The sequence below is a fragment of the Grampus griseus genome (assembly GCF_964374135.1).
Source record: "Grampus griseus genome assembly, chromosome: 15".
NCBI classification, from domain to species: domain Eukaryota; kingdom Metazoa; phylum Chordata; class Mammalia; order Artiodactyla; family Delphinidae; genus Grampus; species Grampus griseus.
In genome coordinates, this window is record NC_139009.1 from 2140727 (window position 1) to 2212815 (window position 72089).

The 72089-nt window shown below is 47.3% G+C and overlaps 2 protein-coding genes across 2 annotated transcripts; both read left to right on the forward strand.

The window, feature by feature from the left end:
* Positions 1-12572: 12572 nt before the first annotated feature.
* On the forward strand, positions 12573-15618 carry ALLC (allantoicase; the record flags this gene model as incomplete). Its single annotated transcript, XM_082672160.1, is given in 4 exon segments — positions 12573-12675; positions 14024-14059; positions 14062-14151; positions 15482-15618. Coding segments are annotated over 4 exon segments (366 nt in total).
* A 58-nt stretch (positions 15619-15676) lies between these two features.
* On the forward strand, positions 15677-57866 carry DCDC2C (doublecortin domain containing 2C; the record flags this gene model as incomplete). Its single annotated transcript, XM_082672161.1, is given in 8 exon segments — positions 15677-15681; positions 24553-25029; positions 34179-34230; positions 48056-48132; positions 52842-52911; positions 52915-52970; positions 57493-57563; positions 57817-57866. Coding segments are annotated over 8 exon segments (858 nt in total).
* Between the last annotated feature and the right edge of the window lie 14223 nt (positions 57867-72089).

The following is a 72089-nucleotide window of genomic DNA, read 5'->3' on the forward strand; positions in this document are numbered from 1 at the left end:
CTGTCGGTTCCTGCCTCACCCAGACTTGACAAACTGGCTTCCGCGTCTGCCGCCCTGGGGGTCTGGACGGCGCCCACCTGCTTCCTTGGGGGCAGGTGGCAGGCGAGGGCCCAGGAGTGGTCACCAGGGGTAACCCTGTTTAATCTAGCAGATCAGAACCAAGGGCAGGTGGTACTTCTTAGCTGTAAGCAAAAAAATCTGAGTCTGGCTAATTTAAGCAGAAAGGGAATTGTTGAAAGCTTTTTGGCAGTTCAAAGGAATTTTGGAAAGACTGGAGAATGTCTTGGGTGCTACACGGAAGGGAGAAAAGCCCATACACCATGCAGAGCCTGCAGGGTCCCTCTGCCGGTAGCCGGCTGCAGACAGGAGCAACTGCCCTGCACGCCCGCGCCGAGCTCCACATTCAGCATTGGGATCGAGCCTGTCTGGGTACCTAGATCTCCAGGCCAGTTATGTGTGTCTGCCCAGGTTGTGCACTGCACAGATCCAGAGGCACCAGACCGAGAACATTCTGCACACAGTGGCTTTGTATGTTTCTGTGCCCTAGATATGAGGAAGCCTGGGAAAGCTTGCCGTTTGCAGTGTTGATGGCGGGAGGGAAACTCTGCTTCACAAGGATGGGGTATCCCAAGCAGACCATATCAGGTAGCTTAAACCACCGCCAAACTTAGGGACTTTAAACAGTAACGGACGAGTTTCGTTCTTAAGAATTTCATCTGGAAGGGGAGACATGTGCCCCCTGAGACCAGAGGGTGCAGTGGGAGCCGAATGGGGGAGGGCCAGGCAGGTTCTGGAAGGGGATAGGGGCAGCCTCTCCCTCCTCTGCACCGGAGGACTGGAGGTGCAGGGGGGAGCAGGGCAGGCCAAGACCCGGTAAAGAGAACCCAGGAAGGAAAGTGGGAGGGGTTCCCGAGGCAGGAAACCCCTCCAGGCATCAGAGGACCCCTCGCTCCAGCACACCTGCTGCTCTGAATCCCTGCTCGGTTCAGCCGCTTACGACTTAGGCTCCCTGGAATAACCTTGGGCCTCAGTTTCTCCATCTGTGATAACAGCGCTCTGCAGGGTGGTGTGATGATGAGTGTGATCACCTGTGCCCCTCGTGTGTCAGGTGTGGCCATGTGTGTCAGGTGTGATCATGTGTGTCAGGTGTGGCCACGTGTGTCAGGCAGGTGCTCAGCTGTCCCCGTCTCACCGGAAGCCCTTCCCCAGGCCCCAGGCTCCCAGGGCTGGGACATGTGTCTTTCTTGCGCCACGAGGCACAGGTGTGCTTTCTCAAGGTCCGCGAGCCCCTTTAACCCCCATGGAAGCTCTGTGTGCGTCTGCACTTTCCCGGCTGAGGGTCCTTCCCGTTCTCAGCCCCCATGGCTCTCTTCTCTGCCTGGAACCACTGCTAGGTGTGCTGAACACATGCTCTCACGGAGGCCTCCTAGAGACAAAGCCCAGGGGACCCAGGAACCAGGGAGGAGGGGCTTCAGGCCAGGTTGTTAGGGATGGGGGCGGACAGTGGCAGGGTCAGCGACAGCGGGGGGCCCAGGTCTGCCTTGGCCTCACACAGGGGTCTTGCAGGGGCACCCTTGGCTTCTGCAGGGAGGGGCTGCTCAGCTTGGAGCTCTAGCTCCCTGCAGCCCTTGTGACATCACACAGGTGAGGCCCGTTCCCGGGAAACTCTGACTCCCCGGCTCGGGCCCCTACGAATTTTCTCCTGCTGGCACCTGAGTACCATGGGACCTTGGCTGGCTAGTGGGAAGCAAGAAACCCGATTCTGAACACCGAACGTCAGGACTCCTGGTGAGCTTGGAGGGCTGTTTATAAACAACTTGCTATTTTAAAGTTGTTATTGCAGAAAGAACAGGGTGACAGAGAGGAATTTATCAGCACAGCAAGCGTTTGACCCTTTGAGAGGTGAGGGTGGGACGGATCTCTGCAGACGTTTGGTGTTGGGGGTGGCTGAATGCCGGGAATGGTGTTTGCGGAGCTGGGAACAGCCCGAGTGTGCTGAGTGGCTCTGGGCTCTGGTTCTGCTCTGCTGGGGTTTTAGCCACTTTGGTCTGTACAAAAACACTAAAGAACTAAGCCCACAGGTGAAATGAAACTTTGTCCCAAAGAAGAGCCACGCATCCGCGGGAAACTTGAACAAGTCCCCAAGCACGTCCACCAGGGATCTCAGTGCTGACCTCGGGCTCCCCCACATCGCTACCTGTATGCGCTCTAGCTTTGTCCCACACTTGAATAAACTTCTTTTATTTCACTATAAGTCTCAGCCTTTTGCCCAGAGGCTTTTTTATTAGGCCCCATCGGCAGTGATAACAGAAGCCTCTGTTCTTGAATGGGAATTGTTGGGACAGCCTGGCTTGCTCCTCAGAGGGAGACCACCCTCCCACATTTCTTAGACTCACCCCGTCGCACCTTCCTATTTTAAGGCAAATCCCAGAGGAAAACAGCTTTTGACTGTGAAATGTCAAGATTATGCTTTTTTCCACCAAGAGAGACTAACGGCCTCACTGCATTGGAACAACCCATTATAATGTTCCTCATTTCTGATGACGGCCTCACTGCATTGGAATAACCCATTATAATGCTCCTCATTTCTGATGACGGCCTCACTGCATTGGAACAACCCATTATAATGTTCCTCATTTCTGATGACGGCCTCACTGCATTGGAACAACCCATTATAATGCTCCTCATTTCTGATGACGGCCTCACTGCATTGGAACAACCCATTATAATGCTCCTCATTTCTGATGACGGCCTCACTGCATTGGAACAACCCATTATAATGCTCCTCATTTCTGATGACGGCCTCACTGCATTGGAACAACCCATTATAATGCTCCTCATTTCTGATGAGGGCCTCACTGCATTGGAACAACCCATTATAATGTTCCTCCTTTCTGATGACGGCCTCACTGCATTGGAACAACCCACTATAATGCTCCTCATTTCTGATGACGGCCTCACTGCATTGGAACAACCCACTATAATGCTCCTCATTTCTGATGACGGCCTCACTGCATTGGAACAACCCACTATAATGCTCCTCATTTCTGATGACGGCCTCACTGCATTGGAATAACCCACTATAATGTTCCTCATTTCTGATGACGGCCTCACGGCATTGGAACAACCCACTATAATGCTCCTCATTTCTGATGACGGCCTCACTGCATTGGAACAACCCATTATAATGTTCCTCCTTTCTGATGACGGCCTCACTGCATTGGAACAACCCATTATAATGTTCCTCCTTTCTGATGACGGCCTCACTGCATTGGAACAACCCATTATAATGCTCCTCATTTCTGATGACGGCCTCACTGCATTGGAACAACCCACTATAATGCTCCTCATTTCTGATGACGGCCTCATTGCATTGGAATAACCCACTATAATGTTCCTCATTTCTGATGACGGCCTCACTGCATTGGAACAACCCACTATAATGCTCCTCATTTCTGATGACGGCCTCACTGCATTGGAACAACCCACTATAATGCTCCTCATTTCTGATGACGGCCTCACTGCATTGGAACAACCCACTATAATGCTCCTCATTTCTGATGACGGCCTCACTGCACTGGAACAACCCACTATAATGCTCCTCATTTCTGATGACGGCCTCACTGCATTGGAATAACGCACTATAATGCTCCTCATTTCTGATGACGGCCTCACTGCACTGGAATAACCCACTATAATGCTCCTCATTTCTGATGACGGCCTCACTGCACTGGAACAACCCATTATAATGCTCCTCATTTCTGATGATGGCCTCACTGCACTGGAACAACCCACTATAATGCTCCTCATTTCTGATGACGGCCTCACTGCATTGGAACAACCCATTATAATGTTCCTCATTTCTGATGACGGCCTCACTGCATTGGAACAACCCATTATAATGTTCCTCATTTCTGATGACGGCCTCACTGCATTGGAACAACCCATTATAATGTTCCTCATTTCTGATGACGGCCTCACTGCATTGGAACAACCCATTATAATGCTCCTCATTTCTGATGACGGCCTCACTGCATTGGAACAACCCATTATAATGTTCCTCATTTCTGATGACGGCCTCACTGCATTGGAACAACCCATTATAATGTTCCTCATTTCTGATGACGGCCTCACTGCATTGGAACAACCCATTATAATGCTCCTCATTTCTGATGACGGCCTCACTGCTTTGGAACAACCCATTATAATGCTCCTCATTTCTGATGACGGCCTCACGGCATTGGAACAATCCATTATAATGCTCCTCATTTCTGATGACGGCCTCACTGCATTGGAACAACCCATTATAATGCTCCTCATTTCTGATGAGGGCCTCACTGCATTGGAACAACCCATTATAATGTTCCTCCTTTCTGATGACGGCCTCACTGCATTGGAACAACCCACTATAATGCTCCTCATTTCTGATGACGGCCTCACTGCATTGGAACAACCCACTATAATGCTCCTCACTTCTGATGACGGCCTCACTGCATTGGAACAACCCACTATAATGCTCCTCATTTCTGATGACGGCCTCACTGCATTGGAATAACCCACTATAATGTTCCTCATTTCTGATGACGGCCTCACGGCATTGGAACAACCCACTATAATGCTCCTCATTTCTGATGAGGGCCTCACTGCATTGGAACAACCCATTATAATGTTCCTCCTTTCTGATGACGGCCTCACTGCATTGGAACAACCCATTATAATGTTCCTCCTTTCTGATGACGGCCTCACTGCATTGGAACAACCCACTATAATGCTCCTCATTTCTGATGACGGCCTCACTGCATTGGAACAACCCACTATAATGCTCCTCATTTCTGATGACGGCCTCACTGCATTGGAACAACCCACTATAATGTTCCTCATTTCTGATGACGGCCTCACTGCATTGGAACAACCCACTATAATGCTCCTCATTTCTGATGACGGCCTCACTGCATTGGAACAACCCACTATAATGCTCCTCATTTCTGATGACGGCCTCACTGCATTGGAACAACCCACTATAATGCTCCTCATTTCTGATGACGGCCTCACTGCACTGGAACAACCCACTATAATGCTCCTCATTTCTGATGACGGCCTCACTGCATTGGAATAACGCACTATAATGCTCCTCATTTCTGATGACGGCCTCACTGCACTGGAATAACCCACTATAATGCTCCTCATTTCTGATGACGGCCTCACTGCACTGGAACAACCCACTATAATGCTCCTCATTTCTGATGACGGCCTCACTGCACTGGAACAACCCACTATAATGCTCCTCATTTCTGATGACGGCCTCACTGCACTGGAACAACCCACTATAATGCTCCTCATTTCTGATGACGGCCTCACTGCACTGGAACAACCCACTATAATGCTCCTCATTTCTGATGACGGCCTCACTGCACTGGAACAACCCACTATAATGCTCCTCATTTCTGATGACGGCCTCACTGCACTGGAACAACCCACTATAATGCTCCTCATTTCTGATGACGGCCTCACTGCACTGGAACAACCCACTATAATGCTCCTCATTTCTGATGACGGCCTCACTGCACTGGAACAACCCACTATAATGCTCCTCATTTCTGATGACGGCCTCACTGCACTGGAACAACCCACTATAATGCTCCTCACTTCTGATGACGGCCTCACTGCATTGGAACAACCCACTATAATGCTCCTCACTTCTGATGACGGCCTCACTGCATTGGAACAACCCACTATAATGCTCCTCACTTCTGATGACGGCCTCACTGCACTGGAACAACCCACTATAATGCTCCTCACTTCTGATGACGGCCTCACTGCATTGGAACAACCCACTATAATGCTCCTCACTTCTGATGACGGCCTCACTGCATTGGAACAACCCACTATAATGCTCCTCACTTCTGATGACGGCCTCACTGCATTGGAACAACCCACTATAATGCTCCTCATTTCTGATGACGGCCTCACTGCATTGGAACAACCCACTATAATGCTCCTCATTTCTGATGACGGCCTCACTGCACTGGAACAACCCACTATAATGCTCCTCATTTCTGATGACGGCCTCACTGCACTGGAACAACCCACTATAATGCTCCTCATTTCTGATGACGGCCTCACTGCACTGGAACAACCCACTATAATGCTCCTCATTTCTGATGACGGCCTCACTGCACTGGAACAACCCACTATAATGCTCCTCATTTCTGATGACGGCCTCACTGCACTGGAACAACCCACTATAATGCTCCTCACTTCTGATGACGGCCTCACTGCACTGGAACAACCCACTATAATGCTCCTCATTTCTGATGACGGCCTCACTGCATTGGAACAACCCACTATAATGCTCCTCATTTCTGATGACGGCCTCACTGCACTGGAACAACCCACTATAATGCTCCTCACTTCTGATGACGGCCTCACTGCATTGGAACAACCCACTATAATGCTCCTCACTTCTGATGACGGCCTCACTGCATTGGAACAACCCACTATAATGCTCCTCACTTCTGATGACGGCCTCACTGCATTGGAACAACCCACTATAATGCTCCTCATTTCTGATGACGGCCTCACTGCACTGGAACAACCCACTATAATGCTCCTCATTTCTGATGACGGCCTCACTGCATTGGAACAACCCACTATAATGCTCCTCACTTCTGATGACGGCCTCACTGCACTGGAACAACCCACTATAATGCTCCTCACTTCTGATGACTAAGTTGCAGTTTGCATGAAAAGCGTTAGCATATTCATTAAACATCACAGCCTGGCCTCAGCCACAGCCCCTTTTAGAGGTGATCTTGCTCTTTGCCTACAATTATTTAAAAGCTCATTTTATTCTATTTAAAAAAATAAATTTATTTATTTATTATTTTTATTCTTGGCTGCATTGGGTCTTCGTTGCTGCGCGTGGGCTTTCTCTAGTTGCGGCGAGCAGGAGCCACTGTTCGTTGTGGTGCGTGGGCTTCTCATTGTGGTGGCTTCTCTTGTTGCGGAGCACGGGCTCTAGGCGCCTGGGCTTCAGTAGTTGTGGCTTGCGGGCTCTAGAGCGCAGGCTCAGTAGTTGTGGCACACGGGCTTAGTTGCTCCACGGCCTGTGGCATCTTCCCGGACCAGGGCTTGAACCCGTGTCCCCTGCATTGGCAGACGGATTTTTAACCACTACGCCACCAGGGAAGCCCCTAAAAGCTACTTTTTTTTTTTTTTTTTTTTTTTTTTTTTGCGGTACGCGGGCCTCTCACTGTTGTGGCCTCTCCCGCCGCGGAGCACAGGCTCCGGACGTGCAGGCTCAGTGGCCATGGCTCACAGGCCCAGCCGCTACGCGGCATGTGGGATCCTCCCTGACCGGGGCACGAACCCGCGTCCCCGGCATCGGCAGGCGGACTCTCAACCACTGCGCCACCAGGGAAGCCCTAAAAGCTACTTTTAAATGAACTAGTAAGGGATTCCAGATTTAGACGGATTTAGAAGTAGATGCCATAGGTGGTCTGAGCAGGTGGTCGGGTCTGGGGGCTCCTCCCCGTTTCCCTACAGACCTGGCTGCTCCATCAGTAGAGGTGGGGGGGGGGCCGTGAGCAGAGGGTTTGGTGAGCCCGCAGCCCCCGGGTCCCAGAGCTGTGGACCCCCCACTGGCTTCCCTGAGACACCGCAGGTGATTAGACTAAACCCACTGGATCAGCCAGAACTGCCTCCCTCTCACAGGGTCTATAACCTTGGTCACAGCTGCAAACTCTCCTTGCCGTGTGAGGTGATGCAGGCACAGGTTTCCGGGACTGGGGAGCAACATTGCTGGGGGGCCTTCTGCCCACCACAGGGTGGACAGGCGGTGCCGACACCCAGGCCCTCCGTGCATGTCTCTGTTGTTGGGATCAGTGGTGTGCCCTGGCTGCTCTCTCCTCCTGGACTCGTTCCTTGCAGTGAGGAAGTGTGTGTTTATGGGTCGCCTTATTGAACTCAGACCCAATCAACCAAGGGAGTCTGCCTATGGGCAAAGTCTGACTGGACACCAGTACAGAGTCCCCGGGCCCTGTGTTTGCTTCTCCAGAGAAGATGCAGCACACCCGTCTGTTTCTGGGGAACCTCAGCCGGCCTCCCGTTTGTTCCCTCAGCGCCCACACAGCAGCCCCCCTCCAGAGGCCTCTCTGCCCCTCCCACGCTCCAGCTCCGCCCACCCACGCTCCAGCCCCGCCCACCTCATCCTGCCCACTCTTCTCCTTGGATAGCCTTGGATGGGGCCTCTCTGCCCCTCCCACGCTCCAGCTCCGCCCACCTCATCCTGCCCACTCTTCTCCTTGGATAGCCTTGGATGGGGCCTCTCTGCCCCTCCCACGCTCCAGCCCCGCCCACCTCATCCTGCCCACTCTTCTCCTTGGATAGCCTTGGATGGGGCCTCTCTGCCCCTCCCACGCTCCAGCCCCGCCCACCTCACCCTGCCCACTCTTCTCCTTGGATGGCCTCGGATGGGTGCGGCACCTGAGTTCGTAGGAGGAAAGTCAGTGGGTCTCTCAGGGTGAGAAGAAGCACTTAAAGCACCCAGGCCGAGGTTCCAGCTCACTTACCACTGCAGGGACCCCGACTAGAAGATCACGAATCAGACCCAAGGGCGGCCTCCTTGAGAAAGCCCATTATTGCAAGAGGCTTCCGAGAACTTCTCTTCAATTGGCGACAGTTATGAGCAAAGGCAGCATTGCCTGAGGTTTAAACAAAAAGACATTTTGCACCTGTGAAAAGAATTCCCCGGCCCTCTGTGTTTTCTTACAGTAGAGATGAGTGGTCCTCAGACTTTAGTAGGAGAATCACGTGGAGAGCTTAACGCGGTGTGCGAGGCGCCAGGTAAGGCACAGAGGGAAAGACCCAGGCCTGCCCTCCAGAGCCTACACTCTGCCCGGAGACGTCTAGACCAGCGCTGGCAACAAGGCAGGCCAGGGCGCGGCGTGGGGTGGGGAAGCACGGAGGACCACGTAGGTAAGTGATGCTCAAAGGACTCCTCAGGAGGGGAGGGAGCTGGCCAGACAGAGGATGCAGCAAAGGGAGTTGACGGGGGGCCTGAGGGGCAGGACCCTGGAGGGTAGGTGAGGGCCCCTGTGTCCCAGGGTTTAGGCCCTGGGGCAGGGGAGGGACTCCCAGGTCAGGTCCCTGTGCTTCGCTGGCTCTGCTACACTCTCAGGGGCAGGTGTCAACCAAAACAACCCCTGCACAACCTCAAAGTTGAGAGTTATGTTTTATTTGGCGGACAAAACCGAGGACGTAAGCCCAGGACGCAGCCTGTCAGTAGCGCTGAGGGACCGCTGTGCAGAGGTCGGGGAGGAACCAGGATCTACAGGGGTTTTTGCCACAAAGACCAGGCAGTCGCAACATCAAAGATGACTGTTCATTAAAGAAAACCAGACATCTCAGGTTAATGAATTCAGCCCTTTTCTATGCATGGGAAGAGGCAAGAGTCTGGGCTCACCGGAATCGTTCCTTTGATCCGCACCTCAGCTACCTGGGGCCAGGATCCTGTGCTTTTTCATCCTGAGTCCCCGCAGGGGGCCCCCTGTCTTCAGGGGGTGGCTGCAGGGGCTGAGGGCTTGGTGGCGGGCATCCTGTTTCCATCCTGAGCTCCCTCGGGGCTCACCATCTGGGCGGCTGCAATGTGATGGCTCGATGGCCCAACATCCTTTGTTTACTGATACGGCAGCAGCATTTTTTTCATTGATGCAGGTCGCACATAGCAACAGCCCCACAAGCTAGGTCACCCAAACCGCTGGCAGCTCCAGAACAGCCAGGTCCTCCCCTGCCTTTTGGGTTCTGGCTGGCGTCAGAGGCCAGGACACTGCATCCTTTCCAGACCACAGGTGTCCCTGGGCCCCAGGTTCAGTAGGGTGGCCAGCAGCCACTTTACACCTTACTCTCAGAAATGGTCTGCTTTGGGAGTTTCCTGGCGGTCCAGTGTTTAGGACTTGGTGCTTTCACTGCCATGGCCTGGGTTCAATTCCTGGTCCGGGAACTAAGATCCTGCTAGCCTAGCAGCGTGGCCAAAAGAAAAAAGAAGTTCTGCTTTGGTTAACAAATCACCAGGCCAGACTACCTGCAGGGCTAAGACACAGGGGTGACCTTGTGCCCCCCCTTTTTGTTTTGCCCTTGCTCTGTGAAAGATTCACAAAGCCCAATGTCCTTTGTTCTGGAAAATAAGTTGGTTTCTTTTCTTTCCAAGTGTAAGAAGTTAGCACTTTTGCATCCAGATGGTAAAGGGGATTAAGAAAGAAGCGTGGGAAGGAAAGATTAAGGGGGAAGCAGGCAATGAATCGAAACGTGAAAAGCACATTGTGACTTAACTGCACATTGTCTGTCTCCCCCCAGGCAGTTTCACGTTTCCTTTTTACTGCAGCTCCTAATGTTTCACTAGGGAATGAAATAAAATGGTTTGTAATTTATGGTTATTTTATCCTTACTTCTTTCTTTCTTCGGTTAGATTTTATTTGCAACAGATGACTTTTTTGCTCCTGCAGAAAACCTTATAAGGGTACTGTAAATTGGCCTCTGCGGAGTGCTGGGGTGGGGTAATCCACGAAGCCCTGCTAATTAAAATCTCCCCGTGTACTTGGGCTGGGAGTCACATGACGCCAATCAGTGAATTAGCAAATAGAACAGCAGAAAAGTGTAGAAATCAGCCTCCACTCATGCTAAGACACGGCAGAGACAGACGGGGACCTGACACAGGAATTTGGGACCACTTTGCTCTACGGGGGAAATCACTGAGATCCTCCTGTATTTCTCTCTGCCCCACGTGGTGTTCATAATCCGTGATGGGAAGAAAAGTGGGGCAGATCTTGAATTTTTTTGAAAATGTTTTACCTGCCTAATTATAAAAATGTAGGACATGTTTATTAAAAAGAGAAAATACTGATAAATATGGGGAAGAACCGGAACTCTGCTGGAAAACTGCCACCCTGTCCCACCAGTGAGAGCAGCGAGAGTTCTCTCGCGAGGGATGATGGACGCAGAGGCCCGGCAGCGGGTGTGACTGCCGTCGGGTGGGGTGTGGACTCTGGCCTGGTGATGTGATTTCTGGCCATCTGGCCACTCTGGTGGCACAGCTGCTCCTTCTGGGCAGGACCCGGCCAGGTCCAGAGCACGCTGAAGTCTGACCCTCTGAGGACACCTTGCATATGCTAACTTACCCGTCGGAGAAAATGATCGTAAAATGAGGAACAGAGATGTTGATTAGCTTGCTCTGGGTCACACAGCCGTCATTGTCAGAGCTCTTACGATTTACCATATGTCTATCTTTGAAAAAACTGAGATGCATCCACACCTTGACTTTGCTATTCCACAGACTTACCTTAGTTGCACAAGTACACAAAGGTATGTAGAAAATATTCATTCCAGTGTTGCTTGAAGGGGAAAAAGCCAACCTCAATGTCCCCTAGTGGGGAGCTAGTTAAAGAACCCTGGGGTCTTTCAGATATGGAATGATGTGGCCATCAGAACCTGAGCAGGCTGCCCACGCGCTGGGACAGAGGTCCAGGCAGGCCATGTGTGCAGGAGACATGCTGGAAAGGGTTCACGCCAACCGTAAGGCGGGGTGTCTGTGGGGAGCCGGGCTTGGGGAAGTTGGCGAGAGAGAGAATGGGCCTTATTTCCTACACTCCACTCTAGTGTGTGTGTATATATATATATATATATATATATATATATATATTCTCTCTATATATACACACTTACATATGTTCACACAGACCACTTAAGATGTGTATGTATGTATATATATATATATACACACACACACACATTCTCTTATTTGAAAAGAAAAAGGATATTACAGGTAAAGCTAAAGTCCCTTTCACCACCAATTCAATGCCGATTGGCTCCTTCCCTTTGTAGAATTAACACTGTGATAAGACTGGCATATTCTTCTAATATATTATGTACTTTTAAACACACAATATGTGCAAGGGGCTTCCCAAGTGTTACTTCAACTTGGAAACAGTCTTCGGGGAACGTGCTCACCATTGCTGTCCTCCGGTTAAGCGGTGGGATGCAGCCGTTTGTCTAAGGCTCCACGAGGGGCCGAGCTGAGCCTCCCCTGGGCCCGCCGCCGGCTTCCGTGATGTCAGAGTGTTCGCTTTCACACGTGGCCACGGAGCAGCTCAGAGCGCGGGGTGCTGGGTGCTCAGCTGGACCCCAGCATCGAGCCTACTTTTCCTCTGACGTCGGCTGAATTCCTGGTTACGTGGTCTTTTCGGGGTTGCTTTGGGAATCCGACTGCCCTTTCTCGCTTTGCTCGACAGCCTTTTGGGAGGCACCTAGGTTGCAGTCGGGAGTGGCACCAGTGACGGGGCTCGTGGAATGAATCCTATGTGGTCTTACCTTTTGCTGTCAGTGGCTAATTCTGTGAATAAAGGCCCACAGAGAAGTAGGACTTCTTTCTCTGAAGGCAATACAGAGATAAGGAGGCACCCCGTGATTTGGAGCAGGTTCCCTGGGCGTGAAGGTGGGGCAGACACCGCCGTACCTGCTAAGGTCTCGCCTAGAGCCCGTCTGCACTGCCCATCTGCCCCTTTAGCCTGGGCTCTCGCATGGAGGTTAGCGATCCTCTGTCACACGTCTTTGCTTTCCACGAGCACACGGAGTTTAGGAAGTGGATGTCTGGGTGGCAGACCAGAGGGAAAAGGATCCCAGGTAAGACGATGATGACTGTTCATTCACGCTTGCGAGGTTTAAAACCAGGGGCTGTTGGAAAGCAGTGTACGTTTGGGGTCGATTTCAACCTGGGGCCCTTGGAATGCTCTGTCGCCTCTGATGTCCCTTCTGACCATCAGGCTCTAAGAATTCAGGAGAGGTCGTGCGCGCCCTGGTCATCTGTGCAAATAGGAGGGTGTAAACGCTTCGTTAGGAAAAGGAAAGGATGATGAGGGCTGTGATGAAGGATCCGAGCTGCGCAAACATCATTTGGTACATGCGCTGCATTCGGCTTCAGAATCCCTCTCTGAAGCAGGTGTTCTTGTCCCACCTGGTTGCCATGGAAACAGCCTCATTCACTTAGCCCAGGTCACATCACTGGTGACATAAACTGGGAACTGAGCCAAGATCCATCCTGTCTTTTATGTAACCCGAAGATGCTACTGTCGCTCATCGCTGCTCATCAATCAAAATACAGTGAAAGAAATGCCTGTAAGAGGAAACCAATCCAGCATTGGGCTAATGGGGTTCTTTTCGCTATCATCTCAAGCATTACACAGATATTGGATATTTCTAATTTTCTGTATTTCTGTGGTCCTCCAGACCTTATGAGGTTCTAATACGTCTGGACGTTTTAAGGTGGGTCTGTATCTGACGGCCAGAAACCAAGAACAACACAGAGACACACTGATCAAGAGTTCTTAGACTTAGCTGATGCCAAGGAAGGCGCCTGGCTGGGGCTGTAGGAAACCCCTGAAGCTTGAGATGGCAAAGAGCACGATGTTTCTAGGAGACCCAGCTCGATACCGAGCGCCGGCGAGCTGGGCTGCGTGTTCCCTACGCCAGAGTCACAGCTAAACTTTTTGTTAGTTTGTTTTGGCCATGCAGCTTGTGGGATATTAGTTCCCGGAACAGGGACCGCACCCGGGCCCTCAGCAGTGAAAGCGCGGAGTCTTAGCCACTGGACCGCCCGGGAATTCCCACAGCTGAACCTTTTGGAAGCCAATCTCATCCTTGATTCACAGTTGAAGACCTGAGACTCAGAGAGGTCAATTTGCCAAAGACACACACAACTCAGGAAATGATGAGTTTGGAATCAGAATTGCTCTCAGAATCCAAGGCCTGTTCACGTTCTGGTCTGATCAGAGTTGAGGACTCACGCGGGAACGGCGGTCATGTACGGCCACGTCAGGAGAGATCTTGAAGTCACGGTCAAGAAGGAACCCACACACGTTTTTCTGTGATGGGAGGAGTGCGTTTCTGGTGTTTTATTTTCATTGTCGTTTTGTTCACTCATGTGCTTCGCCTGCCGAATTCAGTCTGAGGCGGGTGTTGCTGTTGTCTCCAGGTCACGACTGGTGTATCGTCCAGCTGGGAGTACAGGGGTCATCCGGGGCTTCTATGTGGACACCTCTCACTTCACACGAGGAGATTATGCTCCTCGAGCGTCGATTCAAGTGGCAAACTGTGAAGAAGGTGCCTCGGGAACCAGTGGCCCTACCCCGGGAAGGAGCACTGTGGGGTGGTGAGGCCCGTCTGCCCCCGACCGCACACTTCCCACTCAGACAGGCTCAGCAACTTGTCTAGCGGCCCCTTTGTTGCCACGGGAGCTTTACAGTGAGATTCCCACTCACGTGCTCTGTGAGTTTTGATTTTTAGCTTAACAGTGTTCTTCAACCTGATTTAGATTTCATTATTCCCACGCTCGCAAGCCACCCCTCCCCACCCCACGGTGCCCCTGCACGTCACTGTGAGCTTTGGTGAGCAGGTGCTGGGGCAGGTGGCAGGAGTGGGCTGCCCGGACCACCTGGACGATGTGAAGCCAGGTCTGAGCCACCTGTGGGACCAGCGTACCTGCCCCCTTTTGGCTGCCCTGGTCTGCGTAATGACACGGCAGCCGTGGGCTTTCCAGAAAGGGTTCCTTTCCACACCCTGGAATAATGGGCCATGTGACTCATAAGGCTCTTTAATTGGCATCCTCCAAGGTTGGTCCCAGAGTTAATTTTTTGGCAACATGTACCATTAAGTGCATGTCTATACATGTACTTGGGAAAGAGAAATCATGTCAGTTAGCAAACGTATTTTGGAAGCACTCTGTGCACAGCACTGTATGAGGCTCCTTGGACATGAATGGGCTCACCTCCTGGAATACAGCTGGGGAACCCGAAAAGTCACATGATGATAGGAGGGATGCTCCTTTACAAGCAGGAACGACTAGCAGACAATGACTAAGATGCCTTCAGCAAGCCCTTCAACTGTCCACGAGTGCTTCTATTTCTGAATCGCCCATGTATCAATTCTAAGGATGCCTTTGGGGGAAGTAGTGTCTCTGGAATTGACTTACAATATTCCAAAACTTTACTAATCAAGCTTTCTGAAAACTCTACTCATGTGATAAATTTGTTGAAGTTTGAACTTGGAAATGATATTTATTATTTAATGAACAGACGTACCACCATATGTTCTGCACCTCTTTTTGAAGTTACCATCGGTAATTTAAATACTGAGGAACTTTAACATGTGTGTCTGTTACTTTGATCATCTGATACATTGACTTAAGAAACAATGTCTCTAGTGTTATTTGGCAAAATGAAAATGACCACACAATCTGCTAAGAGGGTATATATATCCTCTGATTTTGAACACAAACCGTAACCCTAACGGTCACTCTAACTTCAGATAAACAACCAGAAATCCCACAACGAGAAGTCAGGACATGAGCCACAGCCAGCCCTGAGGAGTCTGAAGCCATTGCTAAGGTATGTCTCCCCAAGGAACGGGGTCTTGTCACGGGCTGTTACGACAGCAAGGGAGCAGCCCTCCTCGCCCGGCCATGCACTCAACCTGGCACAGCTCGTGCATGTGTACTTGCCCTGTGTGACCCTGAAGATGTATCTGGAGAGGTTTGTGCAACCCCTGTACCACGGCCTATGTGAGGTCTAGGGCTCTGCTTCCCACAGGGCGGTCTGCTCACAGGGACCCCGCTGCAAAATGATGCCCGATGAGGTAAATACAGAAATTGACGCCTTAAATACTTTTGATAGCAATTGGACAAAGTAACGTGATGCCTGATAATTTAATACAATAAACCATTTGGCTTGTGTTTCAGTACATTCTTGTTTTTCCAAGTTTGTCTAGTAATTAATTTATATTGCGTTTTACAAAAGCGTCGATCCAGCGCTGGCTGGGAAATACATAATGGTAACAACAAATGGGCCCTTCCAGTTGAGGAGCACTGATCTAGGGAAACTGTTGAGAGGTTCAGGCTGACCCATTTAAGCCATGGTCCACGGGAAGAGCCCGGGTTTTATGTGAACATTCACAGCACATTCCGGCTGCTCCTTTCTGTGAGCCCTCAAGGTGAAGGCCTTTGGAGGCTCTTTCCCAGACCTCCCTGTCCATCCCCTTTCACCACCACCCAGTGGCTATTTTGACCAGGGTGAAAAAAAAAAGCAGGCCTTTATTCTGTTTATTAAAACTGACACTTGATCCTTATCAGTATTTTTATTAAAGTGTTCCATTAGGCATCCATCATTAATTTTTATTACAAAATGTCCTGCCCTGTAAGCCCCATACGGGCATTAGAATGAGAGAATTTATTGTTGCCTAGAGCCATCACTAACATTTTTATATTTACTGCTAGCTGAAGTCCAATGACTGGAATTGTTTGGTTCCCATGACAGAGCTTAAACCGGGAAATCCTGCTTCCAGCTACAGTTGTTTCCTGTCAACTCGCGGCAGAGGTGAGGTCACATACGACTCAACCTTTCCCTGGTAAATATGATGTGGACCCCTCTCCAGCGCTGTGGCTTCTTTAGTTAATGTTGGCAGGTTTTAAAAATACAAAATGAAGTCACCCTTTCCTTCTTGCTCTAGCATTTCAGGGTTATAATTTGCCCTTTTAGTGCGCTAGGAAATTCTTGTCTTAGCGTCCCCATCCATAGGGAGTTAGGAAAAACTATCAATTAAACTAGGATGTGATGGAACTAAGTTGTGTTGGGCTAGATATCTCCTAACAATGTCTGTTTCACAGGTCCATTAGTTGAAGTGCTATGTACAAACAACCATCAGCTTTATTGTAATTCACATAACATGCGATTCACCCATTTAAGTGTACAATTTAAAGTCTATGTAAATGATATATATGTGCAACCACCACTGCAGTGCACTTTGGAACAGTTTTTATCACCTCAGAAACAAATCTGATACTCTCGGCTATCAACCTTCCTCTCCCCCAGCCCTAAGCAGCCAATAAGCAACTTTCTGTCTCGATACATTTGACTGCTCTGGACGTTTCATATACATGGTCTTTTGTGACTGTCTTCTTTTACTTCGCATAATGTTTCCCAGGCTCATCCATGTTGTAGCACGTGTCAGTACTTTATTCCTTTTTGTGGCCGAATAATGTTCCGTTGTATGGATAGAGTGCTCATTCATTCATCAGCTGATAGACATTTGGGTTGTTTCCACCTGTTGAATACCTATGAATAATGCTGGTAACATTCCTGTACAAGTTTTTGTGTGGACATATGGTTTGCATTTGGGTATACACCTAGGGTTGGAATTGCTGGATCATATAATAACTCTATGTTTTTAATTGTTTGAGGAATTATCAGACTGTTTTCCAAAATGGCCGCACCACTTTACATTCCCACTAGCATCGTGTGAGGGTTCCAACGTCCCCACATCCTCCCAACACTTGTCATTTTCTGAATTTTTGATTACAGCCATCCTAGAGGATGTGAAGTGGTATCTCACTGTGTTTTTGTTTTGTTTTGTTTTTTTTTTGAGGTACGCGGGCCTCTCATTGTTGCGGCCTCTCCCGTCGTGGAGCACAGGCTCCGGACGCGCAGGCTCAGCGGCCATGGCTCACAGGCTCAGCCGCTCCACGGCATGTGGGACCTTCCCGGACTGGGGCACGAACCCGTGTCCCCTGCATCGGCAGGCGGACTCTCAACCACTGCGCCACCAGGGAAGCCCCTCACTGTGGTTTGGATTTGTATTTCCCTCATGACTAATTATGATGAACATCTTTTCAGTTGCTTACCTGGCCATTTGCATATTTCTTTGGAAAAATGCTTCTTCAGATCTTTTGCCCATTCTTAAACTGGGTAAAAATCCAATGTTATTATTTTATTATTAGTCTTTTATTACTGAGTTGAAGAGTTTTTCATATATTCTAGGTACAAACCCTTTATCAGATATATACTTGCAGGTACTTTTTCCCTTTCTGTGGGTGTCTTTTCACTTTCTCTAGAAAGCACAGACAGTTTCACTGTCTCTTGAAGCACAGCAGTCCTCAATTTTGATGAAGTTCCACTATGTGTTTCTGTTGCTCATGCTTTTGGAGTCATACTTAGAAAATCATTGTCAAATCCGAGGTCATGAAGAATTACCCCTAGATTTTTTTCTAAGAGATTTATCATTTTAACTCTTAGATTTAGGTTTTTGATCAATTTTGAATTAATTCTTGTATATGGTGTAAGGTAAGGTTTCAACTTCATTCTTTTGCATGTGGATATCAGTTGTCCAAGAACCATTTTTTTTGGAAAAGACTCTTCTTTCCCAGTTGAATGATTTGGGCACACTTGTGAAAAATTAGTTGACCCATACATACATGGGTTTATTTCTGGTCTCTCAATATTATGTGTTTATCTTTACGCCAGTCCCACACTGTTTCGACTAATGTTGCTTTGTAGTATGTTTGGAAATCAGAAAGTTCGTCTTCCAAATTTGTTCTTTTGGAAGATTGTTTTGGTTATTTGGAATCACGTACAATTCCATACGCAATTCTGTATTTCAGAATCAGCTTGTGAATTTCCAAAGAAGTCAGCTGGGATTCTCATAGAGATTTTTGCATTGGATCTGTAGATCAATTTGGGGAGTATTGCCAGCTTAAAAATACTAACTCTTGGGCTTCCCTGGTGGCGCAGTGGTTGAGAGTCCGCCTGCCGATGCAGGGGACACGGGTTCGTTCCCCATTCTGGGAAGATCCCACATGCCGCGGACCGGCTGGGCCCGTGAGCCACGGCCGCTGAGCCTGCGCATCCGGAGCCTGTGCTCCGCAGTGGGAGAGGCCACAACAGTGAAAGGCCCGCGTACCGCAAAAAAACAAAACAAAACAAAACAAAACGAACTCTTCCAATCCACGAACATGCGATGTTTTCCCATTTGTTTACACTTCCTTAATTACTTTCAACAACATTCTGTAGTTTTCAAAGTATACATTTTGCACTTCTTTGTTAAATTAACTCCTACATCTTTTATTCTTTCTGAATACTATTGTAAATGGAATTGTTTTCTTAATTTCATTTTTGGATTGTTCATCATAAGTGTATAGAAATACAATTGATTTTTGAATATTAATCTTGTGTCCTATGACTCTGCTGAACTTGTTTATTAGTACTAATGGATTTTTAGTGGAATCCTTAGGATTTCTACAGACAAGGTCATATTATCTGTTAATAGAGATCGTTTTACTTCTCCCTTTCCAATATGAATGCCAGCTTCCTTCCTTCTTTCCTTCCTTCCTTTCTTCCCCCTCCTCTCTCTCTCTGTTTCTTAAAATCTCCAGTGCAAAGTTGAAAAGAAGTGGCAAGAGCAGAATCCTTGCCTTTTTCCTGGTCTTGGAGGGAAATCATTCAGTCCTTCACAATTAGATATGTTGTTAGCTGTGGGTTTCACAGATGCCCTTTATTAGATTATGAAAGTTCCCTTCTACTCCTTCTTTGTTGAGTGTGTTTATCATGAAAGGGTGTTGGATTTTGTTAAATACTTTTTCTTTGTCTATGAGATTATCATGTGGCTTAATAAAATGTCTTTTGTTCTGTTAGTACAGTGTATTACATTAATTGATCTTCAGATGTTAAACTTGCGTTCCTGCGGTAAATCCCACTTGGTCATGGTGGCTACTTGTTTGTAATGTGTTGCTGGATTTGGTTTGCTAGTGTTTTGTTGAGGATTTCCATGTCCCTGTTCATAAGAGCTATTTGCCTGTAGTTTTCTTTTCTTGTGATATCTTTGTCTGGTTTCAGTATCAGGGTAATACTGGCCTCATGAAATGAGTTGGGAAGTGTTCCCTCCTGTTTTATATTTTGGGAAGATTTTGTGAAGAATTGATATATATATATTTTTTTACTAATTCAGTCTATTTACTTGACATTGGTCTATTCAGATTGTCTGTTCTTGAGTCATTTTCGGTAGTTTGTGTCTTGTGAGAATTTGTGCATTTCATCTAAGTTATCTGATTTATTGGTATATAATTCCTCTTTTATAATTCTTCTTACTTCTGTAGGTCAGTAGTAATGTCCTCTCTTACATTTCTGATTTTAATAATTTGAGTATTTTCTCTCTTTTTTCTTAGTCAATCTACCTAAACGTTTGTTAATGTTTTCAAAGAACTGGATTTCAGTTTCATTGATACTCTCTATTTCATTAATTTCTACTCTAATCTTTATTATTTCCTTCCTTCCGCTTGCTCTAGGTTTAGTTTGCTTTTTTTCCCAGTGTCCCAAGGTGAAGGTTCTAATTTTTTAATATGGGTGTTTATAGCTACAAATTTCCCTTCAATCACTGCTTATTGGACACCATAAGTTCTGGCATGTTGTATCTTCATTTTCATTCATCTAAAAGTATTTTCTATTTTACTTTTTGATTTCTTCTTTGACCCAATGGTTTAGAGTGTGTTGTTTACTTTTCACATATTTGTGAGTTTTCCAAATTTCATTCTCACTGATTTCTACTTTCATTTCATTGTGATTGGAGAACACACTTTGTATTATTTCAACCCATTTGTTTATAACCACATATAGGGCCTATTTTGGAGGATGTTCCATGTGTACTTGAGAAGAATGTGTATTATGCTGTTGTTGGGTGAAGTGTTTTATAAGTCAATTAGGTATAGTTGGTTTATAGTGTGGTTCTGTTTCCTTGTTGATCTTTTTTCCAGTTTTTCTATCTGTTATTGAAAGTGGAGTACTGAAGTCTCCAACTATTATTGTTGAGTTGTCTATTTCTCCTTTCATTTCTGTCAGTTTGTTTCCTTTATGATTTGGGTATATGTTATTAGGTGCATATATGTTTATAATCATTATAGTTTCCTGAAGGATTGACCCTTTTACCATTATAAAATGTTCCTCTTTATTTCTAGTAACATTTTTTTTTTGTTGTTGTTTTAAAGTCTATTATGTCTGTTATCAGTAAAACCACTCCAGTTTGTTTGTGGTTGCTGTTTGCATGATCTAATTTTTCCATCCTATTACTTTCAGTGTATTTGTATCTTTGAATATATAGTGTGTCTCCTGTAGGCAGTATATAGTTAAGTTTTGTTTTTCCATGCAGTGGGACTATTTTTGCCTTTTGATTGTTTAATACATATTTTGTTATTGTTTGTTATTATATAGTTGGAGTTACAGCTACCATTTAACATTTTGCTTTCTGTGTCTCATGTCTTTTTTTATTCCTCTTTTCCTCCTTTACCACTCTTTTGATTTAATTGAAATTTTATAAACAGCATTTTAATTTATTTAGTAATTTTTCCCACTATTTTATTTTTACTTTCTTTCAGAAACGTTACTCTTATATAGCTCTATTTCCATTCCCCCCTTGGTGGCATTGTTGTTTTACAAAGCACACCTATAAATGTTACAAACCCAACAATACACTATTACAATTATTTACATAATTTTATGTCTTCTGAAGAAGCTGAGAGAAGAAAGGACAGCAAGTTTATTTACATTTACTTAAGGTTTGTTATATTCACCTTCCTATTTATCATTTCTGGTTGTCTTCACTTGTTCCTGTGGATTTAAGTTACCCTATGTAGTCATTTTCTTTAGCCCAATACAGCTGTGCTCCCAACAACCTCCTTTGTGCAGTTGCTGGTAAATATATTACACATAGATCACATTTTTATTTATCAAAAGCCCAACATACAGTATATACATATTATTTTATACTACTGTTTTTTAAATCACTTAACAGAAGAAGGGACAGGAGCTGTGTATTTATACTGTCTCATAATAATTATATAATCACCTTTACAGGTGCTCTTTGCTTTTCCATGTTTAGCTGCTGGCCGTGTTACTTCAGTGAGGTCAATTTCACCCTCACAGTGTGAGCTTCTGGTGCTGCCCCTTGGGGGGCACAACCCTGGGGATGCCCACAGTGGCCCTGAGACGACAGCTTGGGTAGAGCTCTCTTTGACTATCTCTTTCCTTAACCACATGCACAGTTAGCTCCACTAATTGCCGTCCGATTGCTCTATTTTTTCAACAACGCCCTGGGCATAAATTGCTCCACATACCAATCCAATTAAATTTGGGTTTCTTTGAAGTGATAGTTTTTGAGGTCAGAGTTTTTTTTTCTTTTTTTTTTGTTTTGTGGTATGTGGGCCTCTCACTGTTGTGGCCTCTCCCGTTGCGGAGCACAGGCTCCGGACGTGCAGGCTCAGCAGCCGTGGCTCACGGGCCCAGCCGCTCCGCGGCATGTGGGATCCTCCCGGACAGGGGCACGAACCCGCATCCCCTGCAGGCGGACTCTCAACCACTGCGCCACCAGGGAAGCCCTAAGTGGTTGCTTTTTTCCTAATTTTCACAAACTTCCCTGGGGAATGGGTCAGCAGAGGTCCATGTGCCATCATGCTAGAAGTGGATCTCTTGACCCTCACTTTAGATGCAACACGTTTCTGGTTATCATGCTTTAAAGTAAGACACCAACATGTAGAGACTTGAACACGTTTAGTGATATTGATTGCTCATGGAAACCATCTGTTCTAAAATCAATGGAAGCAACTCAAAGAGCAAAGCCAACAGGAGAGATTTAGGACTTTTCATGTTCGCTAATTCAACAAACACTTATGGTATCGCTGTGTTGAGCTAGGGGCTAAGCGTCGGCCGTATAATCACTTCCCAGATGATGAGTAGGGCTGAGGCAACAGAACACAAGCTTCCTGAAGACAGGGGTCATGTGTCTGGGCTGTCCTTTGCTCACGCCCACTTCCTAGCACAGGCTGGGGGGACAGAGTAGATGCTCAGTAGCCATTTGTTGTTAAGACTGAACCGACAGGGTCCTCGCCCTTACAAAGTGAGCCACCCAGGTGGGAGATGCACAAGAAAAATCCTGCAAAAATAGTGATAAGTGTCACAGCAAAAGCACTTAGTAGAGCCCTGAGAAATTTCTATTTGGCAACTTTTGATAACTGAAATAGCAACTTCCTATGTTCAACCCAGTGTGTACAGAGCTTAGGCGTTGAGGGAGCGTCTGAAAAGGTATTGGTGGGAGCCCTGCTTTGTGGTGTTGGTCCTTGGAGTTTCCTGCACACGTTAAGTCTCGTTCTTGACTGGCAGCCTCCACGGATAGAAGGTGAGGGGTGGGCATGTCTGTATGCGGAGTTCTCCTCCCCACCTCCCCCGCTGCACCTTTAACTGCTCCATGAGGATTCCACCCGGATCCAAGTTTAAAAGGGAGCGGAAGCAGTAGGAGAACCCAGTGGGACACCTGGGGTGGGCATGGAGTGGCTTTATTGAGTCTCCCTCAAAGGTACCAAGAGGCATATCTAATATTCCAGGACACTTTTGATAAAAGGGAGGCTGGATATTAATTCTGTAAAGAAGAACCTCATTTTTTTAAAATGTAAAACCAGCTTTATGTTAACAGACATTAACATTCTACACCATTAAAGCAGATCGTAATGTTCAATGAACCAGAAGAGTGTTGTGAATTAGTCCTGCTAGTGTATTTTCCTGGGTTTTACGCCAACACAGTCTGGTTTCATTTACTGTAAATATCAAGGCTCCCACGGTTCCACTGAAAGTTTTTCAGATCACTCAATTTCACCAAATCGTTCATGTACAGATATATAGGGCTGGCTTCAGCAGAATACTCTGATGAATGATTTTGAGCTTCTGTATAAAAAAGCTTGGCTTCCACCTTCTAGGAAATAATCAAACAAATAAAAAGCATTCATTTTATTAGAATCAGATAATGTGAATGGATCTTCGTAGCTATTTTCTGCTCTGCAGACCGAATCTCAGGCTGCTGTGGTTCTCAGCAGCTATTTGATTTTGAGAATATTAGCTTTAGTATTCTCAATTGCATTGCAAAGCAATGTGTTGTAAAGATAAAAATGTGAGGCTCTCGTGTGAGTCGGTGTAGGATGTAGCAATGCTGATTTCTGACACCAAACGTTCATCTGTGGTGAATTTCCCAATTGCTTTTTGGCCTTCCTGGAGTTATTAGTTCAACAACAACAAAACAATGCAAGCACCTACTACGCGCCATACAAAAAGCAAACAAGGGCTTCCCTGGTGGCACAGTGGTTAAGAATCTGCCTGCCAGTGCAGGGGACAAGGGTTCGATCCCTGATCTGGGAAGATCCCACATGCTGTGCAGTAACTAAGCCCGTGCACCACAGCTACCGAGCCTGCGCTCTAGAGCCCACGAGCCACAACCACTGAGCCCACACGCTTAGAGCCCATGCTCCGCAACGAGAGAAGCCACCACAATGACACGACGGCACGCAGCAACGAAGGCCCAATGCAGCCAAAAGAAAAGAATAGGGCACGCCTCTCCCAAGGACATACAGGCCCTTGACTTGTTCTTCCCCCAAATGAAGGTGCGTCCCGAACGCTGCACCTTTGCGATACCACGTGCCAGCTGCGCCTCGTATTCCAGTTTCTCCCACGCTCTGCACGGTTCCTGACAATTCCTCCCTGACGCAGTTTTAATTGTCAAGACGGTGCTGCTACCCGCCATCTCCCCACGTCTTGCGCGTCGGAGGGCGGAGGAGTAGTGGGAGGGGTCGCGGTGGGTGCCCAGTGCCTCGCCCCCTGCCCTCCCGCCGCCTTCGCGGGAGCCGCGCCCCGTCCCTTTCTCCAGCTCTGCCGTCCTCACCTGTCCGGACTCTGATGCCCCGTCACCCGCCCCGGCTCTGCTTCCCCCTCGCGTGTCCTCTCCCGGGCGGCAGCGCGCTGCGGTCGCAATCGCCGGTGGCGTCAGCGCGGGCGGTGGCGGCCGTGGCCCAGGCAGCCCGGCTGTCCGGCGGCGGAGCGCATGGGCGGTGCGGGCCGTGAGCTCGCGCGCGACGCACGTGCTGGCGGAACCCGCGCCCGCCAGAACCATCGTGGTGTACCGCAACGGGGACCGGTTCTACGTGGGCCGCAAGTTCGCGCTGTCGCGGCGCCCCGTGGCCACCTTCGAGGCGCTGCTGGAGCAGCTGACGGAGCAGGTGGAGGTGCCCTGCGGTGCGCGGCGCCTCTTCACGCCGACGCGCGGGCGCCCGGTGAGCGAGCTGGACGCGCTGCAGGCCGGCGGCAAGTACGTGGCGGCCGGGCGCGAGCGCTTCAGGAAGCTGGAGTAAGTGCCGCCGCGCCCCCCGGCCTCTGCGCCCGCCCCCCGGCTCCATCGCCTCGCCCCGCGGGGCTGTGGACCGCGACCGGGTCTGCCGCGGCCTGGTGGCCCGTCCTGTCCCCGCGGGGCCAGGGACCGCGACCCGGGCCTGCCGCGGCCTGGTGGCCCGTCCTGTCCCCGCGGGGCCGGAGACCGCGACCCGGGTCTGCCCCGGCCTGGTGGCCCGTCCTGTCCTCGCGAGGCTGGGGAACGCGTCCCACTTCTGCCCCCGCCCAGCGCCGCCGTCCTGTATGGACTTTGTCTGCGAGGCCTTCTCGGGCCGCAGTGCACCCTGCATGCCCCCGGAAATCGCCCCTGCTCGCCCTGTGGGGAGGGCAGACCAGCTACTATCTCCCGACCCATCAGTATTGGAGAGAATTAGAAAGAGGGTGGGGAGAGGGGGCGGCGGGTGTGGCAGTGAAAATAGGGTGCCCAGGGTCGCCTCTTTGAAAAGGTGACCTCTTCGCGAAGGTCTGCAGGAAGAAAGGGAGTGGCCACCGGAGGGAGCACGCTGGCAGGCAGAACGCCGAGCTGGGTTACAGCTTGTCCAGGCTGGTGTCCCCGGGACCTGGGCACGCCTCCTTCCCTGAGAGCACTTACCGAGCTGTGCTGTCGGCCCAGCTCGCTGCTCTCTATCCTGCTGGTTAAGACCCTACAGAGGACAGGCCCCCGTGATTTCTGAAATCCTGGCACCTGACGCAATGCCGGCCTACAGTACAGCCTCTGAATGCTGGCCTGGGAGCAAGGACACCCGCCCCAGCGTCTGCTGCCATTAAGACAGCAGCCGCGGACAGATGGCGGCTGTCCTGGTGGAACAGGCCTGTGTATCAACGTCAGGGCCACTCAGAAAGCCATAATGGAGACTGGCCACATTCAGGCTGTCCGTTGTACTTGTGGGTACCCACTCAAAGCGTCGATTTAATTCTTTTTTGTTTAGCCTGGGACTGGTATTGCATTCTCTTTGAGATCTTACTGCAAATGGGGTTATAGTACACTCTCTTACTTTTCTTCCCAAGAGTACCTCAGTCTTTTGTGCACTTATAATCCTTGTAACTTCTCTAAGCTTTCTTGGTAACTGTCATTATACAAATGTCATTGCAAACCAAAGGTGTCTTGCAGGTCCTTAACAAAAGCTATTGTGCGCGTCTCCCTGTAGGGCAGCCTCGGGGCTGCTGCAGAGGGCCTTACAGTGTATGTTTTGGGAAGATAAGAGACAAACAGAAGTCACCACAAAAGAGACAGTGGTAACGGCTAGGACAGAAGCACAGGGTTAATTCTGTCTAGGTGAAGGACCTCAGAAGAGGCTTCCTTTGCCAAACGGAAGGGAGAAAATTGTTTTGTTTCTTAATCCTCTGAATTCCTGGGCTGCCCTGGCTTCACTCATTTCTTGTGTCTGCCCCTAAAGATGTTATTACCATTCCTTACATTGTTGTTAACTCTTGTTTCTTTCATTGTGAGATGTATCGTATATACGGAAGAGTGTATACAGTTTTATGTACAGTTTAAAGAATAGTAATAAAGCCAGCCTCTGTGTAAACTACAGCCCAGATTACGCAAAAGAGCGTTACCAGTGTTTTAAAAACCTCCTACCTCCACTCCCATCCTTTGCCCACAGGTAACCACTACTTTGGCTTTTGGAATAATCATCTTTTCATATTAATCTATCCCTGAAGGGTAGATTTTTTTCAATGTTTTATGTACTTTATGTAAATGCAATTATATTGCATATATTTTGTTACTTGCTTTTTCACACAATAATATGCTTTGGAGACTCATCCGTGTTAAAAGCATGTAGCTGTAGTCATTCTTTTTTACTGTTATGTATTATTTCATTGACTGATATACCAGTTTATTTATCCAATCAGTTGATGGATAATTTGGGTCACTTTAAATTTTATGCTAAAGTAAGCAACGTTGCTGTAAACATCCTTTTACTTGTCTCCTGGTGCACACGTGGGTAAGACTTTCTCTGGGAGAGCATGTGAGTTATCAGTTGGTGCATATCCTATCAGTGCAAGCTTATTGGCGTAAAAGAGCATTTATTATCTCATAGTTCCTGTGACCAGGAAGTCCAGAGCGGTTCTGGCTCAGAGACTCTTGTGAGTTTGCAGTCAAGATGCTGGCTGCAGTCATATCTGAAGGCCTGACCCGGGTAGGTGCTTGCAGGCTCACTCACGTGGCCATGGCAGGAAGCTTCATTCCTGCCGTGAGCCTGTGCATGGGAGATCTAGCAGCTGGCTCTCCCTAGCATGAGTGATCCAGGCTGAAGCCACAGTGTCTGTTGTTACAGCTGGTTCTCTGTTGCGCTGTCTTCGCTTCTCCTCTGCCTAGTTACCTCTGTGTGCTGGACATTTTTACTCTTAAAACTTATTTGCAGGGCCTCCCGGGTGGCACAGTGGTTGAGAGTCCGCCTGCCGATGCAGGGGACGCGGGTTCGTGCCCCGGTCCGGGAAGATCCCACATGCCGCGGAGCGGCTGGGCCCGTGAGCCATGGCTGCTGAGCCTGCGCGTCCGGAGCCTGTGCTCTGCAACGGGAGAGGCCGCAACAGTGAGAGGCCCGCGTACCCCCCCACCCCCCCAAAAAAAGTTAAAAACAAAAAACTTATTTGTGGAAATCATTTGAGGCCTGAGGTGATATTAGCTTTTGCCAAAGTGGCAGCTTTGCTTGGCCAGCTGCCTGTTCATCCCAGTTCACGATCACCTGATACAGCTTCGGCGTGTGGGATGGTTCGGACTGACCAGGTGTCTGGAAGCCAGGATGCTGCTCACGCCTCAGGTGCGGCCAGTGAGGTCCCAGTTCACTAGGAGGGTGGTTCACAAGGGCCCCCGTTGGTGGGTCCTGAACCAGTGCTTTTCCTGTGGCCACAAAGGCTGTCGGAACCATGGTTCACCCTCTCAGCTCTCTGTTCCCTGGACCAAAGTGGCCCCGGATGTCGGCCTCATGGCTTCGGACTGCCTTTCTTTCCTGGAGTGTGGGAATTCCTCACCATCTTGATAGGTGTCTTATGTTTCAAAGACATGTTTTTCAGTGTGTCTGGTTTTGTGTTTTAGTGGAAAGGTTGACTGGGGTTACTTCGTCCATGGTTCCCAGAGCAGAGGTCTTTTGCCCTTTTCCTTCACGTATGTTTTTGTTATGACTCTGTGGATGGCAGTGTCCTTTAGACCATGAGGGGTATTTTTCACTGTCTTCTAACTTGGTGGTTGCTGATGAGATATCAGCTATCATCGTTCACTTCTCTGAAAGTAATGTTTTATCTCTTTTAGCTTCTTAAAATGTGTGCTGTTTGATTCTGGGTGCTGTGCTTTAAACGATACGTCTCAGTGCAGATTTATTGAATTATCTTGAGTCTTTGGTGTGGTGACTCAGCCATTGTCTCTTCAGGTGATGCCTCTGTCTTATGTTCTCTCTCTTTGCTTTCTGTGTCTGGGTTGATGTGGGTTAGCATATTTCATTAGCTCTAACCTCCAAGAGTCCCCCTCTTTTTCACATCTCTCTCTCTCTCTCTCTCTTATCTTTGTGCTATAATCTGGGTACTTCTGCCTCATGTATTTCTCTCTCTTATCTTTGTGCTATAATCTGGGTACTTCTGCCGCATGTATTTCTCTCTCTCTCTTATCTTTGTGCTATAATCTGGGTACTTCTGCCGCATGTATTTCTCTCTCTCTCTTATCTTTGTGCTATAATCTGGGTACTTTAGATTTGATTAATTTTTTTCTGCAGTGTATACTAGGCTTCACACCAATTTATTGAATTTTACATTTAAATCATTCAGTTTTTCATTTCCACACATTCTATCTGGTTCTTTTCAAATCCTCCATGTTATTCTCTCGAGTCTCTGTATTGCATGTATTTTCAAGCTTGTCTTCCGTTGAAATATTGTCTTTCTGTGGTCTGTGCCTGTAATCCCAGTATTTGAAACTCATCTCTGTTTTCTCTTATTTCACCTGGTTTTCTCTCATGATCCTTTCTGTCCTTGTTAGTTTACTTGTTTTTTTGACTGCAAATGACTCCCTTTCTATGGGTTTTTTTTTTTTTTTTTTTTTGAGGAAATTCTTTAAGGGCTGAGATAAAGGTGAGATTCTCCAGAGAGGATTTCTGTTTTCTTCTCCCAAATGCCAGGAATGATTCCTCTCAAGATACTCCAAATTAAATCAGTAGCTTGAGTTTTTTTGGACCACCCAGATAGTGTCATTTTGTGAGTTAGCTGGCTTGTGATTCAGATTCTTAATGGCATCTGCAAGGATGCAAACTTGACATCTTATTGTTTTTGAAGAAAAATCATAAGTCACAGACATCACAGTTGCTAAGAGGTAGAGAGTTTGGATTAATGGCATAACATTTTAGATTTACATTTATTACTGTGCTAATCCTGGTATGTATGAGAATTCACTGACAAGAATGTAGTCCTTTGTGGATGTTTGATTTTGTTATTATGTTTTCAGGGTTAGTTGCTGCATGCTACACAGTGACTGTGTCCCCCTGAAATTCGTATGTTGAAACTGAATCCCTCATGTGGTGGTGTCGACTTGAAAAAAATGCACAGTGTAAGAGCTGTGAGTTAAGTTTATTCAGTGTCGCACTGAGGACTGTCGCTGGGAGACAGCCTCTCAGACAGCCCCAGGGAACTGCTCTGGAGAGGGTGAGAGAAGACAGTGTTCCCGTGATTTTGGTGAAGGAGTATGTGCACTCAGGCACCCGTCACAGGAGAAGGTTGCTGCTAGTAGCGAGGAACAGATATCTCAGTTAATGATTTTAGTGCTTTTCTAAGTATGGAAAGTTGCAAGAATCCAGGTTCATAAAAAATTTCTTTTTTTAAAAAAAAATTAATTTAAAATTTATTTTTGGCTGCGTTGGGTCTTCGTTGCTGCGTGTGGGCTCTCTCTAGTTGTGGCGAGCGGGGGCTACTCTTTGTTGTAGTGCGCGGGCTTCTCATTGCAGGGATTTGTCTTGTTGCGGAGCACGGGCTCTAGGCACATGGGCTTCAGTAGTTGTGGTGCCGGGCTCAGTAGGTGTGGCTTACAGGCTCAGTAGGTGTGGCTCACAGGCTTCTCGTTTCGGTGGCTTTTCTTGTTGCGGAGCATGGGCTCTAGAGCGCAGGCTCAGTAGTTGTGGCACTGGGCTCAGTAGTTGTGGCTCGTGGGCTCTAGAGTGCAGCCTCAGTAGTTGTGTTGTGTGGGCTCAGTCGTTGTGGCTTATGGGCTCTAGAGCGCAGGCTCAGTGGCTGTGGCACATGGGCTTACCCCTTCCTCCAGGTGAGGACACAGCGAGAACATACTGTCTATGAACCAGGAAGGGGGTCCTCAGCAGACACTGACTATATCAGTGCCTTGATCTCAGACTTCCAGCCTCCAGAACCGTGAGAAACGAATGTGTGCTGTTTAAGCTCCCCCTACCCCAGTCTGTGGTACTTTTGTTAGGGCAGCCTGAATAGACTCAGACATTGTGTATGCTGGATTCCGATTTCCTACCAGAATCCGGTCTTCACTGTTGTTTTATGACCACAAAAGGTTTCAACAGAAATTGACTTTAAAATTCTTTTCAACTTAAGTGTGATGAAAAGTTTAATTTTACCCCCAAAACGTTTCCTCGTAAAATTGACATGTGTGATGTCTGCGAGCAGGTGAGGAAGGAAGCTTGTGAAGCACCGACTGTCAGGCCTGAACCAAGATCAGGAAATTCTTTCCTCTTTCTGTGGGTTGAGGCACTTTCTAATAGATCCTGTGAGACTTCTAATTTGGTAGGGAGATTTTCAGTGTTTATTTAAAAAGTTTTGGACATGTGGCAGAGATACTGAGAAAGACTTTGAGGTGTTTCTCTTCCCAGATTTCTTAATGTTGATTATTATTTTCTGTAGGGAGAGGAATGTGATCCAGTTCACTGAGCAGGAGGGGAGGTGGGATTCCCACGTGGTCGAGACCCTCTGTTATTTTGCATTTTCCATGTACCCTCATTGCTATCAAACGGATGGGAGAGATTTGCTTATGGAGTTCAACGTGGAGAGGCATTTGGATTTCGTTTTCTCCACTACCTGTTAGATCAATGAAGTATGAAATCGGAACCCAGACGCTGATGAATAAAGCTCTGATTTTAATTTTGGCTTGATTTATACTGGTATCAGTGAGCTAGCACTTGTTGGAATGTATGTTCTGTGCTTACTGAGCCGTTGAACGGTTAAAACTAATTTTCACCAGCAAATAATCTTCTAATTGTGCCACCAGCAGATGAACTTTGAAGTGCAACCTGATGATATATTAACCGTCCTGGAGGGTTTCTCATGGTTGTAAAATGGTACATTGAGAAGACAAACACCATAACATCTTCCCCAATCTAATCATCATTTAAACATTTCCTACATTTTCTGGAATAAATTAATTTGAGAAGAGAAACATCATTTTTTCTCTATAAAACAAAATATTATAGGCTAATAATCACTTTAAAAATGTGTCCCGTAAAGCCTGGAATTAATGATTTCTTTTGTAGAGAAAGTCATATTCACCACAAAATTTATATCAGGGCATTGTGTGTGTGTGTGTGTGTGTGTGTGTGTGTGTGTGTGTGTGTGTGTGTTTGTATGTATGTGTGTGTGTATGTATGTGTGCATGCGTGTGTATGCATGTGTATTTGTATATATTGTGTGTATGTGTGTGTGTGTGTGTGTCTGTGTGTTTCGAGAGACCCCAAGGAATTTGAATTATAGTAGGAATTTTTACTATTTACCTTAGGAGTTTGCTGTTGAGATTCAAAGTGAAAATGCTATTTAAATCAAACTATGGCAGCTCCTTGACACCCCAACCTGTACTTTGACTCTCCTTACCACCCACTTGTACCCGAGGACTAGTGTGTAACCGGGAAAGGGGCAAAGTGTGTGGACAGACAGCCACGCCCGAGGAAGAGGAATGTGGTCTCAGAGCCAGAAGACCTGGGGTGAACAGAATCTTGGCTTTTCCCATCTGGGTAGCACTTAGCAAATCAAATCACCTCGCTGAGACTCAGCTTCCTCATCAATAAACCAGGGCCTGGTTAGTATCTGCTCCAATAGGGTGTTGTCAGAGTGAAATGAGCACAGTGCTTTGAAATGCCTGCCTTGATCTGGTGGTTGGCTTCTTCCTTTCCTTTAATCTTGGGAAGCAGCAGGAGGAACATTGCACATTAACATCTAGTCTCTGCTTCCAGTTCCTGCCCCCCACACCCCCAGGGAGACCCAGGTGCAGCCAGGAACCTCCTGCAGACACCCGGCTTAAAGACTTGGGGCCACTGGCTCTCTGAGGAATTACTCGTTCCCTCTTTCCATTCTATTTCTGTATTTTTTGGAAGGCAACATTGAAACAGCAAATAACATTTTGTGGGTTTTTTGTGATCTTTTTATGCCTTAATTTCTGTATTTATTTATGCCTTTCGTTTCCATTTAATGAGAGTAAGTTGTCTCATTTGGGGGATTAATGTGCGTCATCAAATATGGAATTCGGGAGCTTAAGACTAAAATACCCATTTGAAGATGAGCACAGAGGGGTGGAGGGGAGCTGTAAGCTGAGGGGGTGATTTGGAGATTTGCAGGCGCTTTGGTTCACGTAGTTTTCGAAAGTTTGAATTGGCTGCCACATTTTATAATGGGGGTGTTCATGTAATATGAAATTTTGGTTTCCATTTAAAAAAAATAGAGGATTTTTGGGACTTCCCTGGTTGCACAGTGGTTAAGAATCTGCCTGCCAATGCAGGGCACACGGGTTCGATCCCTGGTCTGGGAAGATCCCACATGCTGCGGAGCAACTAAGCCCGTGCACCACAACTTCTGAAGCCCGTGCGCCTAGAGCCCATGCTCTGCAACAAGAGAAGCCACCGCGATGAGAAGCCTGCCCACTACAACAAAGAGTAGGCCCCACTCGCAGCAACTAAAGAAAGCCTGTGCTTAGCAACAGAGATCCAATGCAGCCAAAAATAAATAAATTAAACAAAACAAAACAAAACCAGTGTAGTTTAAAAAAAATAATGAAAAATAGAGGATTTTTATTGTTTAAAAGGACTTAGTTTTATTTATTTATTTATTATTATTATTTTTTGGCTGTGTCAGGTCTTAGCTGCAGCATGCGGGATCTTCCATTGTGGTGTGCGAGCTCAGTAGTTGTGGTGCGAGAGCTTAGTTGTCCCGCAGCATGTAGGATCTTAGTTCCCTGACCAGGGATCGAACTTACGTGCCCTGCATTGGAAGGCAGATTCTTTACCACTGGACCACCAGGGAAGTCCCAAGGACTTAGTTTTTAGTAGCCTGCATTTCCACAGGAAAACAGTGCTCTGCAATTATGAGCACTCCCACTAGCCACAGTCCCCACCATTCCCTAATACCACCCTTTGCGAGCATCATCATTTACTTGCCCAGCCTCTGTAGGCATCTGAGCTTGTGACTCTTGACTGTATATTAAGTACTTAAAAATGTCTTTTTCCTTTCATCTACCGACTCTTAGTCAATCCTTCTCTGACTGTTGCTAAAACCATTGTCAAGAACAATCTCAAATACATGAAAAAATTGTTTTAAATCAGGAAGAAACCCTAACACATATAAATCTTAGCATACTATTTATTATCATTAGAAATATCTGTTCTGTTTCTGAGGCACATGGAAGGCTCTCCAGAAGTCCCCAGGGGTCACGAGTTCTGCTGGCGGGGCTCATACACATTTATTCCAGTGGCTCTTTCCCAGCATTCAGTGTTGGCAGAATGGGCACAGTGATGGCATTCTGTGAGGCAGGAAGGGACAGCGCAGGTGAGAGGGAGCTGGGCGAGGTGTCTGGGACTCTGCTCCGCCTTTGGCCAGTGGTGGGCCCTGGAGCCGTTAGTGATCCAGTAAAGTTCTCTTTGATTGGTCTCCAAGGTTCCTCTTTGATTAATAGTGTTGTATGAGGAAAAGCAATGCCACTGAAGGACAGTTTTCCTGGGTGATGCCCACGGTAGCCAGTATGAACATTTTCCTGCGATGACATTGCTATTGTATATTGATGTGAGCATTTATGGTGCTCTAGGTTTTAGTTTTAAGTTGCTGTGGAGTGGAGTCATCTCTAAAGAGGCTCAAATTTTCTATCTAAATATTTACCTTCTAGTTAGGTTTTTCTTTCTTTTGCAGTTATTTTAATGTAGTTCCCAGCAGACCTGCAAGGATGAGAAAGTTGAAGAAAGTAAGTGTTCACTACTAACTACTAAAGGTGGGATATATTGGATGATTTGGTAAAAATTAAAATGTCAATATTGAATAACTGAAGTTTGATGAAAGCAGCATTTGGTAGGGAATGCCTGTAAAGGCGTGCTGCTCTTGAAGCCAGAAGTGGCCGTGCAAACTCGTTCTGTTTGTCAGAGCACTTAAGTCACTAAGATGATGGAAGTCGGTAAGAACGTTTGAAGACCACGGTTAGGGAGAGATTCATCTTTGAGGTGCAGAGTGCTAGCATTTATTAAGACTTTTTCCTCCTCTTTTGTTTTGGGGATTTGGAAAGACAGGTGACAAGAAAAGTTATTTTAAGTTACACGATGTTGAAGCTAATTATAATGTTAAATTTAAAGATTTGCTCTGTGTTCTCAACATTTTTGTCCTTGATAGACATTTGAAAGACTACAAGATGGAACCTTACATCACTCTGTTCACATCACTTGAGTCTTAGCAAAACAACAACAACAACAACAAAACAACCCAAATTTCCTATGTAAGTTAAAAGAGAGCCACCTTTTAAATAAGCGACAAAAATCAGGTTTGAGCGAGATAGCCTGATGATGGTATTTAGAATGCAAGATGATTTCTACTTTTTTATTTTGTAAATGGACTTTTTGTGGAGTGCTTCGAAGGTGAGCTGTTTTTAGGGTATCTACATCTCTAAGTGGTAGTTTTGCTATTAAGTTCTCTCCTCTATGGAAAGGAGATGAGAATGTGTCTTAGAGGATGGTTGTGAGGATTACATGATAAACTAGACATAACGTACCAGCACTAGGTAAGTGTCGGTTCTCGTCCCCCATGTCTTAAAGAAGCAGGGCCTCTTTGTGTCCTTGGACTCCCCGGTGCTCCAGTAAAGGGCAGTCTAGCAGCTCTTGCATCGCCCACAGGCACCAGCCTGCAGAAGCATTTAGCTGCTTCCTTGCCTCTGCACTTTAAGGCTGTGTGATGAACCAAATCAAATTTATTACCTACCCACCTTAGACTGTAACTTGCCAGGGGCAGGAGGGCGAGTTTCCAACAAGAAAGCAATTCTGGCAGTCGTTGAATTTCAGGGCTACTACCTTAATAAATAGAGAGGAAATGGTATATGATTATCCTTAACATCTAAGTCCCTGCATCCCCCTGTCCTGGTGGGGCGGGAGTGGGATTGAACAACAATTCTGAAGCGTACCCCTCGAGAGACTCTGTTCAAGTTTGAGTCTATGTTTATCCTTTGTACATGTCAATGATTTAAAAACATTAGACATGATTATAAGGTAACATTTAGCATTTTAGGACAGGAAGGGAACTTCTAGATTATTTTATCAAAACTCCCTGTTTTCTAGTTGAGGATGCGGTGATGGGAGAGGTTACGAGGGTACCAGCATTGAAATGCCCACAGGAGCCTCAGCCTCCCAGGGCCGGTACTAGATTGCCGTGCACTCATACTAATGAGACTGTAGTTGCCCAAAGAGTTTTGTAATTGTTCTTTTGAAATTTACACTCTTTTCATTAAAAAAAATCTGATTGTACAGTCGTTCTTGCTGAGAAAAATGTCAAAAATGCTGTGCAGAAAAGCTCAGTGAGGAAAGTGAAGATCACTTACAATCCTACCTCCCAAAGATCAGCGCACTCTGCCTTTTGTCATGTCCATTTCCAGTTGTTTTCTCTGCACAAGTCGCAAATATCTGTCTATCTATCTATCTATCATCTTCACAGATACACACATATATACAATGCATGCATTGATATGTATATATTTACAGAAATGGAATCCATCAATACGTACTATTTTCTTTTTCTTTTTTTTAAACTTTTTATTTTATATTGGAGTGCAGCTGCTTAACAATGTTGTGAGTTTCAGGTATACAGCAAAGTGATTTACATAGTATTTTCTTTTCTGCTTTTTATTAACTATGTATCATGACAGTTTAACATAGTAAAGGATCTTCTGCCACATGATTTTTAGTGGCTGCAAAATGTTCCATCACGTGACTCTAGCATAATTATTTAACCCATTCCCTGTCAACAGACCTTACGTCCTTCTTCTTTCTCATTATTGTAACTAGGCATTGGGATGGACCCTGATCGAGCCATCATGATTGTTTATAGAGAAGAGGAGTTACACGCACAATTTTTACCTCTTTAATATTCACTTCCAGAAAGTTTCTCAGAACATGTATTGCTTCCAGCGGTGCCTGGGAATGCCATCACTGCCCGCGGGTGCCGTGGGGTACTGCACGGTGTGGAGGCCTGCTAGGTGCTTGACGGTCACCACCCCGGCCCCCTCTTCTTTGGTGGCAGAAGGGACTCCCTAAAAGTGGCTTGTGATTATTGCTGCTTGCTATGTAGTATCTTCGTGGACATTCATCTGTGATGTAGCCAAGACCTCTGCTGGTCCCGTGAGGAGCCCATGAGAGCAGCTGGCAGTTTACATCTGTGTCCTGCTGTCCCATATGAGGATGTAGAGTTGCCAGTCACGGGGCTGAAGTTCCTCAGTCACTTAGTGGGTACCTCTCTTTTGTCCTCCGTACTGCTCACGTAACTACTAACTTAAACTCTCTTTGTCACCTCTCACTACTCACTACCACTTACTAAACCACATTTTAGCTGCTTTGTGGTTTGTGGGGACGTACCCATGATTCGGGAGATAATATAATACTTAATGAGCTAAAAGACTTGTCTTTTTTTAAATAAATGTATTTATTTATTTATTTTTGGCTGCATTGGGTCTTCGTTGCTGCGTGTGGGCTTTTCTCTAGTTGTGGCGAGCGGGGGCTACTCTTCGTTGCGGTGCGCGGGCTTCTCATTGCGGTGGCTTCTCTTGTTGCGGAGCACGGGCTCTAGGTGCGCAGGCTTCAGTAGTTGTGGTTCACGGGCTCAGTAGTTGTGGCTCATGGGCTCTAGAGTGCGATCTCAGTAGTTGTGGCTCACGGGCTTAGCTGCTCCGCGGCATGTGGGATCTTCCCGGACCAGGGCTTGAACCCGTGTCCCCTGCATTGGCAGGTGGATTCTTAACCACTGCACCCTCAGGGAAGTCCGGGGGAGGAGGTCTTAATATCTGCCACTTAAAAGATGAATCAAGAGTTCAAGACAGGTTAAGTGACGTGTACAGAGTTAGGCAACTAGTTAGTAACAGAACTTGGTGTGAAACTAGAGGTGAATCCGGGGTCCCCCCACCCCCTTCCTTGCGGAAAGCCTCATTACTGCACTGTACAACCTGTGCATATTAAATGGGTTTCTTCTGTTTCGTTCACAGAATTAAATTCCGTGAATTATTTCTGGTGGATACATGAGCGCTCACCTTACAGAAAGAGCCGCACTTTGTGCACTGGGGTGGGACAGACCGGATGGTGCTACGCTGCGTCGGCGCAGCGCAGGCTCTGCTGGGGGACCGGAAGCAGAGGGTCAGCGCCACGGGGCACTGGTTCTCCAGGATCTGTGCAGAGGGCTGTGGGAACCGATGCCCCGTAGGATGCGCTGCAGAAGGAGGACCTGGCCCTCCGCAGCGCCACCTCATTCTAGGACAGTGGAGAACAGCTTTGCAAGGACTAAAATCTCCCCAGGCCTTGTGGGGTGTTGCGGCCACGGGCAGCCCCTGCTGCATCTGCTCCAGCCGGCTGGTTCAGTTCACACACTGGGCCTTAAGGATGTTTATAGCAGCATGTTCTTTTTTTTAGTAATTACAAAAACCTGGGAAACACGTGAATGTCCATCAGTGGAGGAATGGTTGAATGATTCATGACGTGTCATACTGTGATTAGATCTATAGGTATTGATCTGAAATAATACCTCTCAGAATGTTGCTGGGATTAAATGAGATGGTGCTGGGCATATTGCAAGAGCTCAGTAAATAGTTGAAATTAATACTCATAATGCCTTTAAGTCTGGGTAGCTCACCCTATCAGAATTTGAGATCCATGAATGCTACCGATTTGAATACCAGTGCAAACTCTTAGAAACACTAAATATACTATACTGTAAGCTTTGGCCAAGTTCAAATATTCAATGTTTAAGTGTTTTACTAAGTTATTCCGCCTTGTTTTGTGATAGCGACACAGAGTAGAAGTACCTAGCTTTTTGTAGAGTATTCTTTCACAGAATTCCCGTTTTGGTCAAAATATATTAGTGGGAAAATTGAAGACACTTCTCAAGAGACCTTGATTCAGTAAAGAAATTTACTTAAAATTAATTAGAATACCATAATAATATACTTCATATAACCATAGAAATGACTTATAAAATGCTTCAATATAATGAATTTGGAATTACGTGTCATTAAACGGAGGAGCAAAGGGAGAATCAGACTCGAAAACAGTGCTCTTGGGATTTTGAGTTTCCATGACTGTGTCTCGTTGACTTAATGAGAAAAATGTCCTTGGTCTCAGTTTAATTCAAGGAGTTCTGTTGCTGCATCTTAGAGTTTGGGTGTGTAATGTCAAATTGTATAAATTTAGGCAGAATTTAGAAGACTTCCCCTGTCCTTTTCTTACAGTTCTAAGAACAAATGAGCCCCAATGCAATATTCTTTTTTGCCCATGAGGATGGTTTTCTGATTCTGTCCTTCCAGTGCATTCATCCTGGTAAATAGCGTACTAATGGTAAAACAATTAAACCACTAATTTAGACCTTAGTTATCTCAAGTTGTCATGGAAGAGAAGGGAGTGAGTCCCTGAGGTGAATTTTCGAATAACGGCGGTTACTGATGATTCTAACAAAAAAGAATTTTAAAATTAACTTTTAATATAAATGTCTGTAACGTGTTTTATGTGATTCCCTATCTGACTGAAAAGCAAGGGGAATGAAACTTAACTGTGTTTTGACTCAAGAGTTGGCTGAGGTACTTTGCGCTGACTGAGCCGATACCCAAGTGCATCGTATTCTCTCAGTGGCCTTGACATTGGCTCTCCTTTTGAACGGTCCTGAACACATTTTTGGAAGCTTCTGTTTCTGTTAAAAAAACTACTATATAATTCATGCTCGTTGTAGAGAAATGAGAAAATATATGTAATTTAAAAGGAAACACACACATAATCCTATCAGCCAGAAATTAGCCACCATGTTTTTCTAGATGCTTCTAACCTATGTGGACATATATGCGTATATATACAGTTGACCCTTGAACAATGCAGAGGTTAGGAGCACTGACCCCCTGCACAGTTGAAAATCCATGTATAACTTTTCACTCTTTTAAAACTCAACTGCTAGTAGCCTCCTGTTGACTGGAAGCCTTACAGATAACAGAAACAGTTGATAACATACTTTGTGTGTTACTTGTATTACACACTGTATTCTTGCAGTAAAGTAAGACAGAGAAAAGGAAATGCTGTTAAGAAAATCATAAGGAAGAGAAAATACATTTAGAGTACTGTGCTGTATTTATGGATACTGTATGCTTTTGTCACCTGTTTACATGAATCGTCTGTCAGTACAGTCAATATTATATGATGCAAAACACCGTAGGTGTTATACGTGTTACTAACACCAGCCGTCAAAATGAAAAGATAACATGAGAAGGAAATTCATATTTATTTACATGTGTAACGATTCGTGCATTGATAATGAAGAAGCAGCAATACGATTGCTTTATGGTAGCCTGGCTTATACACCAATGAATAAATTGTTATAAAAATTTTATGGCACACATTACAGTCATATTCATAATACAGTATTGGAAATATTGTTGCACTAAAAAACCCACTTCCCTGTGATGATAGGCTGATGTGCAATTTCTCCAATTATGAGAGAGAAAGGCCTATGTACGGTAATGTAACTTTTTGAAAGCAAAGTTGTATCAATAAAAACAGAAAGAAAGCTAACACATTATTAATTTTATATTAAATACCACACACCTTATGCCTATATAAGGATAGACTAGTACCTACATATATTTTATGCATTTGTGACATACCTTTTTATTGTTTTGATATTTCTAGGCTATGAAGTTTATGAGCTTTTTCAAAATGTCACAAATGTCCAAAAAATTCTCCAATATATTTATTAAAAAATTTGTATATAAATGACCCATGCAGTTCAGACCTGTGTTGTTCAATGGTCACATGTATATACTTCTTACTTTACAAATGTATTAATTTAAGCACAAATGAGAGCATATCTATGTATTATTTTTTACAAATCCCCTTTTACTTAACAATGCATCATGAAATCTTAATGTGTCAACAAATATGTTCCTATAATAATTTGTAGTGGATTCAGAGTATTCTATTAAGTGATATATACCGTATTTTTTAGCTTTATTGAGGTGTAATTGACAAAAGTGTAAGATATTTAAAGTGCACAGTGTGATGATTTGATGTACGTATACATTGTGAAAGGATTCCCTCCACCCATCAAGTTAATTGACACATCACCTCACATATTTATCTCTCTCTCTTTTCCTGTCTTTTGTGAGAACACTTAAGTTCTACTCTCTTAGCAAATTTCAATTATGCAATGTGATGTTATCAATTACAGTCACCATGTTATCCATTCGATCCTCAGACCTTATTCATCTTGTAACTGAAAGTTGGTACCTTTGTACCAATCTCTTCCTATTTCCCCCACCCCCAGCCCTGGCAGTTATTTTTCTATTCTGTTTCCACTTTCTGCCACCTGCCCCCCAGATTCCACATATAAGTGACACCGTGCAGTATTTGTCTTTCTTTGGTTTATTTTACTTAGTATAATGTCCTCCAGTTTGACCCGTGTATTGCAAATGGCAGACTTTTCTTCTTTTCTATGGCTGAATAATATTCCGCTGTATGGATATAACATATTTTCTTTATCCATCCATCCATTGGTAGACACTTAGGTTGTTTCCACACCTTAACCATTGTGAATAATGCATCAGTGAATACTAACTGGAGTACATACATCTCTTCAAGAAAACGGTTTCATTTCCTTCTGGTATATACCCATAAGTGGGAATGCTGGGTCATATGGTAGTTCCAGTTTTAAGTTTTTGAGGAGTCGCCATACTGTTCTCCACAGTGGCTGCACCAGTCTACATTCCCACCAGCAGCGCAGGAGGGCTCCCTTTTCTCCACACCCTCACCAGCACTCGTTATTTGTTGTCTTTTTGGTGATAGCCATTCTGACAGGTGTGAGGTGATGTCTCACAGTGGTTTTGATTGGCGTTTCCCTGATGACGAGTGATGTTGAGCACCTTTTCTTGTACCTTTTGGCAAGTTGTATGTCTTCTTTGGACAAATGTCTATTCAGGTCCTTTGCCCGTTTTTAAACGAGGTTGTTTTTGTTTTTTGCCATTGAGTTGTATGAATTCCTTGTATATTTCGGATATTGACCCCTTATCAGATACAAGGTTTGCAAGTACTTTCTTTCAGCAGGTTTTGCCTTTTCATTTTGTTGCTGGTTTCCTTGGCTGGGTGGAAGCTTTTCATGTATTAAGTTTGATGTGGTCCCACTTGCTTATTTTTGCTTTTGTTACATCTGCTTTTGGTGTCAAATCCAAAAAATTGTTGCAAAGATCAATGTCAAGAAGCTGACTTACTCCCTCTATTTTCTAGGAGTTTTATGGTTTCAGGTCTTATGTGCAAGTCTTTAATCCATTTTGAGTTGATTTTTGTGTTTAGTGTAAGACAGGGGTCCAGTTTCTTTCTTTTGCATGTGGCTGTCCAGTTTTTCCAGCATCGTTTATTGAAGAGACTGTTCTCTCCTCATTGTATATTCTTGGATCCTTTGTGGAATATTAATTGACTGTATACACACGGGTTTATTTCTGGGCTTTCTATTCTGTCCCACTGGTCTATTGGTTTGTTTTTATGCCAACACCATACTATTTTGATTATATAAAAATATGTTGACAGATTATATTTATAGATGATAAACGCCTCCATCTTTGTTCTTTGTGTTAAAGATAGCTTTGGCTATTCAGGATCTTTTGTGGGTAAGCTGATAATGGGGAGAGAATAGGGAGAATTGCTCAGAACGATCTTAAGTGGATGAGAAAAGACAATAAGAGTAATAAGAGCTGCCTCTGGACCTGCCTGTTCTGGACATTTCATACAAATAGAATCATACAATATAGTGACTTCTTAGACTTAGCATGTTTTTACGGTTTATCTGTGTTGTAGTGTGTATTGATTTTTCATTCCTTCCTATGGCTGAAGAGTATTCCATTGTATGAATAGACCACGTTTTATTTATCTATTCCACATCTGACGGACATTTGGGCCTTTTTGTTTACAGCTGCGCTGGGGGGTAGGAACTGGTCCTTTTTCTCATTCTTGGAGTGATTTCTCTCCTTGTCATCTGAAACCCTGCCCTCTTCTTATTCCCTCCGGTTGTTTCTCCTAAATTTTTCTTGCGGTGTTAGTGTCATTGTCTGTCCTTGGAGTCCCCACTTCCCTCCAGGTGTTATCCCGGTTCCTTCCCTCTTCTCATTCGGGCAGTGTACCTGCCTCATCCTCCACCATCATCCCTGCGCCCAGGGCACCCAGGCCTCTCTCTAGCGCAGGATCCACGTCTCTGTCTACAGGGCACTGTCACTTGGATGTCCCAAGGATACCTCAGATTCAGTATGTCCACGTTTGAACTCACTGGCCTCTCCCCGCAAACCCAGTTGTTATTTTGTGTTCCTTTTTTCAGAGAATGGAGCTGTATACTCAACTCCTAAAACCAGAAACCTAGATAATCGTCTTAGCTTTTACTTCTCCCAGCCCCGCTCCCGCCCTGTCCCTCCTGTGCCTTCTCTCAAGCCCATTCAGTTATGGGCCCCCATTCTTGCTGAGGACACCCAGAGCTGCTCCTAGAACGAGTCGTGTGCCTTCCATCTGGACTTCCTGCATATCCAGCCCATCCCTTTCCAGTTGGATCTCACCAGTTCCCTGGTTCAAACACTTCAAGGCCTGCCTCTTTTCTCCAAGGGGATGGAGTCTACACCGCTAACCGCGGATGTGAAGGCCCTCCTTGATCTGGCCCTGGCTTTCTTCTTCAGCCCCGCCTCTCACCACTCCTCCCTCTGTGTCCAGTGTCTAGTCTAGACTTTTCCATTTCCCAAAGACCTTGTATCCACGAGGATGTATCCAAAGTCCTCTAACAGGATTTTGTGTATGCTGTTTCTCCTGCCTCATTTAGCATTTCTTCCCATTCTCAACGGACCGACTCCTGCTTATAAATCAGGTCTCAACCTAGAGGCCGCTTCCACCAGGAAGCCTGCTTTGTGTCGCTGTGAGGATGGAGTGCGCCCCGTGCTGGCCACCAGAGAGCCCTCGTCACAGAGCTGCACGTGCTTGTCTCCTTGTTTACGGATCGCTTGTCCAGTGGTCTGTGTCTCCATGCCTCGCAGCCCTCCGAGGCCAGGTGTGATGACGGTCTCGCTCACCTTTGCGTCTCTAACACTTAGCACAGTTCCTCCCATGGAGGGGTGTCCTCCACAAACAGGGCTTAAATAAATGAATGGAACGATGACCGAGCGCCTTCTGGGAGTCTGTAGCCGGGCAGAATTTGGGACAGGTACTCTCCTCTCCTTGGGTTGGTTTTATTTGTGACCCTGCTTCCGAGTAGGGACTTCCTGGGATGGCCAGTAGGCTCCATAAGTCGCGTGGCTGTCTGTTGCTGTGGGATGGTTCCTCTGGGGGGTCAGCAAATTTGGAGTCATTCAGAGCATCAGTTCCAACCTATAAATCCATCGTCAGCGGGGAGCTGACATCCATTCTACACGGGGCACATAAATCAGCTATGGGCCTTTTTTATTTGATGTTTCGTGTGGAAAAGGCCGTGAGGATGTTCACGGAGGGCTGTCGGAGAAGGATGACGGGGCAGAAGGAGCAATGGCACGAATAACGACCACTGCTGTCAGCTGAGCTCTTAACTCACTGCAGGCACCTTGCTGAGCACTGGAGAGCGAGTTCTCTCACTTTGAGTTACTCATATCGCGAGCAAACCTATAGCATAGGCACTACTTTTTTGTTTGTTTTTTTTACCTTTTCCCTTTAGCCAAATTTTAGGTTATATCTGTATTTTTTTACTGAAGTATAGTTGATTTACAATATTGTGTTAGTTTCAGGTGTACAGAAAAGTGATTCAGTTATACATATTTTCTTCAGATTGTTTTCCATTATAAGTTATTACAAGATATTGAATATTGTTCCCTGTATTATACGGTAAATCCTTGTTGCTTATCTGTTCTACGTATGGTAGTTTGTACCTGTTAATCCCAAACTCCTAATTTATCCTCCCCCTGCTTTCCCCTTTGGTAACCGTAGTTTGTTTTCTACGTCTGAGTCTGTTTCTGTGCTGTGTATAGATTCATTTGTATATTTCTTTTTGAGATTCCACATATAAGTAACATCATGTAATATTTGTCTTTCTCTGTCTGACTTACTACCTATACACCACTTGGATCTGCGTTGCATGCACGGAGAAACAGGTTTAGGGAAGCGAGACAACTTGACCAAGGTCACACAGGGAGAAAGTGACGGAGCCAGTCCTGGAATCGTGGATGACTCAGAATAGGCTCCTAGATGGTGTACTGCTGTAGGTTCAAACCTCCGTTTTGCTAAAAACTATCATACACTATTTTTTGATGGCTTAGCCTGGCCAGGACGCTTGATAGCTGTGTGTTCTTGGGAAGATGACATAACGTCTCTGATTCTTTGTTACCTGGATATTGTGCCTGGTGATTTTGAGGATTGGGTGTGAGTGCTTATAAGGGTCTGAGTGCAGTGCCTGACACACAGCAGGCATCCAGTGAACCGTAGGTCTACTTGGGGAAACACACCTTTGGCAGCCTTGAGTGTCTTCCATCACTGAGGCAGATTTGGTTCAATTACCCTGGACCCTTGTTAAAGAGCTCTAAAGCCCGTTAACGTCCTGCCTCTCAGGGCAGGTGAATGACACGAGTCTTGAAACTGTCATCACCATCAGACAGTAACAGCAAAGCACGTTTGCATGGTACTTCCTCGGAGATTGTTATGTGGAGTGCAGGGGGAAAAGCCCAGAAGCGTATATGCATTTAATTGCTGGGGTCATTTAATTAGGCAGGTGATATCAGGGTTAATGAATCATTAACATGTAAGAAAGCAGTTAGTTCATTGTTTCCATAAATTTATGCAGTCAAGAAAACTGCCTCTTAGCTGTAGCTGTGCCTTAATAGAATTTTGCAGAGGATAATTTCTGTTGTTTTGTTTTCAAACCAGGTCTGCAAATTCACGGTCGTCGTTGATATTCATGGCATTGATTTTGTCACTATTAGTACGCAAGTATATATAATTTTATATATAGCATGACAGTAGGGTAACAATGGATGTAGGTGTGCATTGCCACAATCCTCAGCGGACTCACTTTTTCTGGGATTCTTTCCAGAGTATCAGAGCTGTTTCTCACTTGTCATTCATTTGTTCATTCTTCATTCATATTCATGAAATACTTATCAAACTCCTACCATGGGCCGCCCATTGTTCAGGCAATGGGAGTACTTTGTTGAACATGACAAACAAGGTCCCTGCTTTCAGGAGGCTTACACTCCACAAGGAGGAATCAATAATAAGCAAGCAAAGAAACACACAAATATTAGGCAATATCGAGTGCTGTGGTGAACATACATCAAGGTGCGTGATCATCAGGGAAGTCCTCTCTGAGGAGCTGGCATCCACGTTGACTTCTTAATGCAAGAGGGAGCAAACCGTGCAAAGATCTGGGAGAACATTCCAGGGTCCAGGTCTTGTGCTTGTGGGAACAAGCTCGGTGCTTAAAGAGCTGGAAGAAAGCAGGCATGGGAGGTGCTGTGGGAGGGACGAGGGCACAGAGGCAGCGGTGCGAGCCACGTGGCCGCGTGGGCTAGCTGAGGAGTGGGGACCTACTGGAAGTGTGGGTCTTTCCACCACTGGGGCTTTAAGTCAGACAGTGATGGCGTCCTGGTTTGTGTTTACAGAGGCTCCTCCGCTTGCTGTGAAGAAAGGGCTATGGGGGTGGGGAGATGAGTTAGGGGAGGGATGGGGAGGCTTGGCCAGCGGGGTGGCAGGAACAGGGTGGCCCAGGGTGCAGTTTTGAGGTAGAACTGAGAGATGGGCTGATGGCTTAGTTGTGGGTGTCAGGGAAGAGAGGACCCACCAGTGTCTCCCAGGCTTGGTAGTTGAACAAGTGGGTCTAGGGTAGTGCCGTGTTCTGAGATGGGGCGTCTGGGGACGAGCAGTTGGCTGTGGGTAAAATCAGCAATTGTCTTTGGGCTGTAATCCAACTGAGATGCCGAAATGGTCTCTCTCTCCCTCCCCTCCCCCCCGGCCCGGATTCTGCGTGTCTGTGTGTGTTGGGAGACTCTCGTATTTACTAGACTGTGTATTTATCGTATGTGATAATAGGTATGGCATTGTGCCTTTTATAAAATGTTATCTCATAAAAACCCTGCAAGGTATATCATCCCCATTCCCAAATTAATAAATTGTAGCTCAAAGGTGAAATGCTTCTCCAAAGTCACACGGGTAGTAAGGGGTTGGGCTGGAGTTTGAACCCTGGTCTGTCCGATCCCAGAGGCTGTGGTTTCTCCTCTCCCAGGCTGCCCCCAGATTTGCTCTGCTCCCTCCATGACTGAGGCGCTCCATGCTTACAGCGAGATGCCGGGGCAGGCTTCTCCACAGCACCTCCGTCTTCCCCTCTTACCCGCGTCGTCCCCTTCAGAAGACAAGGTAACACCGCTCCCAGCTCCTCATTTAAAACACAGCGCTGGGGGCTTCCCTGGTGGCGCAGTGGTTGGGAGTCCGCCTGCCGATGAGGGTGACACGGGTTCGTGCCCCGGTCCGGGAGGATCCCACATGCCGCGGAGCGGCTGGGCCCGTGAGCCATGGCCGCTGGGCCTGCGGGTCCGGAGCCTGTGCTCCGCAACGGGAGAGGCCACAACAGTGAGAGGCCCGCGTAACGCAAAAAACAAACAAACAAAACACAGCGCTGGGAAAGCGTGAGCTGCCCACGTCTGCCTGCGCTGATGGTGGGCCGCGTAGCTTACCCCTGCTCCCGTGGGGAACCCCGAGGATGCTGCTTGGGTGTTATTCTCGGGAAAGGCACTGCTGTAGGTGACTTTTACTCAACTTGGGATAATTCAGTGGCACTGCGCCAACATTAGAGGTTGGCTGGCCTGTCTGTATGTGACCGGGCGGCCTGGCGGGTCAGGGAGGTGCAGGGAGACGGGCGGGTGGGAGGCCTGGGTGGAAACCCTCTGCCGCGGGGCCCTCCCTTCCGGGCCAGGGGCCAGGAGGCAGGCCAGCTCTGACGAGAGGAGGGGGTCCGGGGCTGGCGGGGGGCAGGTCTTGGGGACTCTTGCCTGCCTGGGTGTCTGGGCCCCGGTGGGCGTGAGGCCAAAGTTGAATGGGGCCCTAGAGCTGGCTCAGCCCCTCAGGTTGGATTCACAGAAAAGAGAAGAGAAGGGTCAGGACACGCTGGGAAGGCGTTCTCACCTGCCAGGACATCCTGGCTTGAACCCCATGGCCTGAATTAGAAGCCCCTGTCCCGTCTCGGGGCCCCAGCGGAGCTCACCAGGCTGTGGGGTGAGCTGCTGTGGGAGCATCCTCAGCGGGAACCGCACAGCCCCTTGCTGGGCACCTTCAGCAGGGACCTTGCCGCCCCCTGGACCGCACGGCCCCTCAGCACAGCCGCCTGCATCGCCCCGGCTGGACTCCTGGCCACCGCCCGGCACGGAGCCCAGCGCTGCCCGGGCCCCTCCCGGGTCCTGCCCTGCGGTCTCTTAGCGAGGCTGCCCCACCTTTACCTTAGGTTTGGGGTCGAATGCTGTGCCTACTGTTGGTATTTAACAAGCGTTTTTTAGCTTGAACTGAATTCTGAGGCTTCTTTTTTCTTTTTTTCAGATCAAGCCGGTGGTACATTGTGACATAGACGTGCCTCCCAGGTGGCAAACATCCCATCGTTTACCCCGACAAATCAAGTGAGTACAGTGGGGTGCGGGGGGGGGGTGGTGGAGCTCCTTAAAGACGTTGCGCCGCCTTCGCCCCGCCTCTGCTCGTCCCCTCCCTTCTCTCTCTGACGCTCACCCTTCCCCCCCCCCCCCCCCCCCCCGAGCCTTCTGTATGGTTCAGCTGCATGTTCTTCTCTCGTGAACCTTGATTTTGGAGAAGCAATGCCGTTGCCCTGCCGCGGCTGCCGGTTCACGTGGGCTGGAAGTGCAGGGCTTAATCTTAGCTTTTTGTTTATTTTTGGTAACCTAGCCCTTGCAGCTGCTGGATGGTGAAAGGACATGTAGAAGTTACGTTCCCACCAAAGCCCCTTGGCGGGGGAGACGGGCTGTCTGATGCTCAACGCGCCCTGGTCAAGGTTGCCTGAGGGCTGGCCGCCTCGGGAAGCGGCTGATGGGGCAGGTGTAGAGGTGCCGGGGGACTCAGTCCCGGTTAATCGGGACCCCCCTGTGGGCCGGCCTGCGTTATGCTTGGGGCTGTAGAAGGAGAACACACTTGACTCAAGTCAAACGTTGGTTCAAATCTCGCTTTTCACCTGTCGGCTTTGTGACCTGCACACGCTTCCTCTCTCTGAATTGCCTCCTCATTTGTAAACAGGGTGGTGACGTGCACCTGCAAAGTCCCAGGAAAGCCCACCCAGTGCTCGTTAAGGGGCAGGAATTCTCCAGATGGCAGCCATTTCCTCCCAATCCTGCATATATTTTGCCGCTTTGATATTGGGATGAAAATCCCTGACTTGAAGTTCCAGGGGGCACCTTCCCTCTTACCTGGTTCTGTTCCCAGCAGAAGGAATTTCAGTGAGTTTCCAGGGTCCTGGCTCTATGTCTGAGGGGCGGCAGCAGCAGGCCAGTCCCAGCCTTGGGTAGCAGAGAGCCCACACTCCGACGAGTCATCCTTCACGCCCCTGCTGACCAGCAAAGGGCTGGGGGCCCAGGAGGCTGGGAACCCCCTGCCAGACACAGTGGAGGCCCCGGCTGGGAAGCCCAAGGATGGAGCAAGCATGACCTGCTTATTAGCTAAGCTGTCCCTTTCACTTACCTTCCAGAACCCAACCATCGTTTCTTTAAAATACTTTTCCTTAGGCCTCTGCAAGGGAGCCACTCAACACACCTGAGATCTCCACTGTGCCTTTTGTACGTCTGAGAGCTGTTCTGAAATGATGAGAGACACCTCATAAATTTTACGAAGGACACCTCTTTCTGAAGAATGGATAGAAATCCCAGGGAACATTATTGGCTTATGGGTCCTTTCTGGCAAAGACACATATCACTAGACATACATTTTTGGGGGGAGCCTGACCCACACTGTCCATGGTTCTCACTTATTTTGACAGACTTTTTTTTTTCTGTTATAAACCAGTTATTCTTAAGGCATGTGCTCTATTCTTTATATGGTGTGCTAAAAACTCCACTAGATGGACCCAAATACCCGTCCAAATGCAAGGCCTTTTCTCCCAAGGGAAGGCCTGATCATGTTTGCTTGGAGACCTTGTAACTTGAAAACAAACGGAAAATAGTTACGATGGCTTTCAGAGTTTTTGATGTTCGAGGTGACAGGTGTTTTGACCCTTCCTGGTAAGCCGGGAGCTGGGGTAGAGGGAGTGGGGGGCTGCTGAGTGTGAGTTCTGTAGCAGCTGGATGGTGGAGAGAGAAGCTATTCCCCCTGACTGTCTGCGTGTCCTCAGAATTCAGCTGGTCGAGTCCACGTTCAGGAGAAGCCGCCAGCCTGGAGGCGGAGGCTCAGGTCTGTGTCCTGGTCTGTCATTAACTAAGCTGTGTGCTACGGTAAGTGGCGTCCACTGCCACTACCACCACCGTCACCGCGTCACCTGGCAAAATCCATTCCTAGATCCAAGTGCTGTTTCCTACTTTGAAAAATTCAAAACATTTCCTATGTAAAAAATTTAAAGTATGTCTCACTTAAAATATTTAAAATATTACCTATTAAAAATTAATGAGCACATCGGGAGGTGTATTGGCAAAGCTGTTTTATGCCTTTAACCTCTCTTATTTCAAAGTAATTTTTAAAAATTAACTATTTTTTATGGCCAGAGTAACTTACACCCATGGTAAATATATCGTTTTAAAAGGTATACATTAAAAGTAAATCTTCTGCCCACTTTATATCCCCAGAGGCGACTGTTAAAAGTTTCTGGAGTGTCCTTGTAAGACAGGCTTCGCATGTTCAAGGATTTAGAGGCGTGTGTATGCTGCAAGCGTTGCTGTGTATCTTCCTTCTTCTTTCACAGAATTTAATATGGCTTCTTATTAGCACATATAGATACGTTGTGCTTTTAAAAATGGCTGCCTAGTATTACAAAAGCGGTCTGTACGTAATTAACAATGATGGGCTTTCACTGTGTGTCCAGGGGCTGTGCCTGTCCATTACCTCTCTGTCACAGACTTTCTAGGGAAACAATCTTTGGGTGTATTTCTTGGGGTTGGTCATCCGTCTACCTGGATCGTTAGGTGGAAGACGGGCCGTCTGATGCTCAAACGGCACAGACCTAACATCTGGCAGAGCGAGAAGGGTCTAGTTCATTCTCCAGCTCAATCGGAAAGCTTCTGGGGATGTGTTAAGTCCATCACTTCCTCTAAACTTGAAATTTCCTAATTTCTTTATTGTTAACATTTCTTTCTTGATCGTTAACAATTTAAGAAATCCTTTTCTCCGTATTTACATGCTTCGTATAAAAAAGTGGACATCTGGAAATGTGTTAAGAATAAAATCAAAATCGCTCGTTATCCTTCTCCTCAGAGACGGCCCCTGTTAACTTTGAGGGCCACTTACTTTTAGTTCTCTCTGTACTTGCTGGTGTGTTTTCTTACAGCATTAATTGTATTTGATCATTTTCCCCCTAAATACAAATCCTGCATAAACAGTTTTAAATGGCTGCATTAGTTATTATTGTATCCTGTGCTATGATTTGTTTCACCATTCCTCTGCACTTGGACATTTAGGTTGTTTTTATATTTTAGTTTTTGTAAATACAGGCAAACTTTCTACTTTGTTTTATCGCGCTCTGCTTTCTTGTGTTTCGCAGATAATGCTTTTCTTCTTTTACAAATTGAAGGTTTGTGGCCACCCTCTGTTGTCAGATGATAGTAAACATTTTGTTTTAGCAATAAAGTACTCTAAATTAACGTACGTACATTGTTTTTATAGACTACAGTATAGTGTAAACATAACTTCTCTGTGCACTGAGAAACCAAAAACTTCGTGTGACTCGCTTTGTTGCTGAGGTCAGGGGCCAAACCTGCGATGTCTCTGAGGTTTGCCTGTGACCCTGTGAGAGACGTTTCTACAGGTTCACGTATACGTGCCCACATTGCCGTGGGTTGGATTTCAGGGAGTGGACAGACTGTGTCAGTGATTCCTGGTCCCACGCGTCTCCATGTCTCTGTCCCCAAGTCGCCCTTCAGGAAGATCGTGCTCACTTTTACCCACGTCAACAGTGTATATGTGTGTGTATCAGCCTGCGAGGGCTGCCAGAACCTGTGGGGGACACAGTTCAGTCCATAACAGCGTGCTTATTTCCCCGCACTCAGCGTGAGAATCTGTGTTAAATATCTTAAAAATGTAGACAAAAACACAACATGGACTTGTCTCAACATTTCTTGTATTATTAGCCGTCTGTGTTTGGAGAGACTTTTGGCGTGCACCATTTAGGAGCACGGATGGGTGGAAACCTTGCAGCAAATCTTCAGGGTAGCAGTAACGTCACAGATGAGCTACGATTTGCACAGAATGCCCCTTTCGAGGTTTGTTTTGGGGCAGAGGCTTTAAGTACGGAAAAAGGTGGCCTCTGGGGTGATGGCAAGCCTCTTTCCACAGAGCCTTAGCTGATCCTTTTTGTTGTGCACAAACGTGTTAACTTAAAATTTATATTTACTCTGAAACAAGAGATGTATTTCTCCAGTTTTAAATTATTTACATTTAAGGAAAAACAACAACAGGAATCATAAATAACAAAGTAATAGATTGAAAGTCAGCCCCGTGAAGTTGAGCTCCTGTATTGTTAAATGCTCTCCGTAACTTTTAGACTTAAAGAAATAGCCTCACGTTTTACAATATTTTAATAAGAGTTTGAAACTGTTGCTAAGTGGCTTGGACTGTAACACCAGGGAACTAGTAGCTTTGCACTGGGTTTTGTGCGGACCCCAGCCGTGTTCCCAGCCCCAGCCCATAGAAATAAGGAAACAAACCCACCAGGACCACAGGGAAGCTGCCTTAAACTGTGAGAGTGAAACCAGTGGTTTCTATTATCTTTCCAGAGGATTGCACGTTATTTCCTCCGGGACACTCTCTTGGCGCCACGGAGGGGACAGCAGCTGCATTTTTAACGCCAAATTTCCCCGTTGGTTTTCCAAATGGACACAGTTTTCTTCCATGTTCCCTGTTGTCACGGAGGCCTATTTTTTAAAGAGTAGAGTTTAGTCCTGTTCATCGGGGTGTCTTCTATCCCATGAGGCCGTGTCGCCAGCGTTTCTGGCCCCTCCCTGGTTCTGAGCACTATGGGGCTTGGGGACTGTGCTCCATGCGGTGGCGTGTGGGCCACCAGGGGCTGCTCAGGGCTCCGTGTGCTTTCCATGCTTCTGTAATTGGGTATCTTTCGTGAATTCCCAGCGTTTTCCCCCAAAGTGTGAGGCCCTAATGGAGGCTTTTCCTCTGGTTCCTGCAGTGTTTTCACAAATGGAAGATTATTTATTCCACCTGTAAAGATTATTATACCCAAATTCAGCCTGACGGAGTGAAACTGCGTGCTGGCCATGATCGGAGAGAAGGTCTTTCCTCTGGGAGGCGTTCGAAAGTAAGGCTCTGGCCCAGCTCTGGGGACCCGGAAGGAGGGACTCGTTCTGTGCCTTTCAGTGAGAATTTCCTGCCCGTCCAGCAAGGTCTGAAATGATTTCTCGTGAACTCTGATTTTAATTCTTCAGGCAGACAATAGTTCTGCAGTCTTTGGGCCATACTTATTTTTAACAGTTTCATTCATTCATTCCAAAAAGTTTAGCGAGCATCTGCCTCACCCTCGGCGTGGTGAATACAGCTAACAAGGCTGAGATGTGGTCGCCCCAATCCCCCGGGTCCCCCGTGCCCCTGCTGGGTGGCCAGTGATTAACATTCAGTTAGATGCTCAGGTGATGTAATGAGGCCTCTTGGGCAGGAGAATTCGGGGAGCCACGCAGGGGAGCTGGTGTCCAAGTGGTGATGGGGCCCGTCACGGGGGGATGGGACCCTTGGATGGAGGAGATGGTGTGCTGCACTGGCCGAGCAGTGTTGGGGGCCCCACTGGCCTGGACCCCGAATTTGCAGTGGGACACGCTGCAGGGCTGTGGTTTCCTCCGACGCTCGGCAGCCTGGGACTAGGGAGGGGAAGATAGACAGACTCGTCCATGGCCGAGGGTGGGAAGGACCAGCAGAGGAGGGGTTTGGTGTGTGCAGGTGACTCTAGGGATGGCCCGGTGGTCTCAGACCCTGGCCTGGCGGTTGGAGGAGGGCGGGAGGGAGGGAGTGGAGAGCCGCGAGGCTACAGGCTGTAGTGGGAGGTGAAGAAGACCTGGCCTTGGGAACACACGGGGTGATGAGAAGGCCCGGGTCTCGCCACGGGAGTGGGTGGGAAAGCGCAGGAGGACACAGACCTTTAACGCTGGGAAGTCGGGTGATGTGGAGTGAAGGCCGAAGGACCATTAGAAGCGTCATCCTCATGGACAGTTATGGTTCCGGGTGGCTGGCGTTGGAGAGGAAGAGCAAAAACATTCAGTCCCTTTTCACGTTTGTGTCCATTAACTCTTTCTCGGGGGGTGAATTAAAACATAGAAGATCTATTGACAGTCAAGAGTTGTGATACCAACAATGACAACTGTTGTGTCTACTAGTGAGCAGGACATAACTGTTGGGACATTTAGAGCAATGGGATACTCGCTAGCCTAGTGAGGGTGGTGAACAACAGTGAACACCAATGTTCCAGGAAGACTGCTGTTCACATAATAAAAAGTCCTGTAAGTGCCCAGGTGACTTCAGGATGCAGTTATAAGTATTCGTGTTTTATCCTTAAAGAAATAGGGACAGTTGTCTGGAGCAGATAGGCTTGTGCATATTTTTGGAAGAAGCCAGAAACAGTAGTGGGATTAATCGTAAGTATCACGTCTAAAATCACAAGTATCACATAGTGGTGAAAGGAAGAGGTAAAATCTTTGTGAGGGAGAAGCAAGTAAGGAAGTAGCATATCTAGAGGGAAAATAGGACACGAGATCAATACGCTCCTTTCTTTTCTTCCCTGGGCTTAAATTAGTTCTCTGTGGCTGAGTTTAGAAAAAGTACAGAGCTTGGAAATAAAGGAAATGCTTAGAAAGTACAAATATTCAATAGTAAGCTTGAAAGGATGATGTAATAGGCACATTACAGGTTTTTTTTTATTATCAACGTACATGTTATCTTTGAACGGAACCGACAGCTAATAGTCAACATACGTTTGAGAAGTCGTTTGTATCTATCTGTATTTATCATTCCTTAGATAATGTTAATATGGTTCAGTGGAGGTTTCTACTGTACCTTTTTCTTGTGTCCGTTAGAGACTTAGCCAAGTTCTCAGTGGTATTAAAATTGGTTGATTTATTGGATAGTTTTGAACTTTCTGGGATATATATATATTCCAGAGAAACCGTTAAGATTGTGTGTGGGTCTCTGTGTGAGAGATTATTGCTGATCTTGGTGTTAGAAAAATGTGCTTTTCGCAGACGTGTGTTGCGTGCTGATTGCACGGTGGGCACCACGCTGTACGCGGGAGGCCCAGCCTGGTCCGCTCACCCCTGTTGAGCTTGTGGCCCCGCAGAGAAGGCAGAATCAAAAAGCATCACAGTGGAGGGCAGAGTGTGTAGGAGAGGAGCACACCCAGGTGTGCAGCGCAGTCTAGGAATAGCCCAGAAGAGGTTCGCCTTGAGGACGGCAGACGAGTAGAGGTCGGGGTGTGCTGGGCTTGGGAGGAGATGCTGGTGCACCCCTGAAAGCGGGCACCCCTCAGATCTGCACCCCGGGTGCTTCTCTCGCCTCACCCTGGTCCAGCCCTGGTTGGGAAATGCAGTGTTATGGGTGATGCCTGGCCGTGAGGCTGGCCAGACGCGGTTCCGGAAAGAAGAGTCGTTAGCACGGGGAGGAACTGAAGAGGAAAGAGGCTGAATTTCCCACGTCCCGCAGCCCTGGGCTCTGTGCACCTGGCAGAGCTCTCTACCTGCTGGAAGAAAAGGGTGGTGAGTGGTCCCTGCCAAGTCCTGAGCCTCTGAGATACGACCGTTTCCACCCTCAATGCTTGATTCAATCCGCGTTTGTCGGGCACAGGTTGGGCAGTGTTGGTGAACTCTTCTGTCTGCTCTTTCACCATCTGTGGACTCTTCCAGTTGGAGGTCTTCCCTCTTTCATTCTGTGACATGAATCTTCATTATTTCTACCCGTATTTCTTCCTTTCTGCTCCTAATGGAACTTATTTTGGGGATTCTTACTGTCTGGTTGATGGTACCTCTGCTCATTTTATTTCTTAACTTCTATATGTTCTATTATCATTCCCTGCTGCTTCCTGGGAGAGTGCCTCTATTTTATCTTCCAAACAAGAATTTGTGCTTCTTTCTTTATTTCATATTTCCCTTATTTCTTTTGTAACGTTTTCCACGTTTGTGTTAAGTGCCTGGTCCATGTGTCCCAGCACTTCTGCTTCTGGTGGAGTCTCCCAAGGAAGGCCCCACCCCCAGCGCCTTGCGGTCCAGCCTCCAGCACCTGAGCTCTGGGGGGAGGCTGTCCTCGCGGCCGCAGCCAGTCAGTCCTGCCGCCTCCCTGGGCCCCTCACTGCCGAGGGCGTCTGCAGCTCCCTGGCTTGCTCCTGGGGACACTCGTGCCAGCTGTGAGCCCTCCAGGGATGGGCACCGATTGTCCCAAGGTGACAACAGGAGAGGAAGGAAGTTCCAAGCCCTGCTTCTCACCTGGAAGCCCTGTGTTCCACTCCCTGGGGCGTCTCACAGTTGCCCCCTGTCTGGAAGTTCTTCATCTTGGTCCTACAGGGTGACCCGAGGCAGCAGGTCCAGGAGCTGCCCTTGTTAGAAACAGATGCTCAGGCCTCATGTTAGACTCACTGAATCACAAACTCCAGGGCGGGGGCCCGGCGCTGTGCGTGAGCCGGCCATCTGGTGGTTCCCTGCTCGCTGAGGTTGGGGGGTGCTCAGGGGAGGGAAGTTTGAGTCCTGTGGGTCCCACCTGTTCCAGGTGCCCTGCATCCTTCTCTCCTCTCCCTTCCTGTGCTCACTGCTGTCATTCGTGAACATGTCGTACGCCCTGCGAGAGCTCTGCGTCTCCTCCCCCAGGTGAGGTGCTTTTCCTCCATCACATCCCACCCACGATGGCCAGCCGCCTGTTGCTAAAACACTGTGCTTACCCCACACTTCCATGCAAATCCCCACTCACTCCGACTAAATTGATGATAAGCTCCTCCCCCTAGAATTCCAGGCTCTGGGATTCAACGTTCAAGTTCCATTTCACCCAAGGGTGCATTTCACCCTTCGGTGACAGTCAGTCCCCTGTGTTCTGGCTTTTTGCAGAGGCCCCTTCTGCTGCCCCAAAGGCTTCATCCCATCTTCACGTGAGGAACTCCTACCTACCCTTGTACATTTCACCTTAGTGAAGCCTACAGTTGCCTTTACTCTTTCTCCTCTTAGAACGCCGACGTTTTGCCCTTCTCTGGTCATACTTGCCTCTATAGGCTTTTATACACTGCTTGACTTTGGGAAAGCAGTGGCTTTCTTATTTCATATGTTTTACACAAGGCCTACCTCATTGGATGGTGCCTAACAGATGCTCAGCATTGAATGAATTGAACATTTTCTTAAATAAATGAATTATGAATTAATACATGCCAAAAAAGAGTGCAGAATAAAACATAGACAAATATTAGTCTTTTAGTGCTTACAAAAAGGCATATTATTTGCTAATAAATGCCAGGTTGTTTTCCAAGTATTGTTATAACAATATAAGCCAATTTGTATTCATTTTAACTGTTATTAGTTAAAATTAATTGAATACCAACCAACAGCTTAAATGTTCTCAGGGCCCTCTGAATACTTGTAGATAATTAAAGATACACTTTAATTAAAAAATCTAAGAATGGAAAGCGAGCCTAACCCTGGCAGAGCCGCTGCCACAGGGCTCCGTTAGCCCGTTTTGGTTACGTTTGCTCTCAGCGCATCAGCTCTCCTGTGGTGCACATACCAGTCGCATTACGTACCGGGTGCCCCCAGCCTGATGTCATGGCTCTTAAGTCTCCGGCTCATTTTTTCTTTCTTTACTCACAGATTATTTACAATGAATGGGCATCTTCCGGACATGTACACACGAGCCCGAGTGTTCCTTCACACGACCGTCGGTACGGTGTTTTTGTTTTGTTTTGTTTTCTGTTTTATTTTTTTTAATTTTTGAATTTTATTTATTTATTTTTATGTATTTATTTTTTAACATCTCTATTGGAGTAGAATTGCTTTACAATGGCGTGTTAGTTTCTGCTTTATAAAAAAGTGAATCAGTTATACACATACATATGTTCCCATATCTCTTCCCCCTTGCGTCTCCCTTCGGTACGGTTTGTAAGGCGGGCACCGAGCACTGCTCCCCGTCTCCAGGTCTTGCTGAGACAGCCAGTCTGGGGGATTTCGGCCCCGTGGCAGCGTAGCCCCCGGGGGTGCGTTTCACCCGCACTAATGTCGGGACTATTTGAGGGCTTGCAGGAGCCCTCCCCGTCGGGCTTCTCTGTCGTGCTCTTATGGTCACTGTGCTGAGAACGAGGTGTCAGTTTTCATCTCGCTGTGGGGCAGGCAGGTGGCCTCAGCCTCGCAGGTGGTAGGCCTTCACCCCACCCCGAGGTGCCCTGCAGGAGCTCTGGGTGCGTTTGGGAGACTTGAGATGCCACCGGGGGAGCAGTGTCTGGGGGCCCTTATGCCTGTTTTGGCTCCTGTGCTCTTAGGTTTTCTACTTTAAGGCTCCCTTCGCCCTGTTGACGGATGGTGACCCCCCAGCAGTGTGATATGCAGGCAGGTGCTTAGGTTAGGGTCCTGCCCGCGCGCCTGGTGAGCGTGGATATTTCCTGACTTTGTCGACACCTTAGTCCGTTGCTGACGGTCCTGACAGCATGGCGGGTGGAGATATGGTGGGGCTGTCGGACTGAGTTGAACGGTTCTCTCTACTCTGTGTCTGCTGCTCCCTGCACGAGTTCCTCTGCCTTTCAGTGTGTTTTGTTTCTTCCCATCTTCTGTTCATGTGTTGAACCCTGACCTGAATCTGCTGGTGGCTTAAATAGCTTTCTCCCTCGCCAAAGAGGTTGGGCTTGGGGTGAGCAGAGTCTATAAGAGACTGAGGTCCAGTCACCACACGGGAAGTAGACCAAGCAGGTGCTGGTCTGCTGGAGACCCACGTTGGGGAGACCTTTCCAAACGTGCACGGCAGAGGTTGGAGTCGGTGAAGAATCAGAAACAGCACGTGGCTCTGCATGGCTGTCAGGCACGGAAGGAGAACGAGAGCTCTGCGGTGGGGTAGAAAGAGGATGGACTGGGTTTTGGATCGGATTTTGGTCTCAGTCCTTCTGCTGATCAGCTGTGGGGCATTAAGTAAACCCTCATGTTTGGAGCCCGGGTTCTTCACCAGCCCAGGGGGAGCAGTAACGCTTGTTCTGCATGTCATCGTGAGGGCTGTGTGATGAAACTGTGTTCACAAACGTGATTAATCCACCGTCAAAAACTTAAAAATGTTAGGGTTCCCCTCCTCGCCGCCCCAAGATCATATAGAAGCTTTGGGGCAGAGGTGCCTGTAAACGCATGGCCTTAGGTCAGACGCCCGCCTGCCTCCCGCCCCCCGTAAGTGAGGAGCCATTGGATTTTCAAGGGTTTCAGGGAAGAACCAGGACCCAGGAGGCTCCAGTTGGGAGCCCTTGGGGACCAGTCCAGTCTGGCCAAAGGGGCAGACGCTCGTGGCACAAGCATGGCTTCCCAGGCATCGGGGGTGTGTTCAAGGGCCATCTGGGGTCCACTTCACCTCCCCCCCCCCACCTACTGGCCCCAGACCTGCCTTCCAGCACCTACACTTGAACCTCTTCCCATTGTCACAGTCTTTGCCATTTGCACAGCACAGTCACACACACCGGATTACCTCTCCTTTTCTTAAGAAACACACTTTTTAAACCTTATTGTAGGTTTGATCTGTGAGAAATGTTTTCATAATGCAAAAGCACGTGTCAGCTACACTGGAGCCTGAGGCAAAAGGAAAGATCGATAACACTCATCCTGCTTTCATTTAAAGTTTTTATATTTTGTTCATCGTGCATTGCTTTTTGCATTTTGATTTTTCAAGGGCTGCATTCAAGTCGTGTTGATCTTGATGACCGGCTTGTTTGGTGTCCCCTTAAATTTTGTACCCAAGGCCAGTGTCTCACCTACCTCTCTTAGCCCCTTCCCTGCATCATTTAAATAAAGTTTTAAAATACTAAAGAAAAAAAAGAAGAAAGATTTCAGGGAAGTAAAGTGAACAGACTTCCTTGGGGCCCTTTCTCCTGAGCCTGGGAGCCGCTGTTGATGTGGGCTTGTGTCCTCTGGGGACAGAAAGCGCCTTCCTCGTGGTCGGTGCCTCCTGAGGCTGACGCAGCAGTCGACGTTTTTGTTCAGATGTTTCTGGCTGGGCTTCACACATTTCAAACTTGACTCTCTTTTGTTTTTCAGAAAGTACTCAGACATTGAGAAGTATTCGCGAAGAAAGAAAAAAGTGAGTTCTTGTTAAAAAGGGCCGATGACAGCCGTGGTCGACCCTGGTGTCTTTTGTATGGCTGACTCATTTTGCTGTGCAGTGGAGGCTAACACAACATTGTAAAGCAACCATACTCCAATAAAAATTAATTAAAAAAAAAAAGGACACACGACAGGCTGGCCCCGCCATTGTAGAACGAGCTTCTCAGCACAGGCTGACTCCTGTGAATGGGCCGAGCAAGGCATCAGGTGTATCCCTGGAGCTCGGAGTCTCCAGGGCTGGGAGGCACACCCAGGTGTTAGCGATGCAGCACAGTGAGCGTGGGGATGAAGAGACACACAGGTCTTCTGGCAGTGGTAGGAGCAAAAGGCCTGGCAGGAGCCGGGAGGAGATGTCAGGCAGACGTGGCAACTGGAGGAAGGTACAGAGGGGTGTGCTTGTGTTCATCTGCACGCACAGTCTGACATTGCAGCACAGAGCGCAGGCCGAGCAAGACAGGTAGAAACCAGACCTTGGCGGCTCCGAAGGGCCCTCATCACCTGTTTACATGATGAAAACATCCCAGACCAGCTTATAGAGTCAGTACTTTAGCGGCTCTACTGCGAGAACGTTCATTCAACAAAGCTGTTGAATGTGTACCATGTCCTTCCCGGCTTTCTAGGCCCGTCCTTCAGAACTCGCCGGCCTCCAGGCTCTCCAGGCACTCTCTGTTATTTTCCAATATCTGGCAAACAGCCTTTGGGTTTGCTTTCCTCCAGTTGCAGCCCAGATTTCTTACCCACCATTTATCACCTTCCTGCAAGGAGCTTTGGCTTCCTTACCCCTAGGGGACACCTTGCATTTGCCTGGTGAAAGCCTGGTCTTGGAGCCCAGCCCCTCGCTCTGTCTGCACTTGCCCTGAAGGAGCTCAGAGTCCCTGCAGGGAATAACACAGCTGACCTGACCCTCTTCACACCGAGTTCATGGCCACAATCCTCACCCAGCCGGCCTGCACCTAAAAAGCCTCACTACTAAAAAAAATACTTTTCTGAATAAGTTTTGCTAAATGTTGTTAGGGATTTTTGCACGTCTCTTTATAAGTGAGACTGGCTTAGAATACCTCTTTCTCTTGTTGTCTGGCTTTTGGTGTCAAGGTTTTCCTGAATTGATTCTGTTGTTATTTTGGTAGCTTCTTGAGCTCAATGATCATTTTATTTATTTTCGATTTTCTCTAAGGATTGCGTTTAGTGTTAAGTGTTTGTTGGATGAATGAATGAGAATCACTGAGAACACAAAAATGATAGACATGATCCTGCCCTTGGGGTGCGCTCCATCTGGTGGGGACAGACACGTGGACTTACGTCATGACACAAATTGTGTATGAATGAGTCACGTGCATAGGATGATGGTTTGTAGGCTGGGGAGTGATCCACACGTGGAGCTCAGCAAAAAGGTGCAGGTCGTGAAGTGTGATTCAGAGAAGGGGGCAGACAATCCCGGAAGGGAAAACGCCCGCATGAACGCACAGGGTTCTAGTCCCGCAGAGTTATTCTTTTCTGCCCTCTCCAGTGTTTTCATGTATGACGTGGGCACCGAAGTTTGAATGATGACTTATTTAGGAAAACGCCTGCATGAACGCACAGGGTTCTAGTCCCGCAGAGTTATTCTTTTCTGCCTTCCCCAGTGTTTTCATGTATAGTGTGGGCACCGAATTTTGAATGATGACTTATTTAGCGTGAAGAGTACAAGCTTGAAATCCCATACTTTCCTGGTTTTGGAAGCCTCTGAGCACACAGGTAATTGAATCCGTCTGCTGAACCTGTAGTGCGGGTTTATCGCTACCTGCTTGTGTTCTGTCCTCATTTCGTGGTGGTGGGGTTTTGACTTTGGCTCCTTAGAGGTAGGGATGTAATTTTCTTTTCATTATAAGTTTAAAATTGGTCTAAAATGTGAGCGTGTTTATTCCGATATTGTCTGCATTCCCTTTTCTCTTCTGGAAATGGATCACTGGAAAATTAATGGGTTTTGATGATGATATTTAATACTTTGGAGCCTTTAACAGAATGATCACAAACATGGCATAAACTGTAGTGTGAAGATGTGTTATTTTAGGAAGGTTAGATCTATCGCTGAGATTCTCCTATGAAGTCAGTGTGACAAGAGCATATAGCAGGTACAGCAAGCACATTTGTTCTAGAAAACGGAAAGCCCTAGAAGAAAACAGAGGGCATTGACTTAACAAAGGTTGGTGTTCAGATACCTGTCAAGGGTTTTACGGTGTCCGTTGTCCCTTATGTACGGCTCGTGGATCTCAGAACTGAGCACTGGACGAATCCTTGCCCCATTTGAGGACTGGGCTGCATTGCTGAGAACGGAAACTGCTCCACAGGCCGGGCTCCTTTGTTTGGCTGCAGAAGCCTGGATTTTAGGATTAGTCACGGCAACTATATTACGACAAATATATTTGTTCCTTTATTTACTTGTTCCCAATTTTCCACGTCTAACTTACTAGACTTTCATCTGTTTTCTGCATGAAGTACCTCAATATCCTTTTGGAAAGTGGGGGGAGGAAATTTAAAAATCAACCTGGAAACCCAGGACTGCCCCTCGAGGGGGACATTGCCCTGCAGCACGTGAGGGGCTGTCGTGGACCCTTGGTCATCTTCCCATTCTAAGGCTGTTAGGTGGGCAGAGTAGCAGCTCTCTGTAAGATCGAGTGCTGAGTTTTCTTTTAAAAAATAAGTAGTTTTTTAAAACATTGTTAAAATTGAAGTATAGTTGATTTACAGTGTTGTGTTGCTTTCGTGTATATAGCAAAGTGATTCAGTTATACACATATGTGGACATGTATATTCTTTTTCAGATTATTTTCCGTTATAGGTTATTACAGGATATTGAGTATAATTCCCTGTGCTGCACACCAGGTCCTTATTGTGTACCTATCGTGTATATAGCAGTGTGTATATGTTAATCCCAAACCCCTAATTTATCTCCGCTGCCCACTCACTATCCTCTTTGGTAACCGTAAGTTTGTTTTCTGTGTCTGTGGGCCTATTTCTGTTTTGTAAATACATTGTATCATTTTTTAGATTCCACATATAAATAATATCATACGATACTTGTCTTTCTCTTTCTGACTTACTTTGCCTAGTATGATAATCTCTAGGTCCATCCGTGTTGCTGCAAATGGCAGTATTTCATTCTTTTTTATGGCTGAGTAGTATTCCATTGTATATATGTACCACATCTTCTATCCATTCACCTGTCTATCAATGGACACTTAGTTTGCTTCCTTGTCTTGGCTGTTGTGAATAGTGCTGAATGTATCTTTTTGGATTAGAGTTTTGTCTGGATATATGCCCAGGAGTGGGACTGCAGGATCACACGGTCTAAATCTGCAAGTGTTTTCTTAAATGTACTGACAGTATGAAGCAGAGACTCTGTCCTGACTCTTCTATGAACTGAACACAAATACACACAGAGCTTTTGACCTGCAGACTATCAGACTTGAATGGAGGCATCTGTTGATGTGTCTGGTGGTCCAGGAAACCTTCATGTGCTGGAGATACAGAGATGAGCTGAGCGTGAGTTTCTGCGAGTGGCGAAGGCAGACGTGCCAGTGAACAGGATAAAGTGACTCTAACAGTCCTCACCGGGAAAATGGAATCTGTTCCCTGGCTCAGCCCAAGCCCCCATGTCATCCTGGATTCCACCGGCATCAACCCCTCCTGCTTGCATAATTCCAGTAGGGCAGCAATCCCTCTGCTATTAAACTGCCCAACTTTCAGGCGCACCTGTATCTCTCCATCAGCACTGTGCGAAGAGTCAGGAAAACCACAATACCTGAGATGGGAAAGTGGGATGCAGGTGACAGCCTGGGAAGGCAGGCTGGGACCGTCATGAGGGCTGGAAGGGCAGGTGAGACACTTGTATTCGTAGGGATCCTGACCTCAGCAAGGGAGTGAAATGAACAGATATGCACTTGAGACTCACTGCTAGCGATGGAATAAAATGTATGGACTGAAAACGGAGCCGGAATAGCAATAGCGGAGGAGAGGCCCGTCCTGAGGCCACTGCAACGCTCCCAGCGAGGGGCAGGTGGGGCACAATTGGGTTCAAGAGCTGCTGTGTGTCACTGATTCTGTGACAGGCATTTTCCCCATCTTTGAGGCTCTGAAGTACGGGCACATCTTAGGCCGATGGCATCTTGGCTGTTGTGCTGCAGGTTCATCTGTTGTCACGGTGAACTTGGCCACAGCTGCTCACGTTACTGTCTCTCCAGTTGAGGAGGTGCATGGCTGACACTGCACATGGTGAGCTTACTTGCTGTGTAAATGTCCTCGAAAGGATTTTGCTGTGATTAGGATTGAAATGAAAGTTATTATATACGTATGGAAATTCATAAAGATAGAAACAGAAAGATGTGCTGTTATTTGTTATTAGTGGGGTATATTCTCCTTCAATTCCATATGTTTTTGCAGAAGAACAGCCAATTCTTTTATGGACCCAGGAAAGGGAGATACCCACACATAGCGGAGCTATCAGCTTCAGTAACCTGTTACTGTGTAAAGAGCCATCCTGGGGACTTTCCTGGTGGCGCAGTGGTTGAGAGTCCGCCTGCCGATGCAGGGGACACGGGTTCATGCCCTGGGCCGGGAAGATCCCATGTGCTGCGGAGCGGCTGGGCCCGTGAGCCATGGCCGCTGAGCCTGCGCGTCCGGAGCCTGTGCTCCACAACAGGAGAGGCCATGACAGTGAGAGGCCCGCGTACCTCAAAAAAAAAAAAAAAAATCCACCTGCCGATGCAGGGAACATGGGTTCAAGCCCTGGTCCGGGAAGATCCCACGTGCCATGGAGCAACTAAGCCCGTGTGCCACAACTACTGAGCCTGTGCTGTAGAGCCTGGGAGCCACAGCTACTGAGCCCGCATGCCACAACTACTGAGCCTGAGTGCCTATAGCCTGTGCTCCGCAACAAGAGAAGCCCCTGATCACCGCAGCTAGAGAAAGCCTGCGTGCAACAATGAAGACCCAACGCAACCAAAAATAAATAAAATTAAAAAAAAAAAGAGCCATCCTCAAACCTAGGGCTGTAAAACAACAATGATTTGTTATTTCTCTAGGTTCTGTGGGTTCTGTGGGTTGGCTGGGTGGCTTGGGCCAGTTCCCTGGGTTACTTATGCAGCTGCATCTAGCTGGAGGATCCGCTGGGCTGGGTTGTGTAAGGCCATATCACCACGTCTGGAAGCTGGTGCTGGTGGTCGGCACCTCTACTTTCCTCCAAGTGGGGGTGGAGAAATAGGCTGTCCCTCGGTGGAGAAGTGCGGCCGGGTATTCACTTTTCACACTGCCTGTGCATCGGGGGAGGGGCTTTGCGGCCAGGGGCAGCCCACCACGCTTGTTTGCGTTTTGTTGCTGAGATTGGTGCAGAGGGTTGCCTCCCGTGCTCCAGGCAAGAAAGCACCAGCCTCAAGATGTGCAGAGCAGCTCGGAAGAGAATTCCAGGGGTAATGGAGGAGCCCTCTTTCTGTCCCGTGGAAAAGCACAGGTGGCTTTGAGGCGGGAATGGCTCAGAAGAGCCAGACTCAAGATGTAAAACCTTGGGAGGATGCAAGTCATTTATTTGTTAACTGTCTCCCCTTCCTTTTTGCACAGGTGTGATATTGATAAATATCTATGTCTAAGTAGTTCCAAAAGGCCTTTTTCAGGAAGTATAGATAGAAGAAAGAACTTCTAGGTAATAAGGAAGCACCATGACATGGTTTAAAGGGCAGGTTGATTTCTTTATTAGCGACACAGGTCATGACCACGTGTCTTACGATTCTTGGCGTCTTGATTCGGTGAAATGGGAAGGAAAACAGTGGGAAGGAACACGGGTGCGTCTAGATGGCCGTGGAGTGTGAGAAAGTGGAAAAGTCAGGGAGGACTCCAGGTTCCCCGGGGCAACACTGGTGGATCGTGGCGTCAGCAGCAGAGACCTGGGCCCCCGGGGAAGGTGGAGGAGGGTTTAGGTGTTGGTCCGTGTGTGCTAGCTTAGCACACTCACCAAATGAGAGGCAAGGGGAGATGTGCGAGATGATATTCATGCAGGAAGGTTTTTGTTTTTGTTTTTTTGGAGCAGAGAAAGGTTCACCGCAGGGCCAAGCAAGGAGAATGGGTGGCCTGTGCTCAGAACCCCCCGAACTCCCAGAAAAGTGTTGTTGATGTCAAATAGAATCCCGTATAATGTGTAGTAGAGGACAGACCTGCTCCTGTATTTGTGTGGGCTTATCATTGTGGATTCTTTAATGAGTAAAAAGACGAACTTTCTCTGCATCTAACTGGATGCCAGTGGGTGAATCTTATCTACATACTATGATAACAGATTTTTTTTTTTCTTAGTAAACCAGTGGCTCCCACCCAGGGAAAGCCCAGGCCTTAAGAGTAAGCGTTCTGGACTCTGACTTCCTTGGTTGGAATCCTGCCTCTGCTGAAGCTCTCAAGGTCTCTGTCAGTGAAACCTGGTTCCCCCCTTTTGCTTCCTGTTTACCCCCAACCAGGATTTCTGTCATCAGACTTGCCTCAGTGGGCATGAATTTCTAATTTAAGCTAATATAGACACCCTAACAGAGTTCTAAAAAAATTGAAGAGTGAAGCTGTTTGCTCCTTACATCTAGATTTCCACTGAGCACAGAATGAAAGATTTAATCTCGATTTAGCAGAACTTTAAATCACACTTATGAAAATGCCCGTTTCCAAGAAAATGGCAAAGAAATCATATGGGTGCATTTTAACTGATTAGCATGCTTGAACCATGTTTGGGATGCAGTCTGCCTTATTTGATTGGCTCAGTTCACTTTATTGGTTGATTCAAGTATTTGAATGTTGGAAAACACGTCATTAGGAGGCTGCCAATGCCTTAAATGGTCCAATTAACAGAAGCCATGACTCTCTGAGTCCAATGAAAGTAACTGAATGCAGCTACACTTACTTGTTACATCAAATTCAGTTTTATAGCAACTGCATTTATGGTGCAGTTACCTTCCGAAGAGGGTATCTGTTACCTTCCAGAGAAGTTAAGGTTAATTTAATAAGTGCTTAAAATTGCATTCGTATATTAAAATGAACATTTTAGGGTGCAAGCCTCTGTAAAATGTCAGTAAGTAGTTACTAAGCATTGTCTTTATATCATACCCGCAGTCAGAATGTTAATATCACCTACCTCTCTTCGGCTATAAAGCCCAACTGTTGGTGGCAGACAGCAATGAACTGAGATCAAGCATCGGCACCCTAAGTCTGAGGGCGTGTGGGGTCTGACACCCACGCTTTAGTAACCGGATTGAGACTGTGAAGTTCAGTGTGAGGTGTAAATACTTTGGAACTGACGTTTGCAGGCTGTTGATGTCAAGTCCACACCACATCGCACAGCAGTCAGGCGGTGTTTGTCGTCATCTTCCAGCAGCCTGGAGATGCAACAGTCAGGCTTAAGTGTTAGCAAGTCTTCTATGTTAATAATTCTCAAAGCAGGGACTGGTTCATTGGTGGAAGACTTTGACCCGCGTTGGAGCCAGGCCGCTCCCTTGGGAGCCGGGGAAGTGCCTTCTGCCAGCAGGCCTGTTGTTTTCTACCTGAGGATGGATTGACTCTGAACTGCCTTGTTATGTTCATCAATTAGACGCTGTTTGATTCATCCCGGGTTACCTTGGGAGGCTGCCTTTCGTGTGCCGGAGCCAGATGACCTGTTACAGTGACATTAAAACAGCTAGATTGATTGACGGGGGCTCTGGAGAAAAATAATATTTCTTAAAGCACCACAGAGAAATAAACCCAGTGTGCCTCAGGTATATTTTCCAAAAATACTTTTAATAGGAAGAAAGATGAAGGAAGTTGAAAGGAAGTACTGTGGCCTTTGTAACTAGAGCCCACGATGATGTCAGCGGGGCTGGGGATGTGAGGACGGAGAGGAGGGGTCGGAGGCGTGACGCTCATTTCCTCGTGTTGGAAAGCAGTAGATTCTGATTCCCGCTTATCTGCTGTTTTCCAAGAATGGCTGTAAATCCGTGTGGCTCTGACAATTAAAAGACACCAGAGTGTCCACACGTGCCAAGTGCCGGGCGTGTGAAGATGCAGGCCGCCCTGCCTCGGTCCTTGGGGAGCTTTCGGGCAGAGAGAGAGAGAGTTACGTAGTGGAAACTGCAGGCCTGTGGCCGTGGAGCTGTGGACAGAGCGGGCTGGGAGCGGGGCCGGGATTCTCTCTAGGGACAAGATGACACTGGAGTTAGGATCCGCAGGTGAGTTTGCCAGACCCCAGAGGAGGGAGCCCTTCTGGAGAAACACAGGGATTTGGAAGCGCTGGCCTGTCGGGGAATAGCAAGGCGTGTGGGCCCGCAGGTAGGGGCCCCTGTGCCTGGGTGCGGTGCTGGGAGTTTGGGCTTCGTCCCGAGGGAAACAGACCTGGAGGGCCTGCAGAGGAGGTGTGCATGCCGTCCCCTCCCGGACCTGTGCCCCTTCCCTGGAGACCCCCTCCTTGCCTCCCACTGGTCCACCACCATTTCCCCACGGCTCTCAGGACGCAGACCTGCCCACCCATCACATTCACCTCCAGCATTTCATGGAGTGCTTCCGTCTGCCCCGCCAGGTTCTAAAACCTTTACTGGAGTGAAGCTCTGCAGACCTCATGACCACCCCAAAGAGGCAGTATTATCAGTCCCACGTCATCGAGACGCCTGGGGACAGCGTGGTGGGGTGACGTGCTAGGTGCAGAGCTGCTGAGTGAGGGAGGGGACGGCGCTCAGTGTTGAGCACCTACTGTGTGCCAGGTCCAGGGTGGCTGGAGGGATTGTCTAAGAAAGTCTGAGACACCGGGCCTTTGGGCAAGGCTGCTTCTTCCCCACCGCCAAGTCCAGGATCCGAGCTCCACCCAGGCTCTTACGTCCCTTTCCAGTTCCCGTCACACCTGTGCTGGGGACGCGCTGGGTGTGGGCCTGCATACACTTCAGGTCCTGTGTGTCTCGTCCCGCTCTGCTGGGTGTGGGTGGTCACACTTGCTAGGTATGTGGGTCTAGTCTTACACTTTGTAGGGTCTTGATGTATTTCTCAGGCGTTTATTTACACGTTTTAAAGTGGAATTTGTGTAAATATTTTGTTTTCTTTCTATACTTTTTCCAACTTATGTTACAGTTTGCTCGTTTAAATAATTAAGATCATCTACTTAAATGTGAGTCACTTACAGCTGCTCTCAAAGGTGAGCAGGTCAAGATTCATGCAGGAATGAAAGGGCAGTGCAGGGAGTTTGGTCAGAGCTGTCAGTTTGCTTGTCCTGCCGGTGGCGTTGGCTGGACGGACGAGGAGAGGCTGGTGGTCCCCGTCACCAACCAGGCAGACAGTTGTCCTGGGATCCGGCTGTGACACCTGAGATGGGACACGAGTGTGTAGGATCCAGTCAGGGACACGTAACCTTCACCTAATTATGCAGAAACACCAAGCCAACCTCAGATTCTTCCTATAAAACAAAAGAAAACAGGCCTGTGTTCTTCAAAAATTCAGTGTCACGTAAGACGAAGAAAGTCTGAGGACTGGGTCCAGGCAAAAGGGGATGAAGGGGACGCGACGGCTAAACACGGTGTGTGACCCTGGACTAGTTTGTGCTCGAGGGAAGGTCCACAAAGGATGTCGTTGCATGGAGACCAGATGGAGTATGGATGGCGGATTAGCTAGAAAGCCTGCGTCAAGGCCGATTTCTTGAATGGGGTGACCGTCCTGTGGTTCTGCAGGGGCGTCTGTCTCTGTTGTCAGGAAACCACCCGACAGTGTAAATGGATCATGTGTCTTCAGTACGCAGTCTAAGGGACTTAGCCGTAAATGTGCGTGATTCAGGCAACTTCCTCCTAAGTAGTTTAGAGAAAATACGTGTTTAATACAAACATGAATGGAAGCTACTCCTAGCAGCCCCTCACCTTTCCTTGTCTGGAGAATGCCAGATTTTCAGCTGTTCTTCTCCTCCTCTGTCTGCATCGTCCTGCTCAGAGCATTGAATCGGCAGACATTTACTGAGCAACTGTTACGATCGCTTAATTGAACACACGTACATATCGAGAGCCTGCCGTTCGTTTAGGGCCAGGAATGTGCGGACGGTGGGCCTGGGTCCTGGAACTGCGTGTGGAGGTGTTACAGGACCTGGCAGGGGGGCCCTGGAGGTCAGGTGTGGACGGGGATTTGAAGGATGAGTCTTAGGTCAGGAGGCAGGGCGGGGGGGAGTTCCAGGTGCAGCTGAGCTCTGTAGGAAGGTGTGGGGTGTGCAAAGCCTGCGGTGAAAGGGTGTGAGGGGTGGGCTATGCAGGCAGGTAGGCTTAGAGCTTGAAGGGCTTTGGAACATCCTCATAAAGTTGGGACCACTCCCTGAAGTGTTTGAAAGGTGGGCGTGATCAGATTCACAGCAGCCCTGTTCACTTATGCATTCAGCAGGTACTTACTGAGTGCCTACTGTGTGCCAGGCACTGTCCCAGGCTCTGGGATCCATGATGAGAAAAGCAGACACACACACATAACCCCTGCCCTCATGGAGAGTCTAATGCCTCATGGAGACAGGTGAACAATGAACGTATAAATAAATTATCTGTAGATTGAGTTAAGTGCTGGGGAAAATATGGAGAAGGGTAAGGAAGGGAACTTTTTTTTTTTTTTAAGAAGGGGAGTCCAAGGTATTTTATGCTTCCGTATTTTTTTTGTTGTCCTGTTGGCATACGATTCCTCTTGTCTGATGGATTGCTGAGGTCCGTGGTAGGGAAGTGCCCCGTTGTGAAAGGGGGACAGAGCACTGGCGGGAGAGAGAACTGCTGCAAAGTGTCCCAGGGAACCAGTGAGTTAGTGCATCCTGCCAGGTCTAACTCTTGAAGGATGGTACCTTCTTTGTTAATTCAGAGACATTTAAAATGGGGGGAAATAGGGAGGGAGCCGTCAGGGTGGCTCTCGCCGAGAAGGAGAGGTTTGAGCCAACGCTTGACAAGAGGCCAAACCCATGCCACTCTGATTTCCCTGGATTTCACAGGAATGAGGTGTTTTAGAATCTTGCATTCCCTTCATGTGCTTGTTAGGCAAAGTATGAGCTTAAACAATAAAACTGGCTTAATGACGCGACGCCCGCCTTCACCTGCCGTCCTGCTCCCCCGGGAGTTCTTGTTTCCACAGCTCCTGGGGTGGTCAAACCGCGATGGGTGTGGTTTGCTCTGTGCTCTCTGCACAGCATCCTCGCTGCTTTTGTGTCCTCGTAACGAGGCTGGGTAATATTTCCTTGTCACTGTCCTCTGAGTGCTGTTTCAGGGATAATAAAATAAATATATGGCCTCTTTATCTTAGAGGCCAAAGATACGGAAAATGCTTGTGACAAGGAGATGTGAGTAACACCGAGAAGAATCTAGCAGGTTTCCCGAATCCCAGCCCCCAGCTGCCTCTAAGGCACGAGCACCATATATCATCTTCTGTTTCTAAAACCAGTCCTGCAAAGATCTTGTTTCCTATGTTCACGAGCATGATTTCAACTTGCAGGAAAGCCTCCTAAAATAGGTAGAAAGATTTTGCTCGGCTCCTATATATGTGGTTGAAGGACTATTTTCACACTTTAATTTCCACAAGGAAAAAAAACCCCTAGTAGTTTGCATAATACACTATAATGCCATATATAAATGGCACAAGGTAGGTGTTTTTAGTTTGACATTTTCTTAAGTGACACAGAGAGCTCACAAGAAATATCTATTTATATAGTTTTGCCTGTATTCATTTCCAAATACTTCAGTAAAGATGGAAAAAGGGAGAACTAAAAAAGATGGCTTGTATATAAAGATGGGATATATCTGGGATAGAATTGGAATAGAATTGGGATGGTGCTAAGAATTAGTTCATCTTACACTGTGATCTAGTTATGCTTTGTTATTATAGTTTATAGATTTCTTTAGAAATCTAAGTTCCCCTCAGGTGTAACCCAAACACACCTGCCATGCATCAGTTTTTTAATCAGAGACGCTCCATCCTGCTCTGTGGTTCCAGCAGTGATAGTTTGGTGGTTGTTATGGAAGCGATTTTTATTAGGCTGTAAGGAGTATCTCTAAAGCCCCAGCGACCTCTGCAGACCTGCCTGTCCCCCTTCTAATGCAGACCCTCCTTTCTCAGGCACCACGCGGCCACCTTCATTTGGGAAGAGAATAGCTTCC